This window comes from Sapajus apella, unplaced genomic scaffold (genome assembly GCF_009761245.1).
Source record: "Sapajus apella isolate SASKATOON/1434 unplaced genomic scaffold, GSC_monkey_1.0 scaffold33, whole genome shotgun sequence".
Classification (NCBI taxonomy): Eukaryota; Metazoa; Chordata; class Mammalia; order Primates; family Cebidae; genus Sapajus; species Sapajus apella.
Genome location: NW_022436973.1, coordinates 12,389,031 through 12,459,592, shown reverse-complemented (window position 1 = coordinate 12,459,592; position 70,562 = coordinate 12,389,031). Strand labels below are relative to the sequence as shown.

At 50.5% G+C, this 70,562-nt stretch overlaps 2 protein-coding genes and 1 pseudogene across 3 annotated transcripts; all 3 read left to right on the top strand.

The window, feature by feature from the left end:
* The first annotated feature begins 9,802 nt into the window (after positions 1–9,802).
* Positions 9,803–23,879, top strand: SCRT2 (scratch family transcriptional repressor 2). Its single transcript, XM_032295363.1, has 2 exons — positions 9,803–10,031; positions 21,037–23,879. Exons 1-2 carry the CDS (start codon positions 9,899–9,901, stop codon positions 21,825–21,827), a joined length of 924 nt encoding a protein of 307 aa, XP_032151254.1. The 5' UTR covers positions 9,803–9,898; the 3' UTR covers positions 21,828–23,879.
* Positions 23,880–32,236: 8,357 nt separating this feature from the next.
* On the top strand, positions 32,237–36,966 carry SRXN1 (sulfiredoxin 1). The gene is made up of 2 exons (XM_032295362.1): positions 32,237–32,650; positions 36,645–36,966. The coding sequence occupies exons 1-2, from the start codon at positions 32,441–32,443 to the stop codon at positions 36,846–36,848; spliced, it is 414 nt and encodes a 137-aa protein (XP_032151253.1). The 5' UTR covers positions 32,237–32,440; the 3' UTR covers positions 36,849–36,966.
* Positions 36,882–39,269, top strand: LOC116562606 (annotated as a pseudogene). Its single transcript, XR_004274041.1, has 3 exons — positions 36,882–36,966; positions 37,063–37,550; positions 37,761–39,269. The product of XR_004274041.1 is annotated as an uncharacterized LOC116562606 (transcript).
* The last annotated feature ends 31,293 nt before the right edge of the window (positions 39,270–70,562 follow it).

The window sequence follows — 70,562 nt, the reverse complement described above, 5'->3', positions numbered from 1 at the left end:
TCATTGCAAGATCTTGACAGTTAGAGCCACCGGAGTCAGAGAAAAGAGAGGCTCCTTGGGGCTGAAAGGCCCAAGAGGTCACTGTAAGAGGATAACCTTGGAATTAACAATGGCTGACATTATTGAGCACTGGCCATGTGCAAACACCTCACTCACCTCCCATCTGCCCTTCAGGGTAAGCCGTTAGTATCAACATCCTCATCTAACAGTTGAAGAAACTGAGATACAAAGAGGATAGATAACTTGTTGGTAAGTGGCCGAAGTGAACCCAGATCATCCATGCTGCCTCTCCTGTGCTCCCCCTTACCCTCTGCAGCCAGGTGAGACAGGAAGCTAAGAAGGTAAGCACTAGGTGCATATAGATGTTCTGACTCCTTAGCAACCTGTCCACCCACAAAGTCTGGGGTCAAGCACAGGTCAATATTGACAGCCCCCTGCCTCCATGCACCTGGGCCACCTCCTGGCTTTCTTTAGAAGCTAATGAGTCCCAGCTGGTATATGAGCAGAGGCAGGGAGCAGGAGGCAGAGCTGTGGGTGCTGAGAGGGGTTGATTTCTCTGTGCCAGGAGTCCTGGGAGCCCAGAAATGCCAATTCTGCATCTCCAATGCCGCCCTCGGCACCTGCCAGGCATGGCTCTGAGTTCAGCTGGTGGGAAAGAGAGGAAGGCAGGCAAGGCCCCCATGGAGCAAGGAAGCCCATCCTGACTTGGCAGGGAGCCTGAATGTTCCAGGGAAAGCATTTCCCTGTCCCATACCTCAGTTTCCCCAATTGTGAAATGGGGATGGGGAGGAAATGATGCTGATATCTCAAAGGCCCTTCAAGCAGAGCTCTCATTTACCGAGGGCTGACTATAAACAAGCCTCCTATAGCTCTACTTAGCAGATGCTCCCACTGGCCTCTGTTTACAAGACAAAATAGAGGTCCAAATAGGCAAAGTGACTTGCCCAAGGCCACACAGCTTGAAGAGGCAGAGCCAGGACTAAAATTTGGCTCAGCCAGGTACAGTGGCTCACATTTATAATCCCAGCACTTTGGAAGGCTGAGGTGTGAAGATCACTTGAGGCCAAGAGTTAGAGACCAGTCTGGGAAATATAGCAAAATCCCATTTCTACAAGCATAGCAAAATGCCATCTCTAAAAACAATTTTTTTTTAATTAGCTAGGGCGTGGTGACATGCACCGATAGTCCCAGCTGCTCAGGAGTCTGAGGCAGGAGGATCACCTGACCCTGGGAGTTCAAGGCTGCAATTATCACACCACTGCACTCTAGCCTGGATGAGAGAGCAAGATCCCATCTCTACAAAATAAAAATAAAACTCAGCTCAGGGTGACCTAGGCCCAAATGCTGAGTTATCTCACTTGCTAGAATGGTGGGCTCTTGTCTAGGGGCTTTTAACCATCCCACCCCCAAACCATGGTAGGGGTCCACCCCAAATCTGCTAACCCTGCATGAAGCCTGGTGATCAGACTCCTGCCACCCAATTCCTTCTTCCAGAGGTTTAAGAGACCTGTTCAAGATGAGACCTTGTCAGGGACAGGAGTTAGCATATTTAGGGATGTCTCCAACTTTGAAAGAAAGACTTTTTTTCTTCTTTTCTTTCTTTCTTTTTTTTTTTTTTTTTTTTTTTTTTAACAGAGTCTCACCCTGTCACCTAGGCTGTAGTGCAGTGGCGTAGTCTTGGCTCACTGCAACCTCCACCTCCCAGGTTCAAGTAATTCTCCTGCCTCAACCTCCTGAGCAGTTGAGATCACAGGCATGCCCCATTATGCCCAGCTAATTTTTGTATTTTTAGTAGAGACAGGGTTTCACCATGTTGGCCAAGCTGATCTCGAACTCCTGACCTCAAGTGATCTGCCCACCTCAGCCTCCCAAAGTACTGGGATTACAGGCATGAACCACTGCACCCAGCCTGAAAGAAAGACATTTTAATGGAGGAATATCTATGACTGTGATAGTCAGGATAGAAATCTAATTATCACCCAAAACTAAGGGAAATCTTGAGGGTTGACAAGTCAATCTGGCTCTGGTCAAAGGGGATCAAGATGACTGCAGGTCACGAGAAGGTTTTTCACTCGTTTATTCATTCATTCAATAGATTCATTTACTGAGCACTTACTATTTACCTGGCACTGGGTAGATGATGGAGGTGCAGCAATGAATGCAGCAGATCTGGAATCCCACTCAAGGACCTGTCAGCGCTGGCAAAGGGAAGGGGAGGAACATTCCTTGAACGGCCCTTGCCTATTTATCCCAGCATTGGTGCCTTTGCCCTCTTAGAGAGAGGGACTCATATTTGAAGATCAGGGTTTTGTAGCCAGGCAGCCTGGTTTAAATACTGACACCACTTGTTCCTAGCTGCATCTCCTTGGGCAAGTCGACTTGCCTCCGTGAGCCTCAGTTTCCTCATCTGTAAAACGGGGATAGCCATGGGCCACATTCACAGGTGGTTATGATGGTTAAGAGAGGCAATCTGCATAAAGGGTTGAACTTGGCTCCTAGCACATAATAGGTGCTCAGTAAATGTAAACTAACTCCTTCCCACCACGTATCATCCCTATCCTGGGCCAGATCTTGGGGTCAGGCAAAGGAGTGATGGGAGGAGGGATTACCTAGGCAAGGAGGGAATGGAAGAGTGCTCTGGGCAGTGAGAACAGTATACGCAAAGGCATTGGTCTTTGAGGGAGCAAGGGAGGAGCTTTAGGGGGAGCTGCTATGCCCCCAACCACCACAGTAGGTTCCTTCCTAAAGTCTGTTGAGGCTATGAGGTCCTGAGCCAATGAGAAATGAAAATGGAAATGTTTCCAGAAATTGCCACTAGGGCATTTGCAGCTGGAGAGGAGGCAGTGTGGTGGAGTGGTCAGGGCACAGCCTCCAAGCAGCTTGCTTGGGTTGGATTTGTGTCTCATCATCTAGTGGCTGTGAAACCTTGGGCAACTTACTTAACCTTTCTGTGCTCAGTTTCTCCCTCTATAAAATGGGACTAAAAATACCATCTGCCTCAAAAGGCAAAGGTAAGGATTAACTAAGGTAATATTTATAAAGTACATAGATCAGTAACTGCCACATGGCCCAGAGTTCTGTGTCTATTAAATGAATCATGAAAAACATGGCCGGGCACGGTGGCTCATGCCTGTAATCCCAGCACCTTGGGAGGCCAAGGTGGGAGGATCACGAGGTCAGGGGTTCGAGACTAGCCTGAGCAACATGGTGAAACCCCGTCTCTACTAAAAATATAAAAATTAGCTGGGCGTGGTGGTGTGTGCCTGTAATCCCAGCTACTCGGGAGGTTGAGGTAGGAGAATCTCTTGAACCCAGGAAGTGGAGGTTGCAGTGAGCCAAGATCGCGCCACTGCACTCCAGCCTGGCGACAGAGCAAGACTCCATCTCAAAAAAATAAAATAATAATAATAATAATAAAGAAAAAAAAGTAAAAGAAAAACATGGGGCAGCCTTAGGGAGGTGCTACTCAGATCTTCTCTGGACTACAGTGGCTGACAGCCTCCAGCTGCAACACCTTTGCAATCTGCCACAGTGTGTCAGCACAGCCACTCCCTCTTCCAGCAGAGCCCCACTGATGACTGAGTATGGTGGGGAACTAGGGCCTGCCATTCTGTGGAGCATGGGACTTCTCTACAGGAATCGTTGCACAGGAGCTCTCTGTTGGGTTGGTTAGGGCTTCCTTAGACCTGCATCGTGGCCTGAGGCTCCTCTTCCCCATTCTGCCTTTATTCCACCTTTCCTTTCACAGTGTCAGACCTGCACCCCTCTCTGAAGGCTCTCCTCCAATTCTTACAGGTGTTTTCTCCATAAATCTCTTACACTTACACCTCCATTTTCACATCTGCTTCCCAGAGGACCAAAGTGACATGAACGAGAACATAGCCTTCATCAAATTTCAGAGGACCTGCCACAGGCCCTTGGGCAAGCGATCTCTCTGATGAGCCTGAATAAACAGAGCTGTGAGTTTGTTTCATTCTCCTTCTCTCTTTCCTTTGGCTCAGAGGAGGTGGGTCTGATAAAATACACTGGAGAAATGGTAGAGTAAGTGAAGCTTGCTGGAGAAAGAGCCCCATCAGTGTGGAGCGGATGCATTTGTGGCTACTCTGCTCCTTGGAATTCATACAGAATTCCATTATCGGCTCTGGACAGCAGCTCAGGGACCATCTTGTCCCATTCCCATTTGACAGACAAGAAAGCTGGGGCCAAAAAGGGAGGGCAGAGGGAGCAGAACCAGGGCTGGAACTGGGCTCCTGACTCCCAGGTCAGTGCTCCTTCCTGACACCATAGAATGAAGCCAGTGAATCATATGATGCCCCAGTCCTTCTTTATGGATGTGCAGGGTGAGGCCAGGGGTGGCTCTGTCAGCCACCTAGGGTCACACAGCCCTGAGACTCACACCTAGACTCTGGTAGCTGCTCTCCTTCCTGATGGGCAGGACACAGCTGAAATATGGAAGATGCCAGAGCAGACTAGGTGGGCCAGAGAGGGCCAAGCCTGCAGCCCCCACCAGCTAGACCTATTATGCCAAGCCTGGGGCTCCTGGGCAGGAAAGCAGTGGGCCATGTATACATGGGACACTGTCTAGCTCCTCTGCACGGTGACCATGTAGCCATGAGCAAGTCATTTCAATAACACCACCTACTCCCATGAGGCCATGGTAAGGCTTAGATGAGTAAGGATATGTAAATAACAACAGTCAACACTTATCAAGTTATTGTGTGCCAGGCGCTGCTCTAAGCACTTTATACGTATATTATCATTTAATCCTCACTGCAACCTTGTTGCAGTGTGAGTCAGGCCTAGTTTATACACCCATTTTACAGATGAGAAAACAGAGGCACAGAGAATTACACAGTTGGGAACTGGCAGAGCAGGAATTGGAACTAAAAATAGGCTGACTCCAAATCCCTCAATCTAAAGTCCCAGGCAAGGCTAGTTTCTCCAAAGGAAAAATGCCTAGCACAGTGCCAGGCATGTGGGGTCGCTCTATAACGTTGCTGGCAATGTATTAATAATTATTATTGCCACTGGTGAAATTCACAATGCCATCTTCCCAAAAGTCGGAAGAATGAATAGTGAATGTCCTGACGTGGTTTACTAAACTTCATCATTTCTTCTATTTGGAAGTAAGTGGATAGTTAGCAAGTACACAAGATAAACATTTGTTGAGCTGGAATATTTATATGATCTTTTTAGAAAATACAAAAAGAAGAGCAGGGTAAGCCCCATAGTTCCAGACCCTTCTTTCACTTTTCTGTGTGTGTTTATTTTTGTTTTGGTTCATGGTTGTGAACATGCTGTGAGAGATTTCTGCATTCTGCACCCCTCACTTAACATATTCTATGAGCTTATCTCCCCATATGAGAATTTTTAATGGCTGCAGAATACTACATGAGGTGACTGTCTTCTTCACAACCCTCTCCCTGCTTTCTCCAGTCTGCAGTTTTTATTCCCTTCTCTGATGCTGCAGCAAACATCCTTGGGAATAAAAGTTATATCCTTATTTCATGTGACTAAGATAAATGAATCCCTAGTAGTGAACTTTTTGAAACCAGTAAGCTGGGGTGGGGGGAGGTTTGGGGGACAGAAGGCCCTTCCTGGTATCCTAGTGATGAAATTCTGCTGGCCACTGTGTATTTCATCCATGCTTAAGGTCTACTCCCCGCTGAAGGTATTTTGGAACCTCATCTTCTGGGCTAAAGGTTTCTTCTTTTTATCTGCTAAGTGCACCCACACACCACCTTCCAACTTGTGGTCAGAAACCTGGGGTCTTATCCTCAACCTGACACTAGTGGGCTGCAGGACCTTAATACATCATTTCTGCGGGGCCTCCTTTGATCAGTTAAGGGGTGGATCACTATCTTGCCCAATGAGAACAGTCCAGTCCCAGCTCTGTCCCAAGTTGCTGTGACCTAAGTTCCTTGCTAAGGACTCTGGGCTCCGTTTTGCCCAGAGTCCATGTGAGGTTGGAGAGGTAGAACTATCAGGCAGATGGAGGTGAGATCAATGACAACCACTTGCCTTATTTACCCACAGTAAACTAGACACCCCTAGAGGACAGAGATCCCAGTACCCAGCACAAACTAAAAAATATGGCTACACCACAAACAATTGTCAATGACAGAACAAATAAGCAACTTCCTCTATGCAAACATCGAAAAGTTATTTTCCAACCAATAGGTCTACCTAGTCACAGTTACAAGTTATAGTTACAGGCTGAACCTCACCCCTATAATCATTCATTCATTCACTCATTCATTTGTGATTTATAGAGTAAGCTCTGGGTCGGGCCCTGCTAACATCTTGAACTCAGCTTCCTTGACTTCTAGCTTTCCTCAGCTGCGCAAACTCATTCCTGCCTCAGAGCCTTTGAACTCGTGAAACCTCTGCCTGGAGCATTCTTTCCTTGGCTCCTTCCATGGCTGGCCATTGTGTATTTCATCCATGCTTAAGGCCTCCTTCCCCCTTAAGGCTCAAGTCTAGGCTCAATGCCACCTCTCCCAGGAGACCCTTGCTGGCCACCCAGTCTAAAGGCACCACCACTCTCCACCTTTTCACCCTATTTTATGTTCCTCACAGCCCTGGACAACTATCTGAAAACATCTTGTTAATTTAAGAATTTTCTTGTTTGATGTCCATCCACTCTGCCTTGAAGATCAGCTGCAAGAGAGCAGGGACCAGAGATGCCTGGCTCACCACTCATTCCACAGAATCCCACTGACATGTAACAAATGAGTGCTGCATGCTACAGGCAAAACTGCACATATAGACCCTCATGTACTGAGCTCCTACCGTATGCCAGTCCCCATTCCAAGCCCTTTATATGTAGCAACTCTTCTAATGCTCCCAACAACCCTTAGGTAGTGACAATTATTCCCATTTTATAAGTGGGGAAACTGAGGCACAGAGTGGTTGAGTAACTTGTCCAAGGTCCTATGGCTAGTAAGTAGGGGAGCTGGAAGACCCCAGTGCACAGTTAAGAGTGTGTTGAGCCATACATGCGACAGAGTCCTTGTCCTCATGAAGCTCAGGGGCCATTGGGTGAGTTGGCCCAGTCTACAATGATGGAAGTCAGGGACACCTCCTGGAGGAAGTGACGCCTCGGTGGAGACATGAGGACAAATAGGGGTTTTCTATGGTGAAGTGTGGGGAAGGACTCTGGGCAGTGGAAACAGCATGCAAGTCAAGAGAGCAGCAAGCCCAAAGAACTAGTAGGCACCTGTGGCTGGAGCAGAGAATGCATGGGCGTGCATGAGTCAAGGGTGTGGTCACCTCAACTCTCAGTGACAGAGATTTTCAAAAGTCCCATGGGCAACATGGTGAAACCACGTATCTACTAAAAAGACAAAAAAAAAAAAATAGACAGGCGTGGTGGTGCACACCTGTAATCCCAGCTACTAAGGAGGGTGAGACAGGAGAATTGCTTGAACCCAGGGGGCGAAGGTTGCAGTGAGTTGAGATCGTGCCATTGCACTCTATCCTGGGAAACAAAAGTGAAACTCCATCTCAAAAAGAAAAAGTCCCATAGGCAAGATATGAGGCAATGCAACAGGAAAGCTGGTGGGGGACCTCGAGACCATGCAGGGTCTCGGCAAGATCAGGGGCGCCTGTTTTGTTTTGCTTTCTTGGCCTTGCAACATATTTTTTAATGTTTATAAATAGGGAGTAAATTGTCTTAATTCCTTATTTGGGTCAGGGAAAACAATCTAAAACCATACAGGGTAAATTCAATGGTAAACCTTTTAGTTTACATATTTTTGAATTTTTAAGTCTTTTAAAAATATTCAAGGCTAAGAGATCCTGCATCAGAAATGCTAATTTATTATTTATTTATTAAGTATTATTATTATTATTATTTTAGAGATAGGGTCTTGCTGTTTCACCCTGGCAGGAGCGCATTGGTGCCATTAAGGCTCACTGCAGCCTCAACCTCCCAGGCCCAAGCCATCTTCCCACCACATCCTCCCAAGTAGCTAAGGCCACATGTGGGCACCACCACACCTGGCTTATTTGTAGAGACGAGGTCTTACTATGTTTCCCAGGCTGGTCTCAAACTCTTAGTCTCAAGTGATCCTCCTGCCTCAGCCTCCCCAAAGGCTGGGATTACAGGCTTGAGCCACCACGAAAGGCCTGAGTTTTATTCTGAGACTTCTGGGCTACACCTCAAGGACCATGATAGGCCCGGATTTAGTGGTGCCCGGATTTAGTGGTACCCGGAGGTCACTGAGGTCTCTGGCAGCTGCTGCTGACTCACTGCATGACCTCAAGCAACTCCAAGCCTTCTCTAGGTCTTAGCCTGAAAACTGGTATTGGATGGCCCAGTCCCATAAGGACATCCCCACTCCACCAGCCTTGCATCCCATAAACAGAATGCCATTGACAATGAGAGCCTGGCATTCCTAGAGTCTGATTCTGGGACTCTTGTGCACTGGCCATCCCACACTTGCTGAAGCTAGTCCACCACCATGGGGCTTTGCCCAGCAGCGTCTGGGCAGGGGGCTGAGTTCTCCTGCTCCTTGATCCTGCCAAGATATGGGGGCTCCCCCAGGTTTGGGTCGGACTTGGAGTGGGAGGTTCTGCTCAGATCCTTTTAGAGACAAAGGAGCTGACCTGCAAAGAGTTCCAGCAGGAGCCCCGCTCCCCCTCCCTTCCCTCCTCTCCCTTCCCAGTCCACGTGTCTCTATTGTCTGCTCCCCGCTTCAGGGAAAGACACAGTCTCGGATGTGTCAAAACCACCACCCCCCGGCAGCAGGAAAATTAATTACTGGACGATTTTCACTTCCTCTTGCAGCGCCCGCCTGAGCTAGGCACCGGAACAGGACCAACTGAGCGAGGCCAGGCATCGGCGGGCGTGGGGGACTTGCTCCCCCCACCAGTTCTGGAAGAAGAAAGTTGAACCCCAAACCCAACAGGGGGCTCCAGTGGGAGCCCGAGCAGGGGGGAGGGGAGACTTACTCTAGTTAAAGCTGAGCGTCCACACTGGCCACTTCAGAACTGGGGAAGAGGGAGAGGACTGGAGGCGGGAGAGTCTCTGCTGGCCAGCGCACACTGTTTTCTTTGCATCCCCTTCCCTGTGGCCCCATGTGCCTGAACCCCGCCTGCTCCGGGCCGCTCTCCCTCCATTCCCCTCGGCTTCTCTCTTTATTTTGCACTTTTCTCCCCTTTCTTTGCATCCCTGGGGGGCTTCCTTTTTGTGTGCCTGGATTTCTCTTTTCCTCCTGTGGGTGTGTGTGTGTTGCTACTTCTCTCCACCTCTGTCTTTCTTCTCTCTGCGTTTCTCTCTTGTGTCTTTTTGTCCTTATCTTGGTCTCTCTGCTTCTATTTCTACCTCTTTCAGCGTGTGCGTCTCTCTTTCCTTGTATGTCTCTTTCTGTCTTTCTCCGAGTCTCTTCTTCTCCCCGCCCCCCTCACTCCCCTTCGTCTCTCTCTGTCTCTGCGCCTTTCTCGCCCTCACTTTCTCCCCTCCTGCCTGCTCGCTGCTCCCTGTGCCTGGCCTGCCCCCACCGCCGCCGGTTCAGGGGAACGTGTGCGGAGCGATTGTCCTGGGGGACATTTGATGGATTAGAGCGCTGAACAGTTCCATTGCTAGGGGACCACCTGATCTCCTCCAGCCTGCGTCCCATATAAAGCCGGCAGCCGGAGTGCTGAGCACAGCTCCAGCGATCCCCTGTCTGCGCGCCGCCGCCGCCAAGCCCGAGCAGGAGCCCGAGCCCGAGCCCGAGCCCGAGCCGGGGCCGCCGCCACCCGGGCCGGCTCCGAGCGGTCGTCCGCCCCCTTGCCCGCTGGGAGCTGTCCAGTGCTGAAAACCCGCGCGGACAGCCAATCGCGCCCGGCTGGCCGCCTCCCCCCACCGGGGCCCCACGCAAGTGCCCCCGCCGAGCCCCCAGCCAGTCGCACCATGCCGCGCTCCTTCCTGGTGAAGAAGATCAAAGGGGACGGCTTCCAGTGCAGCGGGGTGCCGGCCCCCACCTACCACCCCTTGGAGACAGCCTACGTGCTGCCTGGCTCCCGCGGGCCTCCCGGGGACAACGGTGAGTAGGACCGGGGGTCCTGGTGGGTGTTGGGAGGAGAGGCGAGGGGAGCTGGGGCCCTCCCCAACTTGGGCCACGAGGAGGGGCGCGCGCGACAGGAAACCCCAGGAGGAGATCTCTCTGGCCGCGTGCGCCTCCCGGGCTTTCCAAGGGCCGTGCGGGCGGGGCAGGGGCTAGGTCGTACAAAGGGAAAGTCGCCGGGTCGGCCCATCCCGCAGCCACGCGCCAGCCGGGACTTTGAAAGTTGTGGCCCTCAAATAGGGCTAGAGTGAGGGGGTGGCCAGAGAACACAGAGAGAGGGCCCTTCATGAGGGACCAGTGCTGGGGACTAAGGCACCAGGCAGTTTGAGGGTCCCCTCTCCCCAGTTGAGGAAAAGAAGCTGGCTGCCTGGGTAGGGGGAAGGTAAAGAGCCCTGGATGTTCAGTCCCTGGAGAGACAGGGTTGGCTCCCTGGGGGTGGCTGGGGGCGCCCTCCCTCCCTTTAAACCTGCTCCCCTGCCGATGCCACACAAGTGCTCTCAGACCCCCTCTCTCAATAACTCTTTTGTTACCCTCAGCCACATGCCTGCCAAAGGCTGGGCCTGTCCTGGGGACTGCAAGAAAGAAGGGATTTCTGGGAGGGGTTCCCCCAAAGTAGCTCCTGGTCCCTGGGATTGCACTCCCTCCCCATCCCCAGCTTCTCAGCCCCCTCCAGAGCCAACCCTGCTGCTCCTTTTAAGCCCCCTCCCCACTACACACACACACACACACACACACACACACACACACACACACACACACACCATCTCTTCTCAGAACAAGTTCCTGCAGGGACAAGGGTTTGGGGGACAAGAGAGGTCATTCAGGTGCAGAAGGGGGTGATCTGTGGAGGGCAGGGAGAAGTGGAGACTGCTTCTGTGGATCTCATCCTCCACCAAGGGGATCACAAAAGGGTTCTCCCCTGATGGCCCCCACCAAGGCAGGTGTCTGGAGAGGAGATGTCCCTTTGGTAGTGAGAGATCTGACATCACATGTGGCAGCTTTAGTGTGTGTGTGTGTGTGTGTGTGTGTGTGAGAGAGAGAGAGAGAGAGAGAGAAATGGGGGGTGGGGAGAGAGAGAGGGAGGAGAAAAGAAAAGGCTGAGAATGAGGGGGGAACTGAGATGGCAAAGATAGGAGCCTGGGAGGGTGGGGGCTTCCACCTCTGGGATTTCCAAGCACTTCACCCACATTCCATCACTCTGCCACACCAGGTAGAGACAGAGTGCTGGGCAAAGGGCTTTGTGACCTCATCAAGGTCAAAGAAGTTACAGAGTAATCAGGGATACAGCTACAGCCCCTCATCCCCTGGCCTCCCCCAGATCCTTAACAGAAAACCCTTCTCCTCTGCCCACATGTCCCTTATTCTACTGTCCTCTTTTCTTGACCGCAGGGCTTCTTGAGGAGGAGGACAGAAGCCCAGGGACATGGCCGAGCTGGGCTGAGGGCTGGCAGGACAGAGGGTGGCCCTGGGGCCATGCCAAAGCTGGGGATTGTGTGCTCAAAGCTAGTAGAAACCAAAATATCTGCAAGCTTGGGATATGGATCCCTTAAGGGACTGACACAAAGCTCTGAGATTCCACCCCTGAAGCCCCGTTGGACCTGTCCCCAGGCCAGCTGAGGAAACCCAGAGAAGCCCAGAGAATTTCCCATGCACAGCCAAAACTGCAGGCTGTTCCTCAGGAGGGAGGCAAGAGAATGCCTTGCCTTGAATTCAGTCCAAAAAAGCTTTGAAAGGAGCCCCTGAGTGAATAGTGGGAAGCAGGGCGGGTGCAGAGCCACCAGCAGGGTATTTCTGTGGAGGTTCCACCGGGTTTAATGCCTTAGAACCACCTCTGTCTTTGTCCCTTTCCCCATGGGGCTCCAGACCAACTCCCTGACCTCTCAGGAATCCTGAGGCTGTCCTGATAGCCAGAAGCCTGGCCTGAAACTTGGAGGCCTGGGCTCTACATCTCTCACTTGCTGTGTGACCTTGGGCAAGCGCCTCCCCTTCTCTGGTCCTCACCATACCCAGTAGTGAAAGAGTTTTGATGCCATAAACTAAGCATCCTTCCAACTTTGACAAGCTCAGCTTCTGTGAAGGTCAAGTATGAAGTGTGGGGCACTGGAGATGCCTGCACAGAGGTCTAACAGGATGCTGAGAGGCTATTGTCAGGGTTTCCTTAGGGCTCCACTGAACATACGCCACCTGGCTGAGGGTGGCAGCATTTCTGGGATCAGGCATTTTTCTTGGCTTTGGTCTCTGTAGGCTACCCCATGGTGAGGACCGGCACCCTGGCCTGGCCACCTTGGCAGTGTCTGCAGTGGATGGTCAGTGCCAGAGACCAAGCCTAGGTATGACTGGGAAATACAAAGTCTGCCTTGTCCTGTTTTCAGGGGCCTCTCTCCTCCCTGGGGTGTGGCCAGACTGAGCAGTGAGGGATCCCTTATTCCCTGGGCGGGTGGAGGGTGCCAGGGGTCTGCTGAGAGCCCGCTGGCTCCTGGTGGCCCGTTGTCTCCGCTCTGCCGGAAATAACCTTGCTGAGCATTTGAGGGAAGTGTGAAAAATTGCTGAGCCGACGTTTTTCTCTCTCAGCGTGTGTAAGTGTGCTGGGTAAACAAGGAGAAAGAGAGGAGGGGGGAAGATGAGGAGAGGGAGGGAAGAGAAGGAAGGGAGGGACGGAGGGAGGGAGGGGGAGGCCTGGGGCTGGAGATAGTTCCAGTTATTAGAAAGATCTTCTTACAAGCCATTCCTGCAGCTCAGGCTGCAGGGTCAGGATGAGGCTGGTGGAAGGGAAACCTGGGTGGGGGGAGCAGGGGCCGGGCGAGCCTGTGAATGTGGAGGTCAGAGAAACCACAAGCTCCTAGCTGATAAAGATGCAGAACCCCAAATTAAAGAGGTGTACCCCAGCTCCGGGAATGCCTGAGAATGCTGGAGAATTCCTGGAGGACTCCTCCTCCTCCTACACACACACACACACACACACACACACACACACACAGGCAAAGCTCTTCTTTGCCTTCCCACACCCTTTCAGCCTCCACCACCGGGCAGAGCAGAGGGTGCAGCAAGTGTGTCTGTGACCCAGGGTCCCCCTAAGCCCACAGAACCGCTAAATAGGGAAGGGGAGCCCCCAAAATGAGAAAAGCACCAGGTCTCTCTGCAGAGCTCCCTGACTAATGGGAACAGATCTAATTTCATTGTCCCCTCCAATAAGATGCCTCTCTTGCTCCTCCACTGCCTTCCCTTCCCCTCTTCTCCCCTGGGTGATTCTGAGCAGACTCAGTCTTTCTGGGAGATGCCAACTCACATTATTCTAACCCTCTGCTAACCTCAACCTCCAACTCCACCAGGCCCTCCCCACAGACCGGGCCTTCAGCATCCTGAGGGATGCTGGGACTCTCAGCTACCCCAGAGAAGGCGGCCCACCCATATCCATGTCAGTGGTCTCTGTGGGTCCCTGCCAAGAATATCTTCTGGAGTGTCCGCTCCCCTCCACCTCAACTCTGAACCCCAGCTGGGAGCCAGGCCCCCCCTTCCTCTGCATCTCCACCCCATCCTGCCCTCATGCCCTCTCAGAGTACATCCAACCCAGGCAGATGAGGGATCAATGCCAATCCAATAACACAGTTGTCTGCCCTCTGCAGCTACATTAAGCCTCCTCCAGCAGGCTGAGGAAACTCTCCTACTTCTATGGGCTTATTTAGTTGACCACATTAAACCAGCACCCACTTCCTCTCACTCCCTCTGATGGCGCCAGGTAGTGGCTCCAGGCCAGGTCCAGGAGCTGGGCCCAATGTCCTCAGCTCCCACGCATCCATTCCACACCTCAGAAAGTTCCTCTGGGGAGCAGTGATGCAAAAGGGCTTCCCCAATCTTTTGGAAGAGTGAGCACAGAGAAGGCTGTGGAGGTGCCCACGGACACACAGCAGGCCCATCTGAGTCTTCTATAACCACCCCTTCCCCTGGTATCTTGACCTTGGTCCAGGTACAAGGTCCGGGTTAAAGACATGTCAGAGGCCCAGGTTCAAAGTCTAGGTCAAGGTCCAACATCCAGGTACAGCTCTGAGGTCCAAGTCCAATGCCTAGGTCAAACTTCAGGTACAGGACCAGGTCCAAGGTCATTGTCTGAGGTTATAGGTCCAGGCCTGCTATCCAGGACAAATCCATGTCCAAGTTCAAATTTCAATATCTATGAACAGGTCCAGGGCAAAGTGCTGGGTCCAGAATCAAGACTCAGGCCCAATTTCCAGTTTAGATCATGTCCAGATCCATTCTTCAAGGCTGGGCTGAGTTCAAGTCTTAGACTCACCATTAGCCTTCCATGTGGCCTTGACCTAGTCTCCCCTCTCCTCCCAGCCTCTGTTTCCCCTTCATAATATCAAACAGTTGAATATGATCTCTTTCCACTTTGACCTTCTAGGGATCCAGAAATCTAATTTTCCTATGAATTAACAGGGCTCAGTGGAAGTGTGGAATGATGGGCCCCATGTGAGATATGGAATCTGGGAACCTCTGATTTCCTCTAAAACCTGGGGGTAGGGTTACGAGAGGGACGTGAGGGTTTCCATGCTTTAGATAGTCTCAGTCTTTGATTGCTGAAGGAGGGCCGGAGAGTACACCAAGTCCCTTATGTCAGCATAGCAATCTGTGCATCCCAAAGGCACTCTCAGGCCACACAAATCCATAGTGGGCAAAGGGCAGGAAGGGCAGGGGAAGATTCACTTTAAGCTACAGAGGCAAAACTGAGGTCATGGAGGGCCGGTGACTTCCCAAAGTCACACCTCTCTGGTGGGTGCTCCAACCACAGGTCCTAGCCTCCCCCCCAAAGCCTCAAGGCCCTCTGCCGAGAGAGCTGGGGTCCCTCAGGCCTCTTGGTCTCCTTCCCAGCTGTGGACTCTCCTGGAATGAAGCGTCCACTGCCAGTCTTTGGGGAGGGAGGGGTTTGGAATGGGCCCTCTGGGTGCACCCTTCTAGAGAGGTAAGGGGCAGAGCGGGAAGCAGGAGGCCAGGAGAGGAGGCGGAGCACTGTGCAACACACTCTGTCTCCGGAAGGAGGCGCAGAAAGCGTCCACTGGAGATCTCCCCAAGGGAGCAGGAGGCAGCTCCGCCAACCAGGCTGGGCAACTAAAGACCCTGAGCCACTCACTCTCACCTCCACGCCCCCCAAAAAATCTTTCCTATTGATTCCTGCAGAGCTCTGGACCTCCCTGTAGGCCACAGGAATTGGGTCACAGTCAGGAAAGGCCAGAATATGGGGAATTCGAAGAAGTGGGGGTGGTGGAAAAGAGCCTTGGAATTCTCTCGAAGCTCCTTGGGCCTGGGTCAGCGGGCATCAGCCCCAAGCCCTGCAGCGTTGGTCATGTTGGGCCAGACCTCACTCTGTCCCCTACTCATTTGGACTCAGGGACCTCCTCCCCGTAGGCAGATGTACCAGCTGCCAGGCCTTTGGAGGAGGTGGGTGTCATTTCTGGTCCGGTGCCCAGGGAACCGCTAACAAAGATGCTATAATAAGGGGGGGGGGAGGTACCCGGCCCCTTTGCCCAGCTCTGTGAGCAGACAGGAGAAACTATTTTTATCCCGCTTTGCTGCTGACAGACCTGGCTTTCTGCTCAGCTGGCTAGAGCTGATTCTCGAGGCCCGAGGCCCTGGCACAGCAAGAAGCAGCTCTAAATATACCCATGCAGCAGCCCCTCCAGCCCCCACCACCCAGCGGGCCCAGCCCTCCTCAGGAAAGTGGGCCGCCTGGGAAGCTGGCCCACCACCAGGCCCCTGTCTTTGTCTGCCCATCTTGGGACAGGGAGGTGAGGCTGAGGCTAGAAATTCCCTGGAGAAAGTTTGGTACCTTGGGAGTCTAGGAGAGACTGGGGAAAGGAGTCTTGGACTGAAAAAAAAAAAAAAAAAAAGAAAAGGAGGCCAGCCCAGCTCTGGTGAGAACTTGTTTTGTGACCTGCGGTGGGTCAAGGCTCCTGTCTGGGCTTCAGCTTCTGCAGAACAAGGGCAGGAGGGAAGTGACCTTAGACATGAGCTAATGTGCACAAAGCATTTAGCAGGGTGCCTTGCACCAAGTAAGTGCTCAATAAGTGATAGGCATTACTTCTATTAAGTATGATTTACAAATATTTCCAAGGGGCTGAGCCATTTTCACAACAGCTTCTCCATGCCCCCACCACCCCACTATCCCACGGGACACAGACCAACAAGGTGGTGTGTTTGAGGAAATCCACCATACCTTCCCCCACCAACTGAAGATCCCTTCCCCAGCAAGTCTCCATGCCCTCTCTGGTGTTTTAGAAAAAACACAGGGCTTGGAGGGTTTCAAACCTTCCACCCTCTCCAGTGACCTTGGGCAAATCTCTCCCCTCTCTGGGCCTCTGGGCACAGTGCGATGTCTGGCTCACAGGGAGGCTGGTGTCAGTTGGAAGCACCAGCAGTAACAGTGGTAGTTCTTGTTACAGATCCCCCTCCGTCACTCCAGGGGTCAGGCAGTTAAATGAGACAGTGTTTGCAGAGGGCCCAGCACCTTAATTCTCATAAATTTCCCTTTCACCACTCCTTTGAGTACCGGTTAAAAAAAAAAAAATAGATTCTGGACTCTCAGTCTAATATATCAAGGCTCTTGGGCAGGGAAAAGCAAAGTCATTCCCAGGTGACATGTACACATCTCCAAAGTATTTCTGGGGCCCTCCCCATATCCCTACATGACAGGGTGGCTCTGGTCCCCATCCCTCAAATGGAGGATTTGAGCCTAGAGAAGTTGTGCAACTTACCCAAGGTCACACAGCTAGGGTCTGAATTCAAGGGTGGGCCAGCATGAGCGATTTCATCTGAGATTCTCTTTTCCCTGAATCCCAGCTCATCCCTATCTCTGTGGGAACCCAAGTAAGAGTCCTGTCCCACCCTGTCAGTTGCAGGATAGGCATCTCAGCCTTCTGTAGCCACCCTTAGGGCAGAGGAAGGTACCTGTCCGGGTTCCATGCATTAGGTTAAAGTATGGCTTAGTGTCCTAAAGGAGTCTCCAGGGTTGAGACTCAGAGAGGTGAGGTGGTTTGCCCAAGGTCACACAGCAGCCTAAGACACAAGTGTTTCTCCTACCCTCTGGCGGATTAGAAGGATATCACCAGGAAAGGTAGGAATACTACCAATGACAACAATAGTAACAGCTCAAGAGGGCAGCTATTATGTCAGGCACTGTACCAAGCACTTTACATGCATTCATTTATTCAACCTTATTATGAACTCCCTTATACAGGTGTGGCAAAAAGAGGTTAAGTAACTTCCCAAAATTGCACAGGGAGATGTCTGTGAATATGAGGAGAACGGGGTGGAGTTGGAGGAGCGGGGAATGGAGGGGGCAAAGAGCATCACAGAGAGACTGATTCAGCCATGATGCAGAAAGGGTCTTTAGACCATTCCAGTCAATCTTTCTCATGTATAGATTCAGCCCAGAAAGGTTAAGCAACCTGGCCACAGTCACAAAGCAAGTTAGAACCACTTCCTCCTAACATGACCACACACACTCTCATAGGATGCTCTCAACCCATGCCAGACTCCACCGACTGGATGCCTGATCTGCGCTCACAATTCCTACCCTGAAGACAGTTCTGCATCCCTCCCCAGGCAAATGAGCAGCCTTTGTTTAAGGCGCCCCTATTTCTGGTTAAAGAGCCCCTTGCAACAGGGGTAAGGTCAACAGTCCTGAAGGCAGCCAGCAGAGGGCGCCATGAGTACAGACCTTCATTGAGAACGCTCTGGTTCTCTGACTGAGCTCCTACTATGCACCAGAAATTTTCCCATCAGAACATGAATTCGAAATTATACATCTTGGGTGAGGAAACAGAGGCTCAGAGAGGAGCTGCAAGATGTGTTGGGGCAGACGCCAAGAAAGCTGCAGCACAGAAACCCATCTGGAGAGATTGTTATTGTTATTCATAATAACAGCCAACGTGTGCAGTGGATTTAAAATGCGCCAGCCACTAGGCTGGAATCCTGGCTCTAACTTCTCAGCTGCACAACCCTAAGCTTGTTGCTTAATTTCCTTGTGCCTTGGTTTCCTCTTGTGTAAAATGGTAGCACCTCGAGAGTCATGAGGGTAGAATGCATTCATGCGTGGAAAGCCCTTGTAACGGTGCCTGGCGCAGGAGTGCTCTGGGAATGTTGGTTATTATTTGTTTATATATTGTTTGTTTACTGGCAAACTCCTTACTGAAATGGTAGAGGACGGAGAGGCCAAATCGTTTGTCCAAGGTCACACTGCTGGGAATGGTAGGGCCAAAACAATCCAGGCTGTCTGGCCCCAAAGTTGTGCTCTTATCCAATATGTCATCCTTCTTCAATAATAGAACATACAAGACGCTGGTCACATGACCAGTTGCCCCTCCAAATAAATCCCATTTTAAAAAAGAACCCGAGGCACGACCTGCTCAAAGGCACCCAGCCGGACTGTGTTGGGGAGCCAAATCACCCTTCCCCTTCCCTGGCCCCAGCCACATGAGGTGCAGACCCGTCCTGAGACCAGATGGATAGGACTGTCTACAGTAGCTCCTGCTGGGCTGAGGAGTGAGGCTGGATTTGCAAATTATTATCACTCATTCCACAAATACTGATTAAGTGCCTACTAGCTAGGGTCCTGGGGATAGGAGGTGAACAACTCAGCCACAGCCCCTTCCTCGAGGACCTCCCAGTATGTGGGAAACCAGGAGGACAGTGCAGTGGATTCCAATCCCTGCTCTACTCCTGGAGCAAGTGCCATCACCACGCTGTCCCTGTTTCCTCATCTGTGGTAACAGTAGTTGTGTGATGATTCAGTGAGATGATGGGAGCAAAGCACTTAGCACGGTGCCTGGCACACACGGTAAGTGCTCAGTGAATATTAGCTATTATCATCATCACCAGGAATTACAACGTGAGAAAATACAGAAGGAGAAGGAGGGGGGTCTGGGAGTGCCTGACAGGTATTTAACTCAGTCTGAAATCATACTTCCTGAACGTTCTGGGACTTGAGTACGGGGCCTGGTTCCTGGACTGGGAAGCAGGGGAACTGCCAGACCAGAGGCAGATTGAACAGGAGACACAGGACGAGGCATCTCCTCTCCCCAGATGAAAAAATTGCCACTATCACTGTCCCTCTTTGCATCTGACCACAGAGCCCCTCCCTACTGAGTCATCCACTTCCACAATCCCCAATCACTTCTGTCTGCAGAGGGCCCTGTGCTGGCTGCTGAAGGAACAGAGGTGAAAATAAGGGCACACCTTTGCCTTCAGGGCTGCACAGACCTCAACCTGTGGCCATTCCCAACGCCAGATGGGAGGCAAAGGCCTGAAGGTGGAATCAGCCAGGCTGTTCCGGGAAGGGAAGCTGACCAGAGTACTTAGCTAAAAGTCTGAACATCTTGGAATCCTGTTTCCACCTAACAAAACCCTCTTCCACCTGTTCACTTTGGCGAAGGAAGCTACAGGGAGGAGGGAAGGAGGAGAGGTTACAGGTCTCAGGGGTCACCAGGAGGTCAATTCCCACTCCCCAACTGTGAAACCTCCAAAAGGAACCTAACCTTCACTGTTCTGTGGAATCACAGAACAATGGAATTGCTTGCCCATCAAGTGCTAGGATGAAAAGTTTGTCTGCTAGAAACTCTCCAGGGAGCCCAGCCCCCAGGGTCCCCAGGGAAGGTGCTAGGACCAGCCTAGGCCGTCGGAGGCAGAGGCAAATCAGAATGGCCCCTGCCCATGAGAACACCCTATGGAATCCCCTGGGAGACCCCAGCCTGCCCACCCACCAATCACTCAAACCCTTGGCAGACAGGATTCCTGGTCCAACTCCAGCTAAGCGGGAGGAGGAGGGGGCGGTGAATTCTCACCGGTGAGTCCCCACAACTTCTAGACATGCATAAAGCAAAGCAAACTTGGGAGCAGGTACCAGGAAGTCCCCTTTCTGTAGCACCTATTACATGCCACACATTTGACCCTTCTTAAATGCTCCAGCAACCCTGGCTGCAGGTGAGTCTAACTGGATTGTGATTCCTTCATGCAACATCTATTCGTCACACATCTACTTTGAGCCAGGCATGTGCTGGGCACACAATCCAACCCTGGGGAGCTCGCAGTGTGGTGGGGAAGAAGACAATCTTCAACCAAGTAAAAAGCATCATTTTAATAGCTAACATTTATACAGCAATTACTGTGTGCTCCCCCTCTTTGTTAATTTTCTTACACATAAAATGGGGATTACAATTGTGCCGACTTCCTTGGGTCCGTGACAATTAAATGAGTTAACATGTGTAAAGCACCGAGGCAGAGTCTAGCAAACAGTTAGAGCTTAATACACGTTTATTATCGTCACTTTACTCAGTCCTTCCAACGATCCTGAAAGGAGGTGTCCAATCACAAGCTCCATTTGCAGATGAGAAAATTGAGATCCAGAGAAGTTACAGGACTGCAGTGGCAGAATGTTGTTGGAATAGAGAGAGCATGGGCTTCAGGGTCACACGGGCAAGATTCGAATCTGGGCCCTACTTACTGACTGTAAGGTTAGACTGCTGCATCTCTGTGCCTCGGTTTCTCCACCTGCAGAGTGGGTATTATAATAAGACCATCATTCCATGGTTGTGAGCACTCGATAGTGAAGGCGCGGTTTGTAGAACTGCGCCGGTCCCATGCTCCGTGGGATGGGGTGGCGGCTATTTGCATTGCAGTTCATGGAGGGAGGATTGGAACCCAGGCTGCCCGACACGAACCCTCCCCAGCCTGCCCACCCACCAATCACTCAAACCCTTGGCAGACAGGATTCCTGGTCCAACTCCAGCCAAGTGGGAGGAGGAGGGGGAGGTGAATTCTCATTGGGGACTCCCCACGACACTGACACCAAGAGCTGAGGTGCGGGTCAGGGACCACCACTGTTGGAGCTGCCACAGGGGCATCGAGCAGGGGGCGAAAGGGGTGATCTGCTTAAAGCGGGAAGCCTTCTTCTGCGCCTCCTCTCACCACCTTCTCCACTTCTCGCCCCTTCCAGGGTACGCTCCGCACTGCCTGCCCCCGAGCAGCTACGATGCGGACCAGAAGCCGGGCCTGGAGTTGGCCCCCGCCGAGCCCGCGTACCCGCCGGCGGCGCCGGAGGAGTACAGCGACCCCGAGAGCCCGCAGTCAAGCCTGTCGGCGCGGTACTTCCGAGGGGAGGCGGCCGTGACCGACAGCTACTCCATGGATGCCTTCTTCATCTCAGACGGGCGCTCGCGGCGGCGGCGGGGCGGGGGCGGCGGGGACGCGGGGGGCGCGGGGGACGCGGGGAGCGGCGGGGGACGCGCGGGGCGCGCAGGGGCGCCGGCGGGCGGCGGCCACCGGCACGCGTGCGCCGAGTGCGGCAAGACCTACGCCACGTCGTCGAACCTGAGCCGCCACAAGCAGACGCACCGCAGCCTGGACAGCCAGCTGGCGCGCAAGTGCCCGACGTGTGGCAAGGCCTACGTGTCCATGCCCGCGCTGGCCATGCACGTGCTCACGCACAACCTGCGCCACAAGTGCGGCGTGTGCGGCAAGGCCTTCTCGCGGCCCTGGCTGCTGCAGGGCCACATGCGCTCGCACACCGGCGAGAAGCCGTTCGGCTGCGCGCACTGCGGCAAGGCCTTCGCCGACCGCTCCAACCTGCGCGCGCACATGCAGACGCACTCGGCCTTCAAGCACTACCGCTGCCGCCAGTGCGACAAGAGCTTCGCGCTCAAGTCCTACCTCCACAAGCACTGCGAGGCAGCCTGCGTCAAGGGGGCCGAGCCGCCCCCGCCGGCCTCCGCCGGCCCGGCCAGCTGAGCCTTCAGCCTCACCCGCGCGCCCGGAACTCGCTCTCCACGGGCCCCGGGACCCCGACCTGCGCCCGCAGCGCCCTCGCCCATCCCCGGCTACGTTTCCCTGCCCATGCCCCTCTCGCGGGGAACCCTCGGCCCGGCCCGGAACTTTTCTCTCCAGCCCCCAAACCCATGACTCACTTCCAGCACCGTCTTCCCCAGAGCCCCTGACCCACTTCCTTTCCGGCCACCCCTCGGACCTTGACCCCCTGTCCGCGCCTTCAAGGCTCCCAACTCAGGCACCAGGTCCGCACCTCTCCCGCGCCCCAGAGCCGGAAATTTCTCCCGTCCAGACCCCGCGCTGCTCTTCTAACTTCTAGATCTTTTCTCTCGCTTCTCAGCTGAATCTCTCTGACCATTCCTCTATTGGAGCCCCCCGTGAAAGCCGCAAACCTATATCCTTGACGCCCATACCTGCCTCAGTTTCCCCATCCATACCTGGACTCAGGCCCTGCCGCCCTGAGACCACAGTCTAACCCCAGAGCTCGGGCCTCTCTGCTGAGTCTCCCAGAGTGTGTCCATCTGGGGGTCTAATCTTCACCCTTCTTGAAGTCTGTCCCTGACCCGTCCATGCCCAGGCCTTAAGTCCACACTCACACACACGCCACCACCACCACTCCCACAGACATTTCCCACTCTCCTCAGTCCACGGGGGTCTCATCACCCACTCCCAGCCCCAGATCCCCTCACCCCTCTAGCAGTTCTCACCCCTCTGAGTTTACCTAACCTGGAGGGGACTTGAGGGGCACTTCAGGGTCCTGCCCCCTAGTGGAACCCCTCTCTCACCACTGCACAACCTGGGCGTCCAGTGTGGAGCTGCCCTTCCCCCAGATTCTCTGAGCACTTTCCCCCATCCCCAGGGCCACAGGACCCCTTCTTCACTTGTTGTGGGGAGGTCCGGAGCACCTCACCAATGCCCTTCCCCCTGTCCGGCTGGGTCCTTCCAGTTATTTATTTGTGTATTTATTTATTTATCTATTTATTATTCTATTTAATCTCTTGGCCTCACCCAGGGACAGTCTGGCTTCCCCAGCTGGACTGGGAGGTCAGAAAGCCAGACAAGGAGAGGGACAGCACAAGCCACAGAGGGCTGCCCCCACCACACACACACCCGCGTCTCGGGAGAAACCCACCCTCATCAGAGCCTGCACTCGCTAAGGAAGGGACTCGAAAATGGGGGGTGCAGCCTGCTGACCCTCAACTGGGGAGGTGAGGGAGCATCAGGAGGTCCAGGCATGGGGCAGGTCCTCGCCTTCCTGAACCTTCCCCTGCCACTCCAGGCGGCCCGGAGAGAGGAGCCTCCCCAGTTTGTTTCCTATTTATTCCTCTTCTCGAAGGACCCCACGTTCCAGGGACCGACTGAGCCCCGGACCCGCTGGGGCCTCTGGCCTGCTCCCCGGGAGGGTCGCTCTCTCCCGGCCAAGTCTATGCAACTCTCCCGGACAGAGGGGCCGGGCTGCCAGCCACCCGCCCCGTTGGCCGCCACTACCTCCTCCGCTGCGCTTTTGCATGCCTGGGCGGGCGAGGACCGAAGCACACACTTCCATGCGCACGGGCCCTGGCCCCCTCTGCTTTAAGCACACGCCTCTGCCCCATCGCTCCGCACCCAGCTTGGGGACAGGAGTCCTGGACTCTCGGATCCTCCTCTCCCCTCCTCTTAGCCACAAAAGAGGGAGGAGACCGGAGGCACCCCTGCAGCAGGGGCACGTCCCTAGGGCTTCAGAGGGATGAATGGGCCTTTGCTCAGCCCCAGGCCCAGCGTGAAGGGAGGCTGCAGGGATGGTGGGAGGGAGAGGGGTCGCAGAAGCAATTATGGAGGGTGTTGACCCTGTAAATAGGAACTCTGACAGCAATAATTTTCCATGCATGCTAAGCCTTTTGGCCATATTTTGTATGAGCGCTTAGCGCTCCTCCTCCCTCCTATCCCAACTCACCCCCAAACCCCCATTCCTTCCCCACCTCCAGCAGTATTACTTGTAACGCAATTCAGGGATATTAAAGGGACTTTGGCCACTCACCATTGCCTCTAGACCTTATGTTTGGAGGGGGGTGTGGAGGGGGAAGGGAGGAATGAGAAGAAGGGGAGGGCATCTGAGACATAGTATTTTTCCACTCCGTTTTCCTCTCTGTAGCCTGACCAGCCTTAGCTGCCACCAAGGGTCACACAGCCCCAAGGGTCCCTTGGCATCCACAAGGTCTCAGGCATCTTCAATCCTTAATATTCCTCAAATAAGTGTTTAAGAACCAGATTAATAACATGTGAGGGAAGCCAGTTGCCTTAAGACATCAGGGAAGAGGAAGCCTGCGACTAACTGGAGTGTGTCTCACCTTAGAGAAGCACACTTCAAATTAACTACACCTGCTGAACGATTACAACTGTGGGCCACATGTGCCTGTTGACAGCCAGTTTACAACCCCTATGTCCTTCCCCAGTTCACCCCCCTACTGCTCTGCCCAGTCGTATACGGTCACATATGTAGCGAGTAGAAGCAGGCAAAAACGCTGACTGTGGCTCAACCGGCAAAGTTGTCCAAAAACAGTGAGTCGCCCCTAGAGCTTCTGAGCTGTTATCAAAAGTGTTGAGGGCAACAACCAATCCATCATCCTCGCTAGCTGCCTTAGTGATCCTTCAAAACACAAATCTGCCTCACCTTACTAAAAACTTCACTGGGGACCACCAAACCCCTGCTACCTACCCTCAACTCAGACTCACCAAGAAGCATGGCCTGCGTGCTTTGAGGTATGGATGCCAGCGGGTGGGGTGGGGGAACTGCAGGCTAGAACCTGCCTCTTCTGGGGCCTCCTTGTTGGTTTCCTCCTGTGTAAGCAGTACACTCAGTTTGTACACTGTCCGCCTTCCCTTCACACACCTCTGGACAAGCAGCTGCATCCTGAGCAATGTGCTAGCTGTTTTCAACAATGATAGCAGTTGTGGGAACCTCACCCCAACTCCACAAAATCTCCAATGGTTTCTTGTTTGGTTTTTTTTTTTTTTGAGACAGAGTCTGGCTCTGTCACCCAGGCACCCAGGCTGGAGTGCAGTGGTGCAATCTCAGCTCACTGTAACCTCTGCCTTCTGGGTTTAAGCAATTCTCCTGCCTCAGCCTCCTAAGTAGCTGGGATTACAGAAACTAGCCCAAGTCTAAAGCTGTGATTTGCTTCTCCTCTGGGGCATCCCACTTCTGTGAATGACACAAGCACCCGTCCAGTCCTGCAGTCACAAAACCCAGAGGTCATGTCTCTCGCCTCTCTCCCCACCCTACCACCCAGTCCACCGGGTCCTGTCAATTTTTCCTCTCCATCTTCTCAGTCTCCACCTTGGTCCAGAGCCACCATCATCTCTTATCTGGACAACTATACCAGCCTTCTTCCTGGTCTCCTTCGATCTGTTCTGGTTCCCTGGCCTCCCTCCCTCTATCCACAGCAGCCACAGGGATCTTTCAAAAGTGCAGATCAGATCATGTCTGTCTTAGTAATAGGCTGCTATAACAAACTACCGGCCAGGCATGGCAGCTCACGCCTGTAATCCCAGTTTGAGACCAGCCTGGCCAATATGGTGAAACCCTGTCTCTACTAAAATACAAAAATTAGGCATGGTGGCTTGTGCCTGTAGTCCCAGCTACTCAGGAGGCTGAGGCAGAAGAATCGCTTGAACCCAGGAGGCGGAGGTTGCAGGGAGCCAAGATTGTGCCACTGCACGCCAACCTGGGTGATATAGCAAGACTCTGTCTAAAATAAAATAAATAAATAAATATATATATATATATGTGTGTATATATATATATATATATATATATACACCATAGATTAGGTGGTTTGTAAACAACAGAAATGTATTTCACACAGTTCTGGAGACTGAGAAGTCCTAGATCCAAGGGCCAGCAGATTCAACATCTGGTAAGGACCTGCTTCCTGGTTCCACCATCTTTTCATCGTGTCCTCACATGGTAAGAAGGGGTGAGGGAGCTCTCCAGGATCTCTTTTATAAAGTCACTGATTGCATTCATGAGGGTTCTGCCTTCCTGACCTAGTCACCTCCCAAAAGCCCATCTCCTAATACCATCATATTGGGGGTTAGGATTTTAACTGAATTTTCGAGGAAGACAAACAGTTTATAGCATTCTGCCTCCTTCCCCAACTCTGCCCTCTGCCAAATTCACATCCTTGTCATATTCAAAATACATTCGATCCTTACATCCCAACAGCCCAAAAGTCTTAACCCATTCTGGCATCAATTCTAAAGTCTAAAATCCAAAGTTTTATTAGCTAAGTATCATCTAAGTCAGATGTGGTGGAGACTCAAGGTGTGATGCATCCTGGGGCAAACTGCTCTCCAGTTGTGAGCCTGTGAAATCAAGCAAGTTATTTGCTTCCAAAATACAATGGTAAGACAGGCATAAGATAGACCATTCCAAGAGGGAGAAGTAGGAAGGAGGAAAGGAATAGCAGATCCAAATTACGTTCAAACTGGAAGGCAAACTACATGAGATCTTAAGTCTTAAGAAAAATCATTTTTGGTTCAATGCTCTGCCTCCAGGTCCACTGAGGCAGCCTTCCAGACCCACGATGGTGGTGGGCCCACCCTCTGCACCCTCTGGGATGGTGGTCCAGCCCCTACAGCTGTATCCAGCAGAGGTCATGTTCCCAGGGCTCTGGGTGGCCGCATCCCAACAGCTCTGGGCAGCTCTTCCTCCATGGCTTTGGACAGAGGCCCTCTGACCTGTTGAATGCAAGGCAATGCCTCCCACTTTTGAAAGCAAGGAGATAGCTTTGGTGATCTCTGAATTGCCTTCAGGGTCATTATTCCCTTGTCTTGAAGAATAGTTTGCATTCTGGTCTTGTCCCGAAAAATCCAAGAAGTCCAACAGCCTTCCTTCATCCCTTCCCATCTCCTTCCCCTTCAGTTCAAGGTGGCAGTTTTCCTACTGGGACAACTGATTAAGCTCATAATCATTACAGTCTCCCATGGAGACTATAGTGTTTTCTCCAAACATTCTTTCTCATTTTTTGCAATATGGATAGGCTGAAAATTTTTCAAATCTTTATGTTTTGCTTCCTCTTTGCTTAAAAGTTGCATCCTGAACTCATTTCTTTCTGCTTATATTTTCCTGTAAGCAATGAGGAGGAGCCAAGCCACAGCTTCAACACTTTGCTTAGAAATAGCTTTAGCTAAATATCCAGTTTCATTGCTCACAAGTTCTACCTTCTACCAAACACTAGAACATGGACATAATTCTGTCAAGTTCTTTGCCATTTTATAAGAAGATGGCCTTTTTTTCATTGTCCAATATCTTCCTCACTTTCTCATCTGAATGGCCTTTTTCATCCATATTTCTACCAATATTCTGTTCAGAATTCCTTAGATATTACCAGGTTCCTGATTTTTTAAAAAATTTGAAGTTTTCCTTACATTTCCACTGCACTCCAGCCTGAGTAACAAAGTGAGACCCTGTCTCTAAGAAAGAAAAAAAAGACACTAATCTCACTCATGAGGGCTCTGCCCCATGACATAATCACTTCCCAAAGGCCCACCTCCCAATGCCATCACCTGGAGGTTGGGATTTCAGCATATGAATGTTGGGGAGATACAAAGTCATCTTAATCTTGGATTTCTCTGCCCCCAAAACTGTGAGAAATAAATTTCTGTTGTTTATAAGCCACCCAGTCTATGGTATTGCTGTGGTAGAGCAATACCTTAGCCCAACTTAGCCCAAAATGACTAAGACACATCCTCAGAACCACATGCCATTCTTTTGCAGCACCTACCATCAATGTTTACTTTCCATTAACCCACGTGACTGTTTGGTCATTGTCTGAATCCTCCACTACACTGTAAGCTTCACAAGGCAGAGATTGGCAGTGTCTTTTTTGCTCATCACAAAATCCACTGGGTCTAGCCTAGCCAATAGCAGGTGACCAGTAATTATCTTTAAATTAATTCCATACCTTTAAGTCATTATAATAAATAATGGTGGCTTATGCTTTTAAAAAATTCTCTGTCCCCCAAGGCCACAGCTTGTTTGTTCATATGTGGGCATCTGACTGGAACTTGGAAATTTTCTCTCTCTCCCACTCTCTGTGCCACACGGCCTATAACTGGAGAGCTATGGCTCCAATTGCCAGCTACTTATCAATCTCTATTCTTCCTTAGGAAGAGAACTCCAATTTTAGCTGAGCACATTGCCATGATGAATGAAGACAAAATAACCAGCTACCCTTGCAGCCAGGGTTGGCCACATGACCAATTTCCAGTCAATGACATGCAAGGAGAAGTAATATACAAAACTTCTGAGATAGCATCCTATAAAAGGGAACTGTCCTATCCTTTGCCTTTCCCTTTCTCCACCTCTTTCCAGGCTGGAATTTGGATGAGATGGCTTGCACTTCAGCAGCAATCTTGAATAGGAGGTGACCCTGAGAATGAACACTCTGCTCTAAAATTACAGCAGAAAGATAGAAAGGACCTATGCCACTAAGTATCATGGAGCAGTCATCCCAGCCATGGACTTCCTGCCTCTAGCCCTTTTTTTTTTTTTTTTTTCTTTTTTGAGATGGAATTTCACTCCATCTCAAGCATTGTTGACAAGGCTGTACTGCAATGGTGCAATCTTGGCTCACCACAACCTCTGCCTCCAGGGTTCACACAATTCTCCTGCCTCAGCCTCCCGAGTAGCTGGGACTACAGGCAGGCACCACCATGCCCAGCTAATTTTGTGTCTTTAGTAGAGATGGGATTTCTCCATGTTGGTCAGGCTGGTCTTGAACTCCCAACCTCAGGTGATCTGCCCGCCTCGGCCTCCCAAAGTGCTGGGATTACAGGGGTGAGCCACTACACACAGCCAGACTTTTTATTTTTCAATGGAAGAAACATTTTAAGTTGTATTAAGTCTCTCTTGTCAGGCTTCCCTTATTTAAAGCCAAATATCAATCGCTATAGACAGCCATGTTCCTGACATGTAGAGATAATCCCTCTGCTGAGTGAGGGGCAGAGAAAAGAAATCTCTCAACCTACTTTCCCCTGAGGCCTGGCTTCACCTTGGTCAAGGGAATAGCCAAGCATCCCCATTTTCATTAAGCTAATTCACATTGGCTTTCTGTCACTGGTAAACAAAAGACTTGACTAATACATCAAGACTAGTCTGAAAGTGAAGACACAGAGAGACCTTCAAGCCCTATTATAATTTAAAGTCCAATCAAACAGCAAACATTTATTGAGCACCTATAATGTGTTGTGCACGGTTCTAAGGACTTCACCTAATATCGGCTCTCTTCATTCTTCCAGCATCCCTGTGAATTAGGTGGCATTATGTCCATTTTGCAGATTAGGAAACAGGCACAGACAGGGGACTGGCCCAAGGTCACACATCTAATAAAATAGCCCAGGCGAGGTACAGAACTATAGGGGATGACCCAGTATCAAGTTTCCCTTTTGTTTTTGTCTTCGTTCCCTGATAGCAAGTCTGAGACTTGAGTGAAAGTTGTTTATGTGGATGGTGATCCCTGGAAGCAGAAGTGAGGGGTGGGAGGAATGGGACAGAGGGTGTGTTAGTGAAGTCAGTTGTAGCAATAGGGCTGAGTACTTCTGGTCTCTGAGAAGGGTCCAGAAAGATCTGAATCGTCTAGAGCATCTCTCTGAAAGACTGGCATTTACTTGCCAGCTCCTGCCCCCATTAGTGAATGGCCTGGCACCTCCAGAATGTGCTTATGTATGGGCAGAGCTCCCACAGGCATGCCCCATCAACCAAATGGGGATGGAGATAACAGACTCATCTCATAGAGCTGTTGGGTTTGATGAGTTAATGTATGTAGAGTGCATCAAACCATGCTGAGCATGTGGAAAGCACTCAGTAATGTATGCTGTATGTGACCTGAGAGAAGGGTGTTCCATGCAGAGGGAACAGTAAATGCAAAGGGCCTGAGACCAGGACACATTCGCTGTGGAGTAGGCACAGCAAGGAGGCCAGTGTGACTACAGTGGACTTCAGGGCTCAAGGAGTGTAAGGTCAGAAGGTGCGAGCCACTGCATCCAGCCAGGAAAGTTTTCTTCACACTTAAAAAGAGGCTCAAAGGGATGTCCTAACTTTCTCTTTTGGACCTTCGCATGTAGTGATGTGATGCTTTGAGCTACAGCAGCCATCTTGCGACCATGAGGGGCATTCCCCAGGATAACAGAACACTGAGGATGATGGCACAAAAGGATAGACAGAACCAGAATCTTTTTTTTTTCTTTCCCAAGACGGCGTCTCACTGTGTTGCTCAGGCTGGAGTGCAGTGATGGGATCTCAGCTCACTGCAACATCCACCTCTCAGTTTTAAGCAATTCTCCTGCTTCTGGAATAACTAGGACTACATGTACATGCCACCATGCCTGGCTAATTTTTGTACTTTTGGTAGAGACAGGGTTCCACTATGTTGGCCAGGCTGGTATTGAACTCCTGGCCTCAAGTAATTCGCCTGCCTCCGCCTTCCAAAGTGCTAAGATTACAGGTGTGAATCATCAGGCCCAGACAGAATCGGGGTTTTTGATCACATTGTTCAACTGCCTCTTTACCAACCTTGGACATGCCTACCTCCAAACATCTTATATGAGAAAACAAACATTCTTATTGCTTAAGCCATTTTGAATTGGGCCATAGATATCTTAACACACAGAATTTGATGCCAGGAGATGAGGCCTCCCCAGGGCACACCATGGTGAGAGAATCAGGCCAGATCTCTACTTTTCCATTCTAGAAACTGTTATCCTGCCATTCTTACCTCCCGTAATGAGGAAGATGTTATAGAAGGGATAACTTCCCTCTTGATGAAATTCTCTAATTCTTTTTTTTTGAGACAGAGTCTCATTCTGTCGCCCAGGCTGGAGTGCAGTGGTGCAATCTTGGTTTGCTGCAACCTCCATATCCCTGGTTCAAGCAGTTCCCCTCCCTCAGCCTCCTGAGCAGTTGGGATTACAGGCACAGGCCACCATGCCCCGCTAATTTTTTTGTATTTTTAGTAGAGATGGGGTTTTACCATGTTGGCCAGACTGGTCTCGAACTCCTGACCTCAGACAATCCATCCACCTCAACTTCCCAAAGTGCTCGGATTACAGGCGTAAGCCATCGCGCCCAAATTTTTTTTGGAGAGCCAGTGCAGAGGTGTGGGTGTCAGTTCTACTGCTTGAAACAAAGTATCCCTTAGGTGCTTACGGGAATTATGTTTCCAAAGGGAAAGGTTCAAGACTTGGTCTCGGTGTTTTCTGAGAGACTAAGATTTTGTGAGATTAAGGTTTTGTGAGAGACTAAGAACCCAAAATAAATGATCTTCAACAGCAAAATGGATGTTATGCAATTCACAGAGCACTATGAGCACTCTCAATTCACAGAGCACTATGAGCACTCTCAATTCACACAACTTTGAGTGATGGGCAGCATTACTTCATTCTACAGATGGGGTTCAGAAAGTGTCAACAACCGACGCAAGGCAAAGTAGAAACCCCTGGCCGCCCCTCCTCCATCTCGAATTTTCTCCAGCTAGCAGGGTAAGTATGCATTCCTCCATGTTCGTGCCATCCAGGGTAAGAAGGAAGACAAGCAAACCAGACACGCTTGTCTTCAGCCGAGCCTGGGATCCCCTACCTTCCTGCTTGGAGTGGTGGTTAAGTGGTCCCATGGTTTGGACTCTTATGACCTGACTTTCATTCCAGCTGACCTTGGACAAGCGGGTCTAGAACTGCAGCTACTTCCTAGTAGTGCTGTAATGATACAAACAGTGTGGAACTTGAAGGCAGGGTCCACATATAGCGCGCCTCCTGAGGGCTCCGTGTGAAGTCCCTGTTGCACCAAGGCAGCCAGCGGTAGGGTAAAGAGCGGACTCTTGGGCCAGAGTGTCTGGATTTGAACGCGGATTCGGCCACTTACTAGCTCCATTGCCTTGGGTAAATCACTTAAACCTCTGTGTCTCAATCTCCTCTTCTGTAAAATGGGAATAACAATCATACCTTCCTTGGAGGGTTGTTTTGCGGTTTAAATAAGTTAATATACCAGCAAAGCGTTCAGAAAGGCTCCAGACACAGCCAGCACCAGCTTGGGAGTGGAACCGTTGTGGGGATGATCACCTCGCTGGCTAGGAGCCCTAGCAGCGGGGCGGCGGCGCACTGCGGGCTTTGCCGACTCATCCTGGCTGGGCAGGTCCGCCGCGCTCTCCGCCCCCGCCCCCGCGGCCTAAGTCACCCCGGCCGGTGCGTCACCCGCGCCCCTCCCGCCTCGCGACCTGCAAACTCACCCTGAGTCAGCCAGCCCGGGCGCTCCCACTCCCCGGACGCCGCGCGGCGGAGGGGAGGCGGAAAGCGCCCCCAGGTGGAGAGCCAGAACCCCGCGCGAGTTCGGCAGCACGCAGCGAGCGGAGCCGGAGTCGGGTTGGGGACCGCTGGGTGGAGGCTGGACCACAGTGGCGCCGGGGGAGAAACGCGCGCTGCCCTGACCCGGCGCCCCCCCCCCCCCCCCCCCCCCCGGCTGCGCGGAATGGTACGGACCGGCCGGAGTTAAAGCCCGGGAGGCTGCGCGTCCCGCGGCGGCGGCTACGACGTTGGCGGCGACGATGGGGCTGCGTGCGGGAGGAACGCTGGGCAGGGCCGGCGCGGGTCGGGGGGCGCCCGAGGGGCCCGGGCCGAGCGGCGGCGCGCAGGGCGGCAGCATCCACTCGGGCTGCATCTCCGCGGTGCACAACGTGCCACTGAGCGTGCTCATCCGGCCGCTGCCGTCCGTGCTGGACCACGCCAAGGTGCAGAGCCTCGTGGACACGATCCGGGTGAGGCCCCGGGGAGGCCGGCCAGCTGGAGGGAGGGCTCCGGAGGAGGGAGGTCGCCGCGATGGACACGAAATGGACTGGTTCCGGGCTCAGCCGGAGCTTAGCATCTGCTGTGTGACCTTGAGCAAGTGGTTGGGCCTCTCTGTACCTCTGTTTCCTCACTTGAGCAAGGAGGAAATTGGATGAGATAATTAAAGTAGTGGTGATAACGCTTATAACGCTAGTGCTTGCAGTGGCCCAGGAGCTGCAGGAAGTCCCTTAATTTCCTATGCCAACCCTATGAGGTAGATAGTGTCTCTTTTGCAGACGAGAAACGGAGGCAAGGGAAGATTTCAGCGCCTTGACCAAGATCAGGTGCTTAAAAAGTGACCACAGCTGGAAGTCACACCCAGACAGCTGGGCCCCACTGCCCAGAGATAAGCCATGGGGTCTCATGGCCATGACAGTCAGTGACAGTGGACTGGATGTGTCCTATCTGCTGGGAGGGCCTTGTCTGAATGGGAAGTGAGGGAGGTCAAGGGTCAGCTCCACCACTGAGGGAGAGTGTTCGAGAATGCTGGAGTGACTCTGGCAGGAACTTGGGTGGGGGGCGCTGCAGGAACAGGTGTCAGGTTAGCCCTGTGTGACATTGCGTCCCCTTCCCCCAGACGCTCAGAAGGTGAGCACATGAGATCCCTAAGCCCCACCCAGCACCACTACAGCCACCCGTTTCAGTCCTAGTGTTTATACTACTGTCCTCACTGCCTGGAGCCACGTCCCCAGACAAACACAAGGCCTGCTCCCCTGCCTGCTTCAGCTCTCGGCCTCCTTGATCACCGTTGGTCAGGGTCCCTGACCTCTCTAGCTCTCCCTTTAGCCTGAGATGTGTTTCAGAATACCACTTATGTCCCCCAGAAATATTATACATTTATTTGTGTTGCATTTCATATTCTGTTTTCCCGAGCTCCTATGAGCTCCACAAGGGTGAGGACCTCGTCCCACAGCAGTAGCACAGTACCTGGCTATCTGAGATGGGAAGGGATCTGCCATGCATGCCCTGTCCACCACTGGGTTTTTTCTCCTGTTGAGATAGGAGAGATATCTCTTCTATCTCTTCCTTGTTGTTTCTGACTCTTCCTTGGTCTTCCTGTCTCAATATCAAGATCTTCCCTGACCATCCCTACCAGGTTAGGGGCTTCTGTGGGCATGCAGCCACCTGTGTGCCCACCAGCATAACTCCCTTTTTTTTTTTTTTAATGTCTCGCTCTGTCACCCAGGCTGGAGTAGAGGAATGGTGCAATCTCGGCTCACTGCAACCTCCGCCTCCCGGATTCAAGCGATTTTCCTACCTCAGCCTCTGGAGTAGCTGGGATTACAGGTGTCCGCCACCACGCCCGGCTAATTTTTGTATTTTTAGTAGAGATGGGGTTTCCCCATGTTGGCCCGGCTGATCTTGAACTCCAGACCTCAAGTGACCTGCCCGCCTTGGCCTCCCAAAGTGCTAGGATTATAGCCCACTGTCTTTTAACGTCCTGTTGAGACACTTGCCTTCTGTGCTGGAACCGTGTGCTCTGAGGGCCAGAACCAGCTCTGCCTTTGCTTACTAATACACCTGTATTGGTTTTCCGGGGCCACTGTAAGTTACCACAGTCGATGGCTTAAAACAACACAGATTTATTTATGGTCAGAGGTCCAAAATGGGTCTTACTGGGCTAAAATCAAGCAGGGCTGCACTGCTTTCTGTAGGCTCCAGGGGAGAATCCATTTCCTCGGCTTTCACAGCTTCCAGACGCTACCCACACTGCTTGGCTCATGGCCTTTTCCTCCGTCTGCAAAACCAGCAACATCAGGCCAGGCCTTCTCACATCGCATCACTCTGACCTCCTCTTCCAGTTGTAAGGACCCTGATAATGACATTTGAGCCAGCTAGATAACCCTGGATAATCTCCCCATCTCACAATCCTTACCTCAATTCCATCTGCCAAGTCCCTTCTCCCATGTAAGGTAACACATGCACAAGGATTCGGACCTGGACATCTTTGGGAGCCATCATTCTGACCAATCACCCTCATGCCTCCAGTACCCAGCACAAGGCCTGCCTGGCACAGCTGCCCTCCTTAGAGCTTCACTAACACCCCATAGGCATCAGCTCACTGACTCTTCATCAGCAGCCCTCTAGGTGACTTATTCCCAGTTTACAGGTAAGGAATAATGTTCAGAGGCCTGGGTGCCCCAGCTGCTGTGGACAGGAGCCGAGATCCAGAGTCCGGTGTGCCGGGTTCCAGAGCTCAGGCTTGCAACTGCTGTGCCTTACTGCTGAATAATCATTTGTGGAATCATGAGAGAGAACCTGTGGGCCAGCGGCAGGAGGCCTTTCAGGCAACTAACACTTAATGGGGTCTCCCCAGAGCACTCCACCCTGCACCCGTCCTGCCCCAGTCTTTCCCCACTTAGAGGATGACCCACTCTCCACCTGGCTGCACAGGCCCCTAGTAGGAAGTCAAATTAGATTCTTCTCTTTCTCTGGCCCTTGGATGTACCCCTTCCGCAAGATCCCTTGGATCTGCCCCCTAAATGTGTCCCAAACCTCTCCTTGTCCCCACCACACCGTCATCTAGACCAGCATCTTCTGCTGAACACCCACAGAAGCCTCCCCTCCGCCTTCCGCCTTGTGCCCTTGTCCAGCCTGCCAAGTCTGTTCTCCCGTGACAACCTTCTAGAATGTGCATCAGATCATGTCACCCTCCCCTGCTGCGAACACTCCAGGGCCCACCTACTGCTCTTAAAAGCAGACATGCACCATCTGGCTCCTACTGGCCTTTCTGACCATTGCTTGAGCCCTGGAGTCCACTGTAGTCACGCTGGCCTCCTTGCCATGCCTCCTACACAGTGAACCTGCTGTGGCCTTAGGCACTTTGCATTTGCTGTTCCCTCTGCGTGGAATGTTCTTCCCTCAGGTCATACACAGCATACATTACTGAGCGCTTTCTGGGTGCCAAGCATGGTTTGAAGTGCTTTAAATATATTAACTCATTTAACCCAAAAGCTCTATGGGATGCATCTGTTATCTCCATCCCATTTGACAGATGGCACAACTGAGGCACAAAAAGGTTAACTGCCCAAGATCACATAGTTGTTAAGTAGCAGAACTAGATTTGAACCTGGGCAGTCAGGCTCTTCATTGAACTATTCCACTTCTCTATCTTTCTTTTTTTTTTTTTTTTTTTTTCCTTAAATGGGGTCTCACTCTGGCTAGCCCAGGCTGCAGTGCAGTGGTGCAATCTCAGTTCACTGCAGCCTCTGCCTCCCAGGTTCAAGTGATTCTCCTGCCTCAGCCTCCTAAGTAGCTGTGATAACATGCATGTACAACCACACCCAGCTAATTTTTGTATTTTTAGTAAAGACAGGGTTTTGCCATTTTGACCAGGCTGGTCTCGAAATTCTGACCTCTAATGATCCGCCTGCCTTGGCCTTCAAAAGTGCTGGGATTACAGGCGTGAGCCATAGCGCCTGGCCCCACCTCTCTATCTTTCCAAGTGCTCTGCTTCATTCTCACCTCAGAGAGGGCTCTTGGAGCCCATCTCTGTCCTGTTGCCTGTGTTATTATCATAGCATTTGTCACTCTAATATTTAGTTCTTGTTCTATCTTTCTCACTAGACTGGAGCCCCCTGAAGGCAGGGCCTGATTCTGTCTCATTCCAGCTGTACTGTATTCCCAGGGGCCGATGGAGAGTGCGCGTATGGTATACTGATGCATGTCTAACAACCTGGGGTCTGGATGGGAGAAATCCTGATTTGTAGCATCTGTCCATTTCTCTGGTGTAAAACTCTCCCATGGCTCATTTTCAAGCTACAAGATGATGGTGACCAGCTCACAAAAGTCCTGCTATTTAACAGCTGTCTCTCAGTCCAGTGTGAGCACCTTGTAAGGAGCTCAGCACAGGGGGACAAAGTCTGCTTTGCAAACTCTCAAGCCTTGTACAATGTCCATTGACTCTGTGCCCCTTCTCCCCAGGAGGACCCCGACAGCGTGCCCCCCATCGATGTCCTCTGGATCAAAGGGTCCCAGGGAGGTGACTACTTCTACTCCTTCGGCGGCTGCCACCGCTACGCGGCCTACCAGCAGCTGCAGCGAGAGACCATCCCTGCCAAGCTTGTCCAGTCCACTCTCTCGGACCTAAGGGTGTACCTGGGGGCATCCACACCAGACTTGCAGTAGCAGCCTCCCTGGCACCTGCTGCCACCTTCAAGAGCCCAGAAGACACACTTGGCCTCCAGCAGGCTGGGCCATGCAGAAGGGATAGCAGGGGTACACTCCCTTTGAACCTGGAGAGAGGGTCTGACTCTGGGCACCCTCTCGCCAGCTGCAAGGCCTTGGACTCATTGTACAGTGTTGGAGCCCCAGTTCCCACGTCTGTGACAATAGGATCATGGCCTTACCCTTGAAGCATTACTGAGAGGGTGAAATGAGAACAGAAATGGGCTTGGGGAGCCACACGCTGCCAGCTCCAAATTCCCAAGGACAAGGATCCCTCTGCATTTTTGTCTATATGTATAGACAAATATAAGACATATTATAGACATATTGAACCTCTCATATGGGCTGCATTCAGCTACGAGGCAAGGAAACCTTGGTTGCAGTGGTTTAAAGAAGCAGAAGATGGATTTTCTACATAGCATGGATTCTGGAGATGGGTGGCTGACGGTTGGTTCGGCAGCTCCATGATGATAAGGGCCCAATCTTGGATCCTCTGCCTTGCTCGCAGTGCATGTTCCTTCATGGTCCCAAGACAGCTGCTGTAGCTCTAAGAATCATGTGTGGATTCAAGGAAGGAGGGGTAGAGGAAGAGGAAGGGCCAAACTAGTTGGACCTGTCACCTTTTTTTTTTTTTTTTTTTGGAGACGGAGTCTCACTCTGTTGCCCAGGCTGGAGCGCAGTGGCGCAATCTCAGCTCACTACAACCTCCACCTCCCAGGTTCAAGCTACTCTCCCTTCTCAGCCTCCTGAGTAGTGGGATTACAGGCATGTGCCACCATCCCTGGCTAATTTTTTGTATTTTTAGTAGAGACAGGGTTTCACCATGTTAGCCAGGATGGTCTCAATTTCCTGACCTTGTGAACTGCCTGCCTTGGCCTCCCAAAGTGTTGGGATTACAGGCATGAGCCACCACACCCGGCCAGACCTGTCACCTTCTATCAGAAAGTAAAACCTTGGTTAGAAGCCTGTTTCTTGCTGTCTCCTCCTGCATATTTTCACTTAGCTGCCCTTGGTTTGAGCCAGCTACCACTGCACCTCTAGCTGCAGAGAAAGCTAAAACAGCAGGGAACAGAATTGTCATGATTGAATACACCAGTCATGTTTCATCTACTGAGACTGGCACTCTGCCTTCTGCAATAAAACTGAGATCCCATTACCATGAGAGAAAAGTGGATTTGTGTACCAGTTAGCTTCTGCTGTGTAACAAACCATCCCCAAACCTGGCAGCTAAAAACAGATCCTTTATTTGCCCACAATTCTGTGGGTTGGCAATTTGGGCTGGGCTCAGCTGGGCAGTTCTGCTGCTCCCACCAGGAGTCCCTCATGGAGCTAATGTCAGCTGTTACCTCAACTGGGCCTGGATGATCTACAATAGCCTTACTCACTTGCCTGGCAGGTGACAGGCTGTTGGCTGGAGTTGCTTGGTTCTCCTCAATGTGGCCTCTCCAGCAGGCTAGCTCAGGCTGATTCACATGATGGCTTCAAGGTTCCAAGGGAGTGAGAGTAGAAGCTGAAAGACTTCTTGGGTTCTTGGCCTGGAACTGGGACTAGGACAATGTCACTACTGCTAAGTTCTTTTGGTCAGAGCAAATCACAAGGCTTTGCCCAGATTCAACAGATGAGAAACACTCCATGTCTTGATGAGTGGAACCACAAGGAGCTTGTGGCCATTTTTCACCTATCACAAATTATTTTGGATGGGCAAATAAAAGTATTTCCCTCTTCTCCCTTTCTCTCTCTCTCTGTGTTTCATGGGGCCTCACTCTGCCAAGTTTGAAGGCACTAAGACATTGTCCCTCAGGGTCTAGGGGAAGAGGTGTTGGGGCAGGAAGTGAGTCTCTCCAAGGGCTGGACCCTCTGTAGTAGGGGTACTTCCTTGTCTGCACTGGTGGTACAGGGTTAGGCCAGCTACGATGTTCCAGAGGGGCTTCTGAAAACCAAGAGTCTCCGGGGAAAGGGAACAGAGTAAGGCAGACCTTGTTCTCACTGCCCTCTAAGGGAACTTGGTCACTTGGCACTTTTAAGCCTCAGTTTCCCCAGTTCAATAATAAGGACAACAGCTTTTCTCACCCACTCTCTTTCCAGGGGAAGGATGACAGAGGTGAGCAGTAACAGAACTGAAAAGGGAGAGCGTCCTCAATGCAGTGTGGTATTCTGGACTGGATCTTGGAATCAAAATGACATTAGTGGGAAAATTGGAAATTTGAAGCAAGTCTGAATTTTAGTTAATATATCAATTTCAGTCTCGGTTTTGCCAAATGTACCATGGTGAAGTAAGATGCGGACCTTCCAGTATGCTGGGTGAAGGGTATACAGGAACTGTTTGTACTGTCTCTACAACTTTTCTGTAAATCTAATATTCCAAAATAAAAGTTTTTTAAAAAGGGGGGGTACAATTCCTTTAGACCAACAGCTCAGGGTCTCAAGCTTGTTCGCTAAATCCCAGATTACTGGGCTCTACCCCACTTTCTTTTCTTTTCTTTTTTTGAGACAGGGTCATGCCCTGTCACCCAGGCTGGAGTGCAGTGGCAAGATCATGGCTCACTGTAGCCTCGACCTCCCGGGCTTAAGGGATCCTCCCACCTCAGCCTCCTGAGTAGCTGAGACTACAGATGTGCCACCGTGCCCTTCTAATTTTTTTTGTAGAGACAAGGTTTTGCCACGTTCTCTAGACTGGTCTTAAATTCCTGGGCACAAGTGATGGGATTGTGTGGCCTTCCAAAGTGCTGGGATTGTGTGGCCACCATACCCGATCCCCAGAGTTTCTGATTCAGGAGATCTGGGGCAGGGCCTGATAATTTGCTTTGCTAACAAGTTCCCAGATGATGCTGATACTGCTGTTCAGGGAGCACATGCTAAGAGCTACTTATTTAGACTGCGTCAGTTATTCTCAAATATGGTGACCTCCCTCCACTTCCATCCCCAGTGGAATGAGTCTACTCATTCCCCCCAGCTTGTCTACTCATTAACTGTGTGACCTTGGGCAGTTCTGTCCCTTCCCTGGGAACTTCCTCCAGGCTGTCAAATGGATTGTGTTCCCCTAAGGTTTGTATCGAGGGTGAGATGCCACTGTCTAATGTGAGTAAACTCCTCCTATGCCCACTGGGCTGGAATAAGAGTGAAGATGATCGGCCTCTCCTGAAGCAATCTTCCCTTCTTGCAGAGAAGACCCAACCATGCAGTGCTAAGTGCCCTGCCAGGCACTGGGAAGGAGGTGCAGAACAGATTCGCAGTTGGGGGGATTGGTTGGTCACTTAAGGAAGAGGAGCTGGGTTTTAAAGAGTGTAACCTGTTGGTCGCTGAGAGTTGCGTATCCCTCTTATAGCAGCAGGTGGCGCTGCTCTCCTGCCCCCACGGCAGATCTGGCCTGCAGAGCAACCGCTGTGGAAAGGGGCTGGACGCAGGCTCCGTGCTGAGAGACGGATCAGTTAATCCGGGTTCAGCTGGCAGTCTGGAGTTCAGGTTCTGCTTACCTCCTCTTGTTCTGCGACCTTGCACACATGTCTGCCCACCCCTGTCTATACTTGGGGTGCTGGGCCAGAGAATCTCAGGCTCAGCAATGGAGGTACGTCCTCCAAGAAGCTTCTGGGCTTCTACTGGCTGGGCTACCATGACCCTACACTGTCCCTCCCGAGACAAACCTGTGCCCTCAGGAAATTGGCTCCGGTGAAAGGCAGTATGTGCCTTCACTGCCCTGGAACCCACCTACTTCACCGTGGTAAATTTAAATTTCTTTTTTTTTTTTTTTTAATTTCACAATGGTTTGTTGTTGTTGTTATCGTTGTTGTTTTAGTAGAGACGGGGTTTCACCATGTTGGCCAGGCTGGTCTCGAACTCTTGGCCTCAGATGATCCATCTGCCTCGACCTCCCAAAGTGCTGGGATTACAGGCGTGAGCCACCATGCCCAGCCATTTCACAAGTTTTGTGTAAGTATATTTACTTTTAAAAATTATTTGTCTTAGAGTTTTGCTCTGTTGCCAAAGCTGGCGTGCAGTGTCCTGATCATAGCTCACTGCAACCTCAAACTCCTGGCCTCAAGCCATCCTCCTGCCTCAGCCTCCTGAGTAGCTAGGACTGCAGGCTCTCCACCACGCCCAGCTTTTTTTTTTTTTTTTTTTTTTTTTAATATTTATAGAGACCAGGTCTTCCTCTGTTGCCTAGGCTGGTTGGTCTCGAACTCCTGGCCTCAAGCGATCCTCCCACCTCAGCCTCCCAAAGTGTTGGTATTACAGGCATGAACCACCGCATCCAGCCATATTTACCTTTTAAACATTAAAATATTAAAATGTTAAATAATTAAATATTAGAAATTTAAAATATTAGAGGCAAGTGGAAGCCCACCGCAAGTCCTAGTCCTGCTTATTCCTCTGCCCTCTGGGGACAGTTACCTTCATGGATTTGGCCTCTACCCTTCGAGACTCTTATCTAACTTGATAATGATGTGTATGTGTTTAAGTGAAGACTGTTTTCTTTTTTGCATTGTTTTGCAGATTGCTTTTCTCCCTTGGCGCTGTGCCCCAGCTGTCCATCCCATTCATTTGTGTGCTTTTCTCCCAGTCTCCCACATTCTGGTCCATGCCCAGATGCCACTTCTTCAGGGACTTCCCCAACCGTAGTGTCTAAAACAGCCCCCTCCCCCATCATCTATCCTTTTATCCAGTTTTATTTTCTTTATGGCATTTATCACACTTTCTCAAATTTTCTTCTGTGTCTGTTTGTTTTTTGTTTGTTTGTTTGTTTTAAGACAGGATCTTGCTCTATTGCCCAGGCTGGAGTATGCAGTAGCACCATTGTGGCTCACTGCAGCCTCCGACTTCTGGGCTCAAGCAATTCTCCCACTCAGCTTCCTGAATAGCTGGTGTGCGTCACCATGCCCAGCTAGTTTTTTTATTATTCTTTTGTAGAGATGGGGTCTCACAATGTTGATCAGGGTGATTTTCAACTCCTGGCCTCAATTGAGCCTCCCATCTCAACCTGCCAAAGTGCTGGGATTACAGGTGTGAACCATCTCACCTGGCCAAATGTACATTCTTAAGGCAAGACCTAATCTGTCTTGTTTATCACTGTAGGCTCAGTGCTAAGAACAGTGCCCAAAAGATAGTAGTTTTCAATAAATATCTGTCAAATGAATAAATTCCAGGTATGTCTAGCTCATTCTTTTTCACTGCTGCATGGTGTTCCAGGGTGTGAATGTAGCTATTTGTTAGTCATGCTGCTGTTCGTGGACGTGTGAGGCTTACAGTTATTTGCTGCTGTGAATGCCCCCCGCCATCACTCTTTGCTCTTTCAACTGTGAACCCAGGAGCAGAGCTGCCTGGCTGATGCATATGCCCATTTCCATCTTCTAAGACCCTGGCAAATTGCTCTCCAAAATGGCTGTTCCAAGCGCCACTGCCGCCAGTGGAATTTGGGAGCCCACTTGCTTCCCCTGCACTCCAACCAGTACTTCTTCTTTTATTTTTTTTTTTTTTATTTATTTTTTGAGTCAGAGTTTTGCTCTTGTCGCCAAGTCTGGAGTGCAGTAGTGCCATCTCTGCTCACCGAAACCTCTGCCTGCCGAGTTCAAGTGATTCTCCTGCCTCAGCGTCCCTAGTAGCTGAGATTACAGGCATGCACCACCATGCCTGGATAATTTTTTTTGTATTTTTAGTAGAGACGGGGTTTCTCCATGTTGGTCAGGCTGGTCTTGAACTCCCAATCTCAGGTGATCCTCCCACCTCAGCCTCCCAAAGTGCTGGGATTACAGGCATGAGCCACTGTGCCTGGCTCCAACCAGTACTTCTTAGCCTTTTGGGGGGATCATGAACGTGGTTGAGAACACAAGAAAGCCAAAAATACACGTTTTGGGCAGTTTCTGGGCCTCCCTGTACTTGATGGTCTCCTTCCCCAGGGGTCGCTCCACCCCTGCTGAGCCCCATGGGTAACCAGATTAGGGGGCATCCTCAGAGAGAGGCTCTCCTGGCTGCCCCCGAGGCAGCGCAAGGGCAGGGTCCAAGTGTTTAGAAACCTAGTTATCTCGTGAATGGGAACTCTGAGGCACAGGCAGGTGGCAGTGTGAATGAATGAATGAGTGAATTGATGAATGAAGGGGCTGTAGTTTTGTAGGGGGCAGAGGAGAGCCTTCAGACCCTGACCTACCTCCAATCAGAAAAAAAAAAAAAAACACCTATCTGGGTCACTCCAGTCCCAGCCAAGGGCACCAAGGACAGGCTCCAGTGGGTTCCTGGGCTCGGGCTTGGGCCACTGCACCTATCAGCCCTGGAGAAGGCAGACCAAGCCTGGCACCCAGGGTCAAGGCAGGGAATCAGGGGGAGGCCCTGACTTCCCCGGGTGAAACATCCATCCCCGCCTGGCATACAGGCACGCACTATAGGCTACAAAGCATATTTGGTCCAGCCCCTGCCTTGGCACTTCCGTGGTGCGGGAAGTAGAGACTGCGCATTAGGAGAAGGCTGTCGTTCTCCGTCGTCGTCATCATCATCATTATTGCAGCTCATATACTTAGATTCTCACAGTAGCCCCCAGAGGTGGACAGGACAGAAATGATCTTCCCTGTTGGACAGACGGGTAAACTGAGGCCTAAAGCAGCGCAGCGACCTGCTGCAGAGCCCCCAGAGAACGCGGCCTCGTTAACCGGCCCCCCATCCGCACCCCCGCCGGCCCATGCGCGCCGCCCTCCCTCGCAGCCCCTTCCCGGGGCCTGACCCCCGGCTCTGCCTGACAGATGACCTCAGCTGCCGCCAATCCATTGGTTCCAGCTCCCAGGGGGTGCGCAGAACAAAGCGCGCTTTGTGGCCGGGCGGTCCCTTCACCCGGCGCGTCCGCCGCCAGGACCCCCTCCGGAACTCCAAGCGACGCCCCCCGTCCGACAGCCGTGTAATGTCTTCCAGGCCGCGCGGCCCCTTCCAGAGCCCGAGGGCGGCCCAGGGCGCTCCACCCCCACTGGGCCCTCCAGGCATCCCCAGAGGGAGGCTCTGCTGGCTGCTCCCCTGTCCCTGCCGTGGCAGCGCGAGGGCAGGGCCCAACGTCCCGCTTTGGGTGCCAGGCAGGGGCTGTCACCTGATGACCTTATCCTTTTACCCTCAGCGCCACTGTCTGCAGTGGAAAAATGCTATTATTGCTTGGGGGTGTTGTTACTATTGTTGTCGCTATTATTATTATGTTGTGGTTGTGAACAGGAGTCACTTTAGTAAACTTTTTTTTTGAAATAAGATCTTGCTGTGTGGCGCAGGCTGGAGTGCAGTGGTGCGGTCTCAGCTCACTGCAGCCTCCAACTTCCAGACTCAAATCATCCTCCTGCCTCAGCCTCCTGAGTAGCTGGGACCACAGACTCATGCCACTGTGCCTGGGTAATTTTTTGTTTTTTGTAGAGACCAACAATGTCTTGTTATGTTGCCCAGGCTAGTCTTGAGCCCCTGGGCACAAGCGATCCTTCTGCCTCAGACTCCCAAAGTGCTGGTGTGAGCCACTGCACCCCTCTGGGAATCACTTTAGATGCAGATAGATCTGGGTTTGAATTTATCTGTGCTACTTACTAACTGTGAGACCTTGGGAAGTTAGTTCACCTGTCAGAACAAGAGTGGCCAACATTTATTGAGCACCTACTATGTGCCAGACATGGCTCTGTGTTTAAAGGCTTTATTTGGCTCATTTAATCCTCAAGCTAACCCTAGGAGAGAGGATTTATTCTCCCCATTTTACAGAAAAGGGGATAGAGGCTCCAGCTGTCCTGGAGACAAATTCACCTCTCTGAGCCTCAGTTTCCTCATCTGTAAAAGTAGGCAAGCATAGTAACTCCACCTGGGTCAGTCACTCTCATGAGTCTTGCCTCTTTTCCAATGAGGTCATGGAGGCTGTGAGTAGGATGGCTCTGCCCGTAAGGCCCTTCATCCCTGGAGTACCCTCCATGAGAGGGCAGTTCCAGTCGGGCTTATCTGGGATGGAGTAACAGGAAGAGGGTCTGCCCTACAGCTGGAAACCTCGCTTCTAAGAGACAAGCTGGCTGCCCTGGCCTTTCCTTGAGGGTCAGGGGGTGGGACAGGCAGGAAGGAAAGCCATATCCAGAGAAGGGACTGAAGGGCCACAGCGGGGCTGGGCAGGGCTGGGAGTGACTGCCCCCCACCCTTCACACACACCCCTGCACATTCATTCTGCAAATCAGGACCACTCCAGGCACTAGCACCATCAGAGTACAAAACAGATGCAAACTTCTGTCCTCTTGAAGTCCACTCTGGGAGACAGGCAATGACACACACAAAATATGTATCAAAGGTAAAATATGATACCTGGTAGTGATCTGTGCTCCAAGGGAAAAGCAGAGAGGGAGGAAGAATGAGCTTGGAAATACTCATCTAGGTAAAGTGGATGTGCCTCTCTGAGGAGGGGCATTGACCTGGACAATGAGAGGGAAAACGCCCTGTGGGTGTCAGAGGGATGTGTTCCAGGCAGAGGGAACAGCATATGCAAACGTCCTGAGCTGGAAGTCTGCACAGAGAAGCAGCAAGGAGGCCAGTGTGGTGGGAGAAGTCGGGTGGGAGAAAGATGGGGCTGGGCAGGTGGCACGGCGAGGCTGGAGAAGTGAGTGACATCAGCTTGGGAAGGGCCTCATAGGAAGGTGGGGACTTTGGCTTTTTCTCTGAGTGAGCTGGGAGCCATGTGAGGCTTTGAGCAGAGAAAGGACATAGTCTGGCCGGATGCGGTGGCTCATGCCTGTAAGCACAGTGGTAAGGCTGGAGTGCAGTGGTACTATCACAGCTCAAGGCAGCCTTGACCTCCTGGACTCATGTGATCCTCCTGTCTCAGCCCCCTGAGCAGCTAGGACCACATGTGTGTGCCATCATGTCCAGCTAATTTTTTTATTTTTGTTTTTGTAGAGTTGGGGGTCTCACTGTGTTGCCCAGACTGGTCTTGAACTCCTGGCCAGCTACAGAGTAGAGCAGCAAGAAAAAGAAGGTGAAGGGAATGCTGCTGTCACCACAGCCCCAGGTCATCCTTGCTGGATTGCTCCCGTGTAGAAAGAGGTGATCCAAATCAGGATATAACTTGAAGAAGGAGCTCTGGGATTTACCAGTGGATGGGACTGGATCTGGGGGATGAGAGAGAGGATCCTAGTGACCCCCAACTTTGGGAGTCCACCAGCCCTTTTCAAACGTCTGCAGGCCAGAGTGTGGACAGAGTCCTGGAGTCCCTGCAATGAATCCCTCTCTGCCACTGGTGCTCCGGAAAACTCAGCCAAGCACAGAATGCAGTGGGGCCTCGGGTTCCCCAAGGGCACAGTGAAGAGCTGAGCTTAGAAACATGTTTCCCAAAGTCCCCTCAATGGCCACCTGCACAATTTGGGCCATTTGGGACAGAAGGGCTTGCCACTACCTTCAGGGACCATTGCCCCTGAATTTCTTTCTTTCTTTCTTTCTTTTGAGACAGGGTTTCACTCTTATTGCCCAGGCTGGAGTGCAATGGTGTAATCTGGGCTCATTGCAACCTCTGCCTCCCAGGTTCAAGTGATTCTCCTGTCTGTGTCCCAAGTAGCTGGGATTACAGGCATGCACCATTACACCCGGCTAGTTTTGTACTTTTAGTAGAGACAGGGTTTCTCCGCGTTGGTCATGCTGGCCTCAAACCTTCAGCGTCAGGTGATCTGCCCACCTCAGCCTCCCAAAGTGCTGGAGTTACAGGCATGAGCCACCTCGCCTGGCCTGCCCTTGAATTTCTAAATCTACTTGCTTTTGTTTTACTTTTTTAAAAATTAAGGAAACTTGAAGTAGCCAGGTTAAATGGAAAATTCGGGCCAGACACAATGGCTCAATCCTGTAATACAGCACTTCGGGAGGCCGAGGCAGTTGGATCACCTGAGGTCAGGAGTTTGAGACCAGCCTGGCCAACATGGTGAAAAGCCATCTTTACTAAAAATACAAAAATTAGCTGGGTGTGGTGATGAGCTTCTGTAATCCCAGCTACTCGAGAGGCTGAGGCAGAAAAATTGCTTGAAGCCAGGAGATGGAGTTTTCAGTGAGCCAAGATTGTGCCATTGCCCTCTAGCCAAGAGCGAGCAAGACTCCGTCTCAAAATAATAATAATAATAATAATAATATCGTGGCATAAATAAAGGTAGCTGTAAATATAAACAACATACATATAACCCTGTTACTAACTTCTTCCAGATTGGGGGGTGTTAGGTATATACATCCCCACCAAACCTGACTCTCCTTGCAGGAATCAGGACTGGACAAGATTGAAAAAGGATTAATCTTGCTCTCTGCATGTCCTCACCCTTTTTCATTGTATTTAACAAACAGAAAGTACTTTTGACATGCCAGGCCCTGTTCTCCAATATAAAGTCATTTAATCCTCACAACAAGCCAACGAGATGGGAACAATTATGACCCCTGCTTTGCAAATGAGAAAACTGAGGCTCAAAGAGACAGGGTCCTTGCTTGGCCCACAGTCATCCAGCAGGGATGAGGCAGAGCCAGGATTCTGCCCAGGCAGGCCATCTCTGGAGGCTGCTCTGGAGACCATCACATGATTGTCTCTTTTCTTTTTAAAAAAAAAAAATTTTTAAGGCAATATCTGGCTGCACCGCCTAAGCTGGAATGCAGTGGTACAATCACAGCTCACTGCAGCCTTCACCTCCTGGGCTCATATCATCCTCCTGCCTCAGCTCCCTGAGTAGCAGGACCACAGGTGCATGCCACCATGTCCAGCTAATTTTTATTTTTATTTTTATTTTTGTAGAGATGGTGGGGAGTTCCCGCTATGTTGCCCAGGCTGGTCTTAAACTCCTGACTTCAAGCAATCCTCCTGCCTCAGCCTCCTAAAGTGTTGGAGTTACAGATGTGAGTTACCATGCCCAGCCTGTTTTCTCTTAAAGGCATTTCAATATCAGTTTGGGAAGCATGGGACTATTGGAACTAGAAGAGTCTTCAATTTTAATTTAGGAAATATTCATGGTCTACTGAAGTATGTCATATCATATCACCTCTTGCTTAAAAGTGCTTGGAGATCAAATTTAGAAAACAGTTCTAGGCTCTTCACCATCAATACCCAAAATGACCTGCCCTTCCCTTGCTTGTCCCCTCCCACCAGGCTGGCCGCCTCCTGGTTTCCAATTGCTGTCTGACCCCAGGGCTCTCACACTTGCTCCTGCCTCTATCTGGGATGCCCTTTCCCTTGTTCTTCTGGCTTTGTTGCATTTCTTCAGGTCCCAGCTCAAATATCACCTTCCTGGTGAGCCACTCCTTGCCTCTCCACACCCTGTCATGCTCTTCGCGAGTCTCACTCTGCGTTTCCTTCATAGCATGTAATGACTGTGTTTGTGTGCCTGTGTGCTTGTTGTTTGTCCTGCCGCCCCACTGGGATAGGAGCTCTGTGCAAGCAGGACCTGGTGGGCAGAGCAGCCAAGCATCTGGGTGGAAGGGCCCAGAGAAGGGCAGCTGGGGAGGGCAGGTGTTTGGGCTGTCCCCAGATAGGGGATCCATGTGCCTGTCGGGGCCCAAAGAGCACGGGGTCTCCAGAAAGATAACATGAGAAAATGTCTTTCACACACTCCTAGAGGTTCGGATGTGGAAAGGGCTGTGTCATAAGGTAGTGAGTTCCCCCATTCTAGGAGGTATGCAAGTTTTGATAGGACAACCTCCCACTGTGTTGGGGCTGTGTAGAATGGATGAGATAGATATTCATTCACTTGCCCACTGACCCATTCGTGCATTCACATTCTCTCTCCTATCTATCCATTTATTCACTGACTACAAATTTTACTGTGTGGTGAGCAACCTTCATGACTTCGGACACACCTGCGTGGCATCTGTATTATTATTTACTTAATATCCTAAATATGTGTTTGTTGTTGTTGCTGTTTTGAGATGGAGTCTCGCTCTGGAGTGCAGTGGCTCAATCTCAGCTCACTGCAGCCTCCACCTCCTGAGTTTAAGCAATTCTCGTGCCTCAGCCTCCTGAGTAGCTGGGGTTACAGGCACACACCACCACACCTGGCTAGTTTTTTGTTTTGTTTTGTTTTGTTTTGATTTTGTTTCTGTATTTTTAGTAGAGATGGGGTTTTGCTAAGTTGGCCAGGTTGGTCTGAAACTCCTGACCTCAGATGATCCACCTGCTTGGCCTCCCAAACAACTGGGATTATAGGCATAAGCCACCATGCCCAGCCCTCAATAGATGTTTTAAAATCAGCTTTGAGGTATAATTTACATATAATAAAATGCATCCATTTTAAGTGTTACCGTGCAATGCATTTTGAAAAATGCATGCAGCCATTTAACTACCACTACAAGCAAAACACAGAACGTTCCCAGCACCCCACAAGTGCTCTTATAACCCTTTTCAGTCAAGCCCTCTTCCCTACCCTGGTCCTGATCGCTTCATCAGAAAGTGCCAAATGCTTCCAACTCCCACTGGCCATGCCCAAATATAAAGGAAAAATCAGAATTGCTTGTCACAAGTGAACGGTAACTGAACAAAATGAATAAAATGGAAACTAAACAACATTCTCAAATTCTAGATAGATAGTGTTGTCTGTAGAAGCTCTGAGCCCAAGACCAGCCTTCTCCAGGTGGGGCGGGCCTTGTAGGGGTATCTGGGGAGACACAGAGAGAGAGAGAGAGAGAGAGAGAGATTGAGAGAGTCGGTCCACAGGTGTTAGAAACACGTTTCTGGCATCATCAGAGACTTTATCCTTGGCCTGGGAGAAGGACTGAGAGATAATGAAAAAGGAACAAATTTTCACTGTTGATTTATTGTTATTTAATAACTCGTTGCTGTTCACTGGTATCATCTTTTATCCACTCCTCACTCCCTGCCCCATGAGGCAGTTTCCATGTTTGGGAAACACAGCAGCTCCTCATGTTTCCTTTCAGCCGCCCGCTCATTCATTCACACACATGGCACATGTTTACTAGTAACCACTCTGGGCCAGGGCTGGAGCTACAGAGAAAAGCTATGTGCCAGGTACTATGTCAGCCTGGAGTGTGGCATCATGCCAGGCACATAGGCGACCCTGAGCAAGTATCTGTTGAACGGATAGTTGTAAAATGAAAAACACAAATACCTATGTTCTTGTTGATACTCTAAGCTGTTGCTCTGACAAAGGTTGCCTAGAGCAACCAAGAAAAGTTTCCCAGAGGAGGTGGCCCTTGAACAGAAACTTGACAAAGTTCATTCTCCTTCTCATTTGACAGATGGGGAAATAGAGGCACAGAAAGGTAAAGTGACTTGCTCAAGGCCACACAGGAAGAAGAGAGAAATGAGGGATGGGCAGAACCCAGGACTCGAGACCCCAGCCCACCATTTCTCCCAAGGGCTGGGCCAGGTCTGAGGCCAGCAGGCAGGAGGGCAGGCCTGGGAAGCGGGGCTCCCAGGTCCTGAGTCTGGAATCCATTTGCTCCAGCCCAGAAATGTTTTCTCAAGGAGAAGTGGGAGGCCCTGGCCCTGCCCCTCCCAGCACCACCGCTCCCCCAGCAACCATCTGCTCCCTGTTTATTTATTTATACTTAAGTCTCACCTCCCAGCCCTGCCAGGGGCACCAAATATACTCGCATCCCTGCAGAGAGTGGAATTAGGGGGAGAGAGGCACTGTCAGCCCCCATCACGAGGGAAGACCCAGGTCTGAGGACTCCTCAGCCCTATTGCCCAGCAGGGGTCAGTCAGGAGGACTGGGCTCAGATGCCAGCCCTGGTGGTCCCTGGCTGTATGACTGCTCTGTGCCTCAGTTTCCTCATCTGTAAAATGGGATTGATAAGAACAGCCACTGCATGGGGTTGGTAGTGAAGATTCAGTAAAGTGCTTTGGACAGTGCCTGACACAGGTGCACTTAACGAGCCATGCTGTCGTGGTTAGTCCGAGCAGCATGTTGCCCCTCTGGGGTCTCTTCCCTCATCACCACAGTGGACAGCTTGCTGCACAACTGAAGGCCTTTGCAGCCGAATGTCCAAGGGTTTGTGAGGGCCACAAGGCCTGTTCCTTCCCCAGGACCCTTACCCCGGCCCTGGCTGAGGACAGGTCAATGACGCCAGAGCCCTGCCTCCAGGCACGATTGTCCCTCGGCCATCTGCTAATCTGCAGGGAAGCAAAGCCACACCTTCCACCACCCCACATGAAGCTAGCGATCTTACCTCGGCTCCCCGAGTCACCCCCACCCCAGAAGGCTGACGCTGGCTGCCATCCACAGTGGCACTGACTAGTGCAGTGAATGCAAATCCCAGGAAACTGGGCCCAGCTGCTCATTAATGGTAATTAGCTCGGGGTCTGTCAGCTGCGAAGGAGCTGCGGGGCCCAGGCTGTTCCCCCCACTCCACCGGCTTTGTTCTGTGCCACCCGCTTCCCACCCTCCAGAGACCCAGCCTTCCTCCTCCTGAAGCTGCAGGGGACTGTGAGTTCTCAAAACGGACCCTTCCCTCCCGAAATGGATGTTCCCCTCCATCCCAATTTTCCCATCTCTGCCTTCATAACCTTGCCTGAGCCTCCCACTTCCCTTTTGTCCCCACCCCCCTCTCTGAGTCTACAACCCCCATCTGAGTCTTGTTCTCTCTGCACCACAGCCCCTCTCTGAGCTCCCTCCCCACTGGGTCTCTGTCTGTTTCACTCTCTGTGCTTACATCTGCTCCCCTGAGCTCCCTCTTCCCTGACCAACCCCTCCTGCTCCATCTCCCTGGGCCCACTTCTACCCTGCTCCAGCCTGACTCATCTTCAGAGCCTGTGTCTCCCCCAGTCCCTATTCCCCTTGCAGATCAAGCAACACACGGGTGTGCACTTGCGATGCTGTGCCTCCTAAGCCCCTTTGTTGATGTCACAAGCCCTCTAGGCCAACCCCTCCATTCTGGAGGCCATACGGGCCTGGTCTGCAAAGGCAAAGGGAGAATTTTACATGGGCAGAGCTGAGGGGCCACCTTGGCTGGGGGCTTCCATAATCAGACAGGAACCACATGGTGGGAGCCTTAAGAGGCCAATGATGGGACATGGAAGTCTTTACTGGCCATGCCTCACTGTCTGCTGGATGCTGTGTGACGCTTATTTCCTTCTTACTGCCCTGAGGAGACAGAGGCTCAAGAGATGTCATCTGCCTGAGTCTCACAAGAGGGCCTGAGCTGAGATCAGACCAAGCAAGGCTCACTCCATATCCTGACTTCTCTCTGCTACACCCTCAGGCCTCCCAGGCCCCGCCCCGGTCCCTCTGGCCTGCCCACGCCTGGTAAGAGGAGGCGGGAGGAACAGAAGCACCAAGAAGGGCGGGAATTTGTGGGGGAGAAAGAGAGGAGGCAGGTGTCTGTGGGATGCTCTATCCTGGCCTTCCTCAGTCCTCAATCCCCCAACCCCAGCAGGCCCCGACCCCCCCCACCCACCCCAGTCTCATCTGGTCTCCATGTGCTGGTGCCTGCACCTGAATACACACTCCCCACCAATCTGTCTTGGGCTGTCAGAGGATCAATGGGGCTCCCAAGCCCTGGCCCAGCAGGGAGCTGGAGGGGAGTCCCTAATGAGAGTTAAGAAGGGACCCAGGGGAGGGAGCGAAGCAGGGAGAAGCCAGGCTGAGAACAGGAGCATGAGCCTGGGTCTGGCATTTTGTTGAAAAGGCCCTCAGAAGGACTGGTTCCCCAGTAGTAAGACCTGTCAACTCTCTTATTCAGGGGTCCCAGGCTGCTTTCCAAGTCTGTTTTACCTCTGACCTTGGGATCTGTCCCTTCTCCACTCTGAGCCTCAGCTTCCTTATTTGTGAAGGTGAAAGAGATTGCACTACCCTGGGATTGCACCTCAGGTGGACATAAGTTTCTAAAATCAGCAAGAGATCTCTCTTTGTGTTCAAATATGAAATGGTCTCCAAAATGTTATGTGAAAGAAAGCAAGACGCAGATCATGTGTCTACTTAGCTATCTTGTGCATGCACATAATTCTAGAAGAGGATGGATGAATGGATTAGCTTGTCTACGCGTAGAACATTTCTAGAAGGATACAAGAATCAGTGAGGCTGGGGATGGCTTGGGGAGAGGATCAGGGTGGCTGGGGTGGGGTGGGTGGGAGACTTGCCTTACACTCTGTTATACTGTTGGAATATTGGTCTAGGCTTATGTATTCCTTTGTCAAATAATAATGACATCTATTGCAAAGTAGATCATCCTGCTAGGAAATGTGTGGGCAGGAAATGTAAAGAGAAACAGAGTATTTACATAGTATCAGTGTATCTTCCTGTATTTGTTAATTTCAAAGAGAAAAATGGTAACTTTACAGTGGGGAAACCTGGCAGACACCACTTTCATCAAGTGATCACAGTGAACATGGCTAATAGTGGGGCCAGTCGACATCACAGGCCCCCTGACAGAACACACTGTGAAGGCCAAAGTATCACTGATGTGGTGTTCTTGCCACAGGTGCCTGATCTGAATCGAATCATAAAGAAATAGCAGAAAAATCCAAACAGAGGGACAATCTGCAAAACAACTGGCCTAAACTTTTCCAACACTGTCAGTCATAAAAGTCAAAGAAACTGTTTCAGGCTGGGTGCTGTGGCTCACACCTGTAATCCCAGCACTTTGGGAGGCCAAGGCAGGTGGATCACCTGGGGTCAGGAGTTTGAGACCAGCCTGGCCAACGTGGTAAAACCCCATCTCTACTAAAAATACAAAAAGTTAGCCAGGCATGGTGGTGGGACCTGTAATCCCAGCTACTCAGAAGGCTGAGGCAGGAGAATCACCTGAACCTGAGAGGCAGAGGTTGCAGTGGGCCAAGATCGCACCACTGCACTCTAGCCTGGGCAACAAGAGTGAAACTACATCTAAAAAAAAAAAAAAGCCGGTACAGTGGCTCACGCCTGTAATCCCAACACTTTGGGAGGCCAAGGCAGGAGGATCACAAGGTCAGAAGTTCGAGACCAGCCTGGCCAACATAGTGAAACCCTGTCTCTACTAAAAATACAAAAAATTAACCAGGTGTGGTGGTGGGCACCTATAATCCCAGCCTCTTGGGAGGCTGAGGCAGGAGAATCGCTTGAACCTGGGAGGCGAAGGTTGCAGTGAGCCGAGATCACACTATTGCACTCCAACCTGGGCGACAGAGTGAGACTCACTCCATCTAAAAAAAAAAAAAAAAAAAAACTAGCCTAAACTCTTCAAATAATGTCAGTCATAAAAACCAAATAAACTATTCTAGGCTGGGTGCGGTGGCTCACGCCTGTAATCCCAGCACCTCGAGAGGCGGAGGCAGGTGGATCACTTGAGGTCAGGAATTTGAGACCAATCTGGCCAACATGGCAAAACTAAAAAAAATACAAAAAGTAGCCAGGTGTGGTGGCAGGTGCCTGGAATCTCAGCTACTCCAGAGGTTGAGACAGGAGAATTGCTTGAACCTGGGAGACAGAGGTTACAGTGAGCTGAGATGGCACCACTGCACTCCAGCCTGGACAACAGAGGGAGATTCTGTCTCGAAAAGAAACTGTTCCAGATAAAGAAGACTAAAAAGAAAACTAAAGAGGTAAATTAAATACAACATATATCCAGGACTGGATACTGAGTGGGGTGGCGGGGGTATATTTTTGTGTATTTGCTACAAAGAACATTAGTAGAACTGACAAAATTTCAATAGGTCTGTAAGATAGACAATAACATTGTAACAATGTACTGATTTTTGTATCTGTCCCGGGATCTAGAAAGAGGATACTCTTGATTTTAGAAATGCACATGGGATAATTAACTGAGAGGTAAAGAGTCAATATGTCTGCAACTTATTTCCAACAATTCAAACACTGGGCAAAAATGTATTCGGAAAGAGAATGAGAAAGCAAAGATAGCAAAATGTTAACGTTGAAGGAATCTGGGTGATGGGCATGTGGGAATTCTTTGTACTATTATTGCAAACTTTCTGTAAGTTTGAAATTATTTCAAAACAAAAAGTCAGGTATAAATAGAGTCACTGGCATAGCTGACATGCAGTAGACACGTGCTTGATGTTCAGGTGCTTTGTTAAGCGCTTGGCCCATTTGATCAAATTTCGTCTTTGCAACCACCCCATGAAGAAGGTGTAGCTGTTTCTCATCTTTGTGCAGATGAGAATCTTGAGGCACAAGGTGATTAAATTACTTGCCCAAGGTCACACAGCTGGAACAGGTGATGCCCAAGGACTCCTCTTCAGCATCATCAGATAGCTCAGGGGTCTAGGAATCAGAATTCCGTGATGTTAATCCAGGGCTGTAAATTGTTTCTCAGCACTGGGATTGTGCTCTTATTGGAATGGAGCCTTGATGCCATTATTCACCCTTCCGTCAAATATTCACTCATTCATCTGACCAACCACATGTACTGAGCACCCACTGCCAGCCAGACACTGGAGCTGTAAAGATGAGTAAATGGGCAAGAGCTTATAGAGAACCCATCGTGTACCAGGCTCTGGGTTCGGTGTGGCGGGTAAAGAAATGAGCCAGACCTATCCCTATCCTCCAGGAGCTCACTGGCCATCAGGGAAGACCAGCAGGCAAGCCAACCTGAACAGAGACATGTAAAGGGCCGTGGGAACCCCAAGAAGTGAAAGGCTGGAAAAGGTTCCATTGAGGAGAGAGCCTTTAGGCCAGGTTTTGATGGATGTGTAGGAGTTCCTAAAATGGTGAAAGGAGCGCTCTTTTTTTTTTTTTTTTTTTTAGACAAATCTAGCTCTGTTGCCCAGGCTAGAATGTAGTAACCTCACTGCAACCTCTGCCTCCCTGGTTCAAGCAATCCTCCCGCCTCAGCCTCCCAATTAGCTGGGATAACAAGTACCTGCCACCATGCCCAGCTAACTTTTGTATTTTTAGTAGAGACGGGGTTTCACCATGTTGACCAGGCTGGTCTCGAACTCCTGACCTCAGGTGATCCTCCCACCTCGGCCTCCCAAAGTGCTGAGATTACAGGCATGAGCCACTGCCCCCAGTGAAAAGGTCAACCTTAATGGAAGAAACAGCACAAGCAAAGGCTCAGGATAGGAACAAGTAGGTTTCTGGGACAGGGTGTGGCCTGGAGTGACTGGAGCACTATGGGAAAGGTCGAGAAATGAGATTGGAGAAGCAGCCAGCCCAGCCAAGGAAGGGCTTTAGATGCCAGACAGTTGTTATAATTAAGCCCTGGAGAGTCCAGCTAAATATTTTCTTCTTTTTTCCTCTCTCTCCTCCTCCTTCTTTTCAACTGCAGACAGCTGAGTTAATCCCATTTCTCAAGTCACAGCTCATTGCCATCACACACTTCACTTTATTTTTTCTTCAATCCCTACTCCTTTTCCCCTTACTCCCAACCATCATGAGCATCCACTTGTGTGAAACTGACACTCGATGATGAAGGCAGCATGTGGTGGTGTGAAGCACAAGCATTCTGGATTTGGACTGCCTGGATTCAAAGCTGGGTCCACATTTTACCAGCTGTGTGACTCTGGGCAAGTTACTTAACCTTTCTGTGCTTCTGGTACTTAATCTCCATAAATACTGATAAAATTGATATTTGTATCACAGGACAGTTATGAAGATCAAATGAGTTATCACTTGAAAAACACTTAAAATAGTATAGGTATCTATGTGATAAATAAATCTCGTCCAGGCACTGTGGCTCACACCTCAATCCCAGTGCTTTGAGAAGCCGAGGCAGGAGTATCGCTTGAGGCCAGGAGTTCGGGACCAGCTTGGAGAGCATAGTAAGACCCTGTCTCTACAGAAAAATTTCAAACTTAGCTGGCCATGGTGGTGCATGCCCGTAGTCCCAGCTACTTGGAAGGCTAATGGGGAGGATCTCTTGAGCCCAGGCATCCCAGGCTGCAGTGAGCTGTGATCATGCCACTGCACTCCAGCCTCCTGGGCAACAGAGCAAGACTTTGTCTGTAAAATAAACAAACAACAAAGAAATAAATCTCAAACAAGTCATCCACTACATACTTGGATATACTGTTATTCTTGTAGAAAGATAACAGTATATTGCAGTGACTCACGTCTGTAATCCCAGCACTTTGGGAGGCCGAGGTGGGCAGATCACCTGAGGTCAGGAGTTCAAGACCAGCCTGACCAACATGGAGAAACCCCATCTCTACTAAAAATACAAAATTAGCCAGGCATGGTGGTGCCTGCCTGTAATCCCAGCTACTTGGGAGGCTAAGGCAGGAGAATCACTTGAACCCAAGAGGCAGAGGTTGCAGTGAGTCAAGATCATGCCATTGCATTCCAGCCTGGGCAACAAGAGCGAAACTCTGCCTCAAAAAAAAAAAAAAAGAAAGAAAGAAAGAAAGAAAAGAAAAGAAAGTGCTTACATCACAGCCTCTTCCTTTGTATCTATTTCCCCCCTTTAAGAACTCTCATTCAATCCCATGGCTTTAGTTTTATGTCAGTGATGCTCAGCATGTATCTCCAGTTTCAGTCTCACCCTAAACTGCTGCCTTGACACTTCTGCTAAAATGTCTAACAGCTGTCAGACCTAACATGCCACCTGTCCAAAACCTGCCCCATGCCAGCCTTCCATAATCCGGCTTCCTTCCCTTCAAACAGGCCAAATACCTCGAGGTCATCCTGGCTTGTCTTCGCTCAAACCCAACATTAGCTCTTTCAGCAAGTCATGCCAGATCCACCTATGAAATACACCCAGGACCCAGCCACTTCCACCGCCACTATCCAAGCCTCGCTCATCTCCCACCAGGCCTGCTGTGGCATCCCCTCTACCAGTCTCTGCCCTGAGCTCCCACTCCTGCCCCCTCAACACTCTCTTCACTCAGCAGCCAGAGGGATTGTCTCAAAAACGGAATCCGATTGTGTCACTCTTCTGCCTAAACTTCCGGTGAGTAAGCGCCATTGGAAAACAGAACAAACCCCAGCTCCTTTCAATGACCCCCAGTCCTCCAGGGTCTGCCCCTTCACTTTCTCCTCCTCACCTCCTGCCTTCCCCTCATTTACTCCTCTGCAGCAACACCTGCCTCTTGGCTGTGCCTACATCACACCAGGCACCTCTCACACCCCAGGGCCTTTGCACTTGCCTTTCCCATTTCCCGGAATCCTCTTCCTGCAAGTCTGTTCCCAGTTGTCAACTTCATGGTGAAACTTCTCCTGGACAACTTGCTCAAAAGGTGATAACTTTCTTCTTTGTTTAATTTTCTTACTGATTTTTTTCTTATTTGTCTGTCTCCATACATAGAATGTATATTCCATAGGTGCCAGAATTTTTGCTAGCCGTTGCTGTGTCTCCAGTGCCTAGAACAGTGCCTGACACACAGTAGGCCCTCATAAGGATTTGTGGAATGAATGAAAGACAAGTTTGGTGCCTAGCACCAATGAAGGTCTGGAAGTGAATTAATTAATTAAAGGAAGGAAGAGATGGAAGACAGCTGGGATAATTGGCTCAGAAGTCACCCAAGAGAGCACTGGAGTCCCAAGATCCCAAGAACCCCCTTCCCAGCCCTGTGAATGCTGCCTGCCAGGGAGCAGGTGCCCTCCACACCCAGAGGCCTGCCCATCCTTGACCTAAACCCCCAAGGCTAAGAAGATAATAATCACACAATCCAGCTCCCCCACCACCCCAGGGCACAGGAGCCCAGAGGGACAGATGTTCTCTTGAATTCATCATGTTCTCCTCCTCCAATGTTTCTGGGAAAATGCAAGGTGTGGTTTGGAAAGACCCTTCTGTCCCATCGCTGCAGCTAGGCTGTGAGCCCAGACCTCAGCTTCTGGGCTTCAGTCTCTGGACACCTGCAAGGAGATGCCTCCATACAGGGAGAGGGCTATGGGCTGCTGGAACACAGCGGGACCCCACTGGGGCCTTCGGTTGGGGCAGGGGAGCCAAATGGGGGGAGGTGGGACATCTTAAACCCATCAGGGCTGAGAAACAGGGGGATGGGGAAGTGACGGAGCCCCCGTGACTGGGGACCTCCAAATGCTGTGGCTGGCAAAGGCCTTCAGAGGAGTGGCTGCCAAACGTGCCTGAGCCTTTCTCTTCACCCTTGTCCTTTACCATCTTCCTCCTCTGTCTCCCACCCCCCTTCTTTAAAGCTGTGGTGCAGGGCTGCACCGGTGCTGGCCAGTGGGCTCTGATAGGCTCCTGTGCTACAAGTCCCATCTCCCCACTTTGCTAGTCCTCTGCCAAGTGACTTCACCTCTCTTTGCCTCAGTTTACTCCTCTTTATAAAAAGCACAGTAACAGTGCCTACGTCCAAGAGTTAATTAGTGACCAAAATGAGGAAATGCATGTGCCCCTGACAGCATGCCTATCACATAGTGAGCACTCAGTAAATGGTGGCTGTTCTTTTTCAACATAATCTGCCATGGAGACCAATCTAAGACACCAGGGAAAGAATGCCAGCTCTGCTGAAAGCTGGGGTCTTCCTATATTTTGTGGTGGCCACTGAGGCACCTCTTAGAAGCTAAGCCTAAAATCACCCCAAAATTGATCTAAAGTTTTCACTGTGCAGTTGGGAAAACTGAAGCCCAAAGAGAGGAAGCTAATTCTCAGCCTTCCCTGATATAACCATTTTTCTTGCAGGCCCTCCTGTGTGCCAGGCCCTGTGCTAGGCATCAGGGGTGGAGGGGGACTGGGGAAAAAAACACTAGTCTGCCTGCCCTTGGGGCTTACCCTCTAGCTCCAGGACAGGAACAGATAACTGAATGCTGACCACACAGAGTAGATGCCAGGAGGAAAAACAGAGGGAGCACCATCAGAGGCCAGCTTGGGGGGCACACGTGGGGAGAGAGAACCAATTAGCTGGAAAGGGGGATTGGTGGGGTTACATTGTTAGAGCTGAGACCTCCAAGAACAAGAAGGTACCATGTGAAGCAGGGAGGGGGCAAGTGGATGTTACCAGCACTGTTGTTTGTAATAGCAAAAAAAAAAAAAAAAACTACCCAAATGTTCATCAACATGGACTTCAGATACTACATTGTGGTATTAATATATTCATATAAGGGAAGACTGCCCAGCAGTGCCAATGAATGTCAGCTGCCTGCCTCAATGCAGATGTGTCTCCAAAGCATGCTGTGGAAGGAAAAGAGCATGTGAGGTAGGTTACACAGAAGCCATATAATATGTATGCACTTCTATACATTTTTAAGAATGATGCTTGAACCCAGGAGGCAGAGGTTGCAGTGAGTCAAGATCACGCCATTGCACTCCAGCCTGAGCAACAAGAGCGAAACTCCATCTCAAAAAAAAAAATGGTTTTAAAAAGAATAAAACATAGTCCTATGTATTGGGTAAGGATTTATTGTATGCAGTAAAAGGCAAAACATTCATGGAAATAATAAACATCAGGATTGTGACTTTTAAGACGGTGGATGGGGCTGGTGGGAAGGGATGCCAGCGGCCCTCTGTATTAGCAATTGATCCTGCATTAGAAATCATCCCAAAACATAATGTTTTAAAGCAAGAACAGTCATTCGTTATATCTTGCAGTTTTTGAGGGTCAGAAATTTGAGAGTGGTTTAGCTGGGTGGTTCTGGTCCTCAGGAAGTGACATTCAGCTGTCAGCTGGGGCGGCAGTCATCTGAAGGCCTATCGGGCTGGGGAGTTGGAGGGTGGGCTGGAGAATTTGCTGCAAAGCCAAAGGGGATTCATCTGTGTGGCTAGCAAATTGGTACTGGTTGTTGGTCAGGGACTGGAAAGAGGGGAGAAGACCTCAGCTCCTCGCCATGTGAACCCAGCCATGCGTCCTGGGTTCCATCACATCATGGTGGCTGGATTCCAAAAGTGAGCATGGGGAGACAGACAGACAGAAGGGCAATCGAGCAGAAGTTGTGTCCCTTTCATGACCCATCCTCATTCACCACATTCTCTTCATTAGACATGAGTTGCTAAGCTCAACCCATACTCAAAAGTGAGGAGAGCCAGGCGCAGTGGCTCACACCTGTAATCCCAGCACTCTGGGAGGCCGAGGCGGATGGAGATCATGAGGTCAAGAGATTGAGACCATCCTGGCCAACATGGCAAAACCTCGTCTCTCCTAAAAATACAAAAAAATTAGCTGGGTGTGGTGGCGCCAGAAGTTGCAATGAGCCAAGATCGCACCACTGTACTCTAGCCTGGATGACAGAGTGAGACTCCCTCTAAAAAAAAAAAAAAAAAGTCAGGAGAATATAACTCTACTTTTTGAAGAGAGGAGTGTCCAAGAATTTGTGGGCATATTGAAAACCATTCACCCTCAGTTCTATTTGAAAAGTTTTATTCCTTAAACTGAGCGGCAAGTACACAGGGTTTTATTCTGTTATTCTCTGTACTTGTTTGTGTATTAAGCAACAGGGGGAGATGAGCCGTGGGGAGGAATGTTTCAGGCAGAATGAAGGAGAGCAGTGATGGTGAGTGGCAATGAAGGTGAGGACGGCAGCCAGCGAGGGAATAGCAGAGGGCAGTGCCCAGCCATCTTGTTGGCTGAGGTTGTATCACGGTCACAGTCAGGACCCTGGGCATCTTGGAGGCAACAGAGGCTCTCTGCCCGCTCTGAGCCCCAGCACCTGGCGTGATCCTGGCCTAGAGGAGGTGGTCCCAGTGTTAGTAGCAGTTCCTTCTCTGAACACAGCTCCTGGGTGCCTGCTCTTCTGAAGCACCATCCACTCTTCTCCCCTGACATTTGGCTCTTTTCCCCAGAAGCATCTTTCCACAGATATACCACTTATCCATAAACATATCCACAACCACATACACTGTTATCTCCCCCAAACGGAAGCCTATTCCACACCCTCTTCAATACCTTTTTTTACAGCCTTTCTGACACACTCTGGAACTCTTACATGTTAGTACATAGCAAGCTCCCCCATTCTTTTTTATGGCTTTATAGTACTCCATCATGTGGATGTACTACAAGTTATTTAACCAACCCCCTGTTGACACACTTTTATTTCATTTGCCTTTGTTATTACTTTTTAGACTTTAAACGTAGAGAGTTGAGTTTAATAAAACCTCAGTTCACGGCAGATTATCATCACTGACCCCTGTGTGTCCTCCTTTGTTTTGTTCCTCTCTCCCTAGTTATTCCTTTTTTATCCCATTTCCCCTTCATATCTTCTGCACCTCCACAGATCTTGATGGGTGCTATGTGCATCTGTGGTGTATAAGTCTTCACGTATAACACAGCAGACTTGTGTATATGGCTTCACCTGTGACTGCTGACTGCTGACTAGAGCTCTCTGCACCTACCATGTGTTCCTCTCTACCACCCCAGTAACAGGCCCCTGGGTGGCCTATAACTCCCTGTTGCCACTACAGTATGGCCATGTCCTCTATGGGCTGATATGAGAATTTTTTCTGGACATATAGCCAAGAGTATAATTGGTGGGTCATAGGGTGTGTCTATTCTGGTTATCTTTTGCCCTACAGTAAACTACCCTCAAATTAGAGGCTTAAGACAACCACTTTGTTTTGTTGATTACTTTGTGAGTGAGGAATTTAGGAAGGGCTCAGCTGGGCGGCTCCTCTCTGAACCATGTGGTATAAACCAAAACAGCCATGGCTGGAGGTTCCCTTTCAAGATAGCGTCTTCACTCATATCTGCAGGGGGGTGGGCCTTGATGTTCCTGGCCCCCTCTCCATCACATCGTGTCTCATCCTAGAGGACTTCTTTCCATTGTTAGCAGGACTTCCTCACAGAATGGCAGTCTTGGGGTGGTTGGAGTTCTTTCATGGCAGCTGGCTTCTCCTCAAGTAATTGTTCCAAGAAAGAGGAAGTAGAAGCTGCCAGTCTTTCAAAGCCCAGGCCTGGAAATTGACACATCATCACTTCCATCATAGCTGTTTGTGAAAGCAGCCACAGGCCAGCCCAGATTCAGAGAGCAGATACATAGACCCACATCTAAATGGGAGGAATGTCCAATAATTGGTGGCCATCATTTATGCACCCAGTGTACAGATTGGCCTGGACAGATGGCTCTCCAGATGGCAGCTCCAGTCCATACACCTTCAATGCTATCTCCACATCTTCACCCACATTGGCTCTGTCCAGCCTGTTCAGATCCTCCTTCACACTGCAGTAAACATTCTTATAGATGGCTCATTTCACACATGAGCAAGTACAAATATAGGACAAAGTCCTGAAGGCAAGCGCGTTTGCAGCCTTGACAGATATTGCCAGCCCTTTGATAAACCCTGGGTTCCACCTCCTCACAACAGATCCAGAATCCGACCACTTCTCGCCATCTCTGTCGCCACCACCCTGGCCCAATTGTGGGCTCCCAGCTTCTGCCCTGGCCCCACTGTCCATTCTCCACAGTGCAGCCAGAGGGATCGTCTCAAATCCCAGGTCAGACTCTGCCCTTCCTCTGCTCAGAAGCCTATGATGGTCCCCCACATTACTCAGAGTAAGACACCCTTGCGAAGATTCTGAAGCCCCACCTGTGTGACCCCGTGACCTCTCTCACCTCTTTTCTTCTGCCCGTCCCTTCACTGCCCCACCCTGGGCTCCACACACGCTCTCCAGGTCTTCACGCTTAAGGTTCCCTCTACCTGAAATGCTCTCATTTCTTTCCCCATTGCATGCTCTACCAAGTTGTATATTCATTCATTGTGTGTCTCCTCCCCAGAAAATAAGCACCCAGGGAGAGGGACTTGACTGGACTTATTTGCTGCAAATCCTTAGCACCGAAACAGCACCTGGCATCTGGTAGGAGCTCTTAAATTTATCTTACATATTTGTGGAACTCAATCATCCTCCACAGAGACTGTAGCAATTTGCATCCCACCAGCAATGTCGAAGTCTCAGTAACTCAAATTGACCCAAACACATGGTTCATATCTTTTAAATTCATGCTTTCCACTGCTCAAGAACCTTCAAGGACTTCCTGTTACCTTGCTTGGTGCATCTCAAACTGGAACCCAAGATCTATTAATACTAGGAGCAAGGGTTTCTCCATTTCTTATGCAAAGAAGTCCATGGATGTTTCAATGTTACATTTTTATATTATCCATTTTTTACAAATAATTAGTGTGGACTCACGATTAACTAAAAAATCACTTAAAGATGGAGAAGATACCACACAAACAATGAGTTCACTGTTTGGGGGCTTCTAATGGTGTAATGAAACGTGTCACACCTCAGGGCCAGTAAACAATACAACTGATAGTTTGAACCAAGTTCTTTCTCCTAGCTGAGCCTCAGTTTACTCATTGGTAGAACGAAAATGACACTATCTCATACGATGTGTTGGGTACTTTTTAACTCACTCAGTCCTCAGTGCAACTAGAAGCGGTGGGGACTATTATTATTCTCCTTTTTCAGATTAGGAAACTAAGGCACAGAGTAATTAAGTAACATGTCTCAGTTTCCTCATCTGGGGAGTGGTGGGGCCTGGATTTGAACTCCTACACACAAATAGTCCTCCTCCCACCCCAACCCCAACAAGACTGGCTTCAAGGCTAGATATTTATTCTTTTTTTTTCCTTTTTTAGAGACAAAGTCTCACCCTGTTGCCCAAGCTGAAATGGAATGGTGCAATCATAGCTCACTGCAGCCTTCAATTTCTGTACTCAAGCAGTCCTCCCACCTCAGCCTCCTGAGTAGCTGAGACTACATATGCAGGTCACCAAACCCAGCTCATTTTTAAAACGTTATTCTGTAGAGATGGTCTCATCATCTTGCCCAGGCTGGTCTCAAACTCCTGGCTCAAGCCATCCTCCTGCCTTGGCCTCCCAAAGTACTGGGATTACAGACGTGAACCACCGTGCCTGGCTAGATATTGACTTTTGTGACACATTTTAGGGAAGTGGTATGCTTACAGGTATAGCCCTCCTGGGGATAGGAGAAGGAGATGGCCTGTGAATGAGAGATAATCTCTGACCAGATTGAAATATACACAAAAGGCACAGGGTTGAAGTTGTGCTGTGCCAAGCGCCTGGTCTCCTCTGGAGTATGAACTGAGACTCTTGGGCTCCCAAATGGCTTCTCAATAACATCTGATTCTGTATCATTATTGTAATAGTTATCACTAATAACAGCTAACTTCTATTGCACGTTCACTGGGTACTAAGACTTTTCTCTGCTTTTTTGAATCCCTTAGCAGCCCTAGGAAGTTAGTGATTCACATTAACTCCATTTTACAGATGAAGACAGATCTCAGCGGCAGAGTTGGGATTTGCTCCCTGTGCCTCCAACCCACTAACAGGTCCTTGAAGCATCTCTTTTCTCGGAGGACTTTCATGCATTATCTCACTCGATTTCACAACCACTCCTTGAAGTCAATGCTCCTATCATTCCTATTTTGCTAACAAGAAAATCAAGGTGCAGTGCTCCACTCAAGGCCATACACAGCTCTCTGCAACAGGTCTGTCTGCCTTGCCTCCCCCATCGAATCCAGGATGTCACACAGCTGGAAGGGACCCGATTTATAGCTCAGGAAGGAGCACGTCTGGGCCTCTGGGGCACTGGGCAGGATTTTCAAGCTGTTGCCCAGAGATCCTGTTTACTGGCAGGGCCGGAGACACACAAGACCAGGAAGGAGGGAGGCCCCACGTTTGTGTCTTCAAAGGCTTGCCCTGCATCTCCCATCCTCAGGACTCCCCAGCAGGGCAGCAAGTTGTCACTTCTATGAAATGTCCTCCAGCCCTGGCCACACTGACTCAACCCAGCCACTCCACTCCTGCCCTTTCCTCGCGTACTCTGCTGCCCCACATACATAGCCTTAGGGAAGGCAACCAACCGCTTCTGGGCTCCTACAGCTCATTCATTCATTCAGCAAACCACTGTGAGTGTTAGGTACTGTTATAGGCACTGGGAATACATTAAAGAATAACGAGGCCGGGTGTGGTGGCTCACACCTATAATCCCAGCACTTTGAGAGGCCAAGGCGGGCGGATCACGAGGTCAAGAGATCGAGACCATCCTGGCCAATGTGATGAAACCCCCTCTCTACTAAAAAAATACAAAAATTAGCTGGGCATGGTGGCATGCGCCTGTAGTCCCAGCTACTTGGGAGACTGAGGCATGAGAATTTCTTGAACCCGGGAGGAAGAAGTTGCAGTGAGCGAGATCACCTGCGACAAAGGACAAAGCGACAAGCACCTGGCGACAAAGCAAGACTCCGTCCCCCCCCAAAAAAAAGAATAACAAGGCGAGGTGTGGTGGCTCACACCTGTAATCCCAGCACTTTGGGAGGCCGCGGCGGGTGGATCACTTGAGGTCAGGAGTTTGAGACCAGTCTGACCAACATAGAGAAATCCCATCTCTACTAAAAATACAAAATTAGCCAGGCATACAGATGCATGACTATAATCCCAGCTACTTGAGAGGCGAGGCAGAAGAATCACTTGAACCCAGGAGGCAGAGGTTGCAGTGAGTTGAGATTGTGCCACTGCACTCCACCCTGGGCAATAAAAGCAAAATTCCATCTAAAAAAAAAAAAAAAAAAGAAAGAATAACGAAGATTACTGCCCTGTAGTATTGACATTCCAGGTGGAGGGGGCGGGCGGGGGACACAATAAGTGCATAATGTGTTAGGTAGTTCTAAGACCCTCGCCAAGATGAAAAACAAAGTAAGTCAAGGAGTTCGGGAGCAGGGAGAGAGGGCCTCACTGAGAAGGTGACTTCTGAGCAGGGACTTGAACAAGATGAGGGACTGAACCGAGCAACATCTGGAGAAACAGTGTTCCGGGCAGTGGAGCAATGTCCTCAGCAAGTGCAAAGGCCCTGAGGCAGGGCATGTCTGGTGTTCGAGGAGTATCAAGGAGGCAGTGTGGCTGGAGAGGGGAGGGGGGTGAGAGGACAGAGAGGCCGTGGGCTGGAGACGGGTCCCATCACATAGGGCCCGTGGGCCATGGTAAGAATCTGGCTTTTCCTCTGAGTGAGTTGGGAGCCAACAGAGGGTTTTGAGCAAAGGAGGGACATGGTCTGTTTGAAGCATTCATGGGACATCTCTGGCTGCTGTGTCAACATCACACCACAGAGGGAAGGGAGGAGGCAGAGAGCTCTGTGGCTGCAGCACCTTCTAGCTGGCCAGAGAGGAAGGTGATATGCCCAGGATGATTGCACCATTCCAGTTACTATCTCTGTGTAACAAACTACCACAAAACTCAGTGCCTTTAGCAGCCATCATTTTATTATGCTTAAAAACTCGGGCCCGGCGTGGTGGGGATGGCTTGTTTTTGTTCCATGGTGTCTTGGTCCTCAGCTAGGAGGACTCGAAGGCTGGATATAAAACAGCTAAGAGCTGGAATCATCTGGAGACCCCGGACTGGGGTGATGAAGACTAGGAGTGCCTACATGTGACCCCTCCATGTGGCCTGGGCTTCCTCACAGCATGGTGGTCCCAGAGTATTTGGACATCTTCCACGGCAGCTCAGGGCTCCAAAAACGGGGTACCAGTGAATAGCCTCAGAGGTCACAGAGTCACTTCTGACGTATTCTATAGGTTAAAGCTGTTATGAGCCCACCCAGATTCAAGAGGAGGAAACAGACTTTTTTTTTTTTTTAGACAGGGTCTCGCTCTGTCACCAGGCTGGAGTGCAGTGGTACAATCATAGCTCACAGCAGCCTCAACCTCCCCAGGTTCAGGTGGTCCTCCCACCACAGACTCCCAAATGGCTGAGACCACAGGCACATGCCACCATATCTGACTAATTTTTTTACTTTTTGTAGAGACAGGGTTTTGCCATGTTGCCCAGGCTGGCCTCAGCTTCCTGCAGTCAAGCAACCCTCCTGCCTCAGCCTCTCAAAGTGCTGGGATTATAGGAATGAGCTACCAATGGACCCCACTTCTTTTGTTTTTTGTTTTTGTTTTTGAGACAGAGTTTCATTCTTGTTGCACAGGCGCGATCTCGGCTCACCACAACCTCCATCTCCCAGATTCAAGCAATTCTCCTGCCTCAGCCTCCCAAGTAGCTGGGATTACAGGCATGCACTACCATGCCCGGCTAATTTTGTATTTTTAGTAGAGATGGGGTTTCTCCATGTTGGTCAGGCTGGTCTCAATCTCTTGACCTCGTGATCCGCCCACCTCGGCATCCCAAAGTGCTGGGATTACAGGCTCAAGCCACCATGCCTGGCCCTGGATTTTCTTGAAGATTGTCTGAACTTCAGAATGAAGTTAAATTTTTTTTGTTGTGTTTTTTCTTTGAGATGGTGTTTTGCTCTTGTTGCCCAGGCTGGAGTGCAATGGTGTAATCTCGCTTACTGCAACCTCCGCCTCCCAGGTTCAAGCAATTCTCCTGCCTCAGCCTCCCAAGTAGCTGGGATTACAGGCATGCACTACCATGCCCGGCTAATTTTGTATTTGTAGTAGAGATGGGGTGTCTCCATGTTGGTCAGGCTGGTCTTGAACTACTGACCTCAGGTGATGTGCCCGCCTCGGTCTCCCAAAGTGCTGGGATTACAGGTGTGAGCCACCATGCCTGGCCAACCCTGCTTCTTAATGCAGTCATATTCTAAAACCACCACAAGCACTTAGAATCTTCAAGGAAAATTGAAAGTTTTTTTATGTTGGCTGATGCAGGAGGCACAGGGAGGAATTAGAACTGACTCTGCTCATCCAGGGCTCACAGCCCAGTGACAGAAACAGACAGCTACTTCCCAGAGGCATGAGCAGACAGAGAGGAACCCCAACCCAGCTTAGTTAGTCAGGGCAGCCTTCCTGAGGGAGGTGATGCATGAGCCAAATCTTCAAAAATGAGGTCATCAAGCCAAGAGACAAAGGAGAGGTTATCCCAGGGCAAAGAGAATTAGAAATGTGTGTTGGGAGGCAGGAGAGCGAAAGCTTGAGAGGTGGATTCTGGCAACATTTGTCTAGGTTTGAATCCTGTCCTAGCCCTTCAAGGACAAAATTGTTCAGGCCACCTTGCCTCTCTGAGCCTTGGTTTATTTACCTTTAAAATAGGGGTTATAATAATTGCACTGCCTTCAGGGGTGGACATGCCTGCAAGGTGCCAACTAGATAGAATGAGCCTCAGACTGTCAGCTCTGCTTAGGAAGGTACACATGGTGGTCACCCAGCTCCAGCCCCCTGGTTGCAGTGATGAGGAAACAGGCAGAGACTTGCCCAAAGTCACACAGCATAGAAGGTGGAAGCTGCATGACATTTCAGTGTGACCTGACACAGCCTGACCCTCCCTGTCTCCTCTCATTCCTCATCCCACAAGTTCCACTTTGGAAAAGGGGGAAGGGGGTGTCACTTTTTCCTTGGATTTTACCCCACCCTGCCTCTCCTGGTCCCTCCCCATACCCAGGAATCCTGTGAGTCCTCCAGAGGGGATCACCAAAGATGGGGGCGGTCTCTGCTCCGATAAGGATCCACACTATGCCCCCTCCCAGCCTGCGGCGTTCTCCGTATCCCTGTTCAGCAGGAATTCCTCAGTCCAGCATGGAGTTCCGGTGGATTTTATGGGCCAGCCACAAGCAGACAAATGGAGAAGAAAAACATCCCTCCAGAGCCCTGCTCAGCTCTCAAAATCTGATTTCCGCTCAGCCAGAAGGAGGCTGGGCTGCTTTAACCCTCTGTGGGAGGGAACCACGGGGTCTGATTCAGGATCCTCTTTGCTCCATCCCCGATCTTCCCACCACACAGGCTCAGTTCTTTCCCCAGAAGCTTCTATGCTGGCCCCCATTTTGCCCCGGGGCTCAGCTTCCCGCAGCCCTGCTTGGTAGAATCACCTCAAAGGCCCCAGATCCCAGTTTATGATCATCATCAAAGCAGCCACTACTGTGAGCCTACTGTGTGCCAGGCACCTTGCCACACGCCTTAGCAACATGGGCTCAGGGTAAGTCTGGAGAGCACCATAGGAGATCATCGGACAGGGGCTGAGAACAGAAATGGCTTCAGAGCCAGCTCTGCCTGTCCTGGGTGGTAAGACCTTGAGCACAGCCCCTTAAACTCGCGGAGTCTGAGCTTCTTCATCTGTATCATGGGCTTGGTAATAGGATCCATCTGCTAGGATCATTGTGAATATTAAATTATCAGGTGTGTAAAGTGTGCAGCAGATAGCCCCATACAATGCAGTTGTTGTTATGATCCCTTCTCTCCACAAACCCCACAGGGTGCTCCTCATCGGCCACATTTTACAAAGGAGAAAAGCGAGGCCTTGGGACACCCCTGGACTTGCTCCATGCCTCACTTTCTCCGATCATGAATCACGACTGCAAGCCCTGAACTTATTAATAACGCAGTCAATCCTTGTTATTCACTGATTCTGGAGTCATGGATTCATCTACTCACTAATTTGTAACCTGAAAATCAACACTCACTGGAGCTCTCATGGTCACTGATGGATATGCAAGGAGCGATGAAAAATTTGAGTCACCTGATGTGCATGTTTCCAGGTGAGGTCAAAGTGACACACGCCTTCTTGTTTCAGCTCTCACCCTATAAACAAGTGTCCTTTTCACCACCTATTTAATGCCACATTTTACAGATGTTTGTGTCTTCTGCTGGTGATTGTACTGTTGACAATGGCCCTGAGCGTGGAGCTGAAGTGCTGTCTAATGTTCCTAAGCCCCAGAAGGCTCAGATGTGCCTTACAGAGAAGATCATGTCAGTTAGATAAGCTTCATTCAGGCATGAGTTACAGTGCTATTGGCCTTGAGTGCAATGTGAGTGAATCAACAATATTTATTAAACAGAGTGCCTTTCAACAGAAACATGCATAAAACAAGCTTATGTATTGAATCAGCTGATGAGAATGTTGGGAACAGAATGGTTACCAAGAACCTGACCCTGTAATTCTTCTAGGAGCAGTGGCTCAGTATTTGCTAATTTAGTGTGTGCAGTGACTTTCTATATATAA

What these genes read in the sequence shown, in the direction of transcription:
- SCRT2 (XM_032295363.1), top strand. Translation starts at nt 9,899, where the DNA reads ATGCCGCGCTCCTTCCTGGTGAAGAAGATCAAAGGGGACGGCTTCCAG. An exon ending in CGGGCCTCCCGGGGACAACG is followed by an intron (nt 10,032 to 21,036) that starts GTGAGTAGGACC and finishes CGCCCCTTCCAG; the next exon opens with GGTACGCTCCGCACTGCCTG.
- SRXN1 (XM_032295362.1), top strand. Translation starts at nt 32,441, where the DNA reads ATGGGGCTGCGTGCGGGAGGAACGCTGGGCAGGGCCGGCGCGGGTCGG. An exon ending in GCCTCGTGGACACGATCCGG is followed by an intron (nt 32,651 to 36,644) that starts GTGAGGCCCCGG and finishes CCTTCTCCCCAG; the next exon opens with GAGGACCCCGACAGCGTGCC.